Source organism: Phragmites australis, chromosome 8 (assembly GCF_958298935.1).
Source record: "Phragmites australis chromosome 8, lpPhrAust1.1, whole genome shotgun sequence".
Classification (NCBI taxonomy): Eukaryota; Viridiplantae; Streptophyta; class Magnoliopsida; order Poales; family Poaceae; genus Phragmites; species Phragmites australis.
In genome coordinates, this window is record NC_084928.1 from 29,458,682 (window position 1) to 29,522,812 (window position 64,131).

At 45.6% G+C, this 64,131-nt stretch overlaps 2 protein-coding genes across 2 annotated transcripts; both read left to right on the plus strand.

Moving 5' to 3' along the window:
* Positions 1–27,726: 27,726 nt before the first annotated feature.
* Positions 27,727–29,268, plus strand: LOC133926952 (auxin-responsive protein IAA23-like). The gene is made up of 4 exons (XM_062373137.1): positions 27,727–28,116; positions 28,236–28,544; positions 28,657–28,718; positions 28,811–29,268. The coding sequence occupies exons 1-4, from the start codon at positions 27,947–27,949 to the stop codon at positions 28,831–28,833; spliced, it is 564 nt and encodes a 187-aa protein (XP_062229121.1). The 5' UTR covers positions 27,727–27,946; the 3' UTR covers positions 28,834–29,268.
* A 9,786-nt stretch (positions 29,269–39,054) lies between these two features.
* On the plus strand, positions 39,055–42,802 carry LOC133926953 (probable protein phosphatase 2C 57). The gene is made up of 4 exons (XM_062373138.1): positions 39,055–39,432; positions 40,661–40,867; positions 41,050–41,261; positions 41,916–42,802. The coding sequence occupies exons 1-4, from the start codon at positions 39,340–39,342 to the stop codon at positions 42,481–42,483; spliced, it is 1,080 nt and encodes a 359-aa protein (XP_062229122.1). The 5' UTR covers positions 39,055–39,339; the 3' UTR covers positions 42,484–42,802.
* Positions 42,803–64,131: the final 21,329 nt, after the last annotated feature.

Below are 64,131 nucleotides of genomic sequence, written 5' to 3' on the forward strand. Positions count from 1 at the left end.
TTATTCAGTGTGCCCTTCCAATTCTTAAAGGAAAGGTCCATAATCATTAGTGTCTTATGCTTAACTACTTCTATATCTGTCTCTTCAGGTAACTCGAACTTCCCTAATATGATGGACCACAAGATGTCATCCTTGATTGAATCAGGAACCATGTGAGGATCACCTCGTTCATCAGTCCATAATCTGTAGATGATGGGCACATGATCCTTAACAGCTATCCCATAAACTGACTTATACGGTCCTAGAACTATCTCTAGTGCAATTGGCTCCCCACTTGGTGAGACGTACGTGATGACAAATCGTCCCCCAAGCATCTTCGAAGGACCTTGGACACGATGCCTGTCGGTGTATTCAGAACCAGGGGTCCCTAAGTCCCGAGGCCAGGCCGGCCATCCACCACATGTCACCACCCTGCAAGGTAAGAAAAAGCTAAGTCCCGGGAGAAGGTGCTCGGGGCCGCCGCCTCTGGTTCCCGAGCACCCTAGTTCCCCGATGATCTGCAGGGCCTAAATACTAAGAACGAAGTGCTCGGGAGAGAGTGCTCGGGGCTGCACGTGGCAGCCCCCGAGGACTCGGTGCCCCGAAGGTCCCACCGAAGTGCTCGGGAGAGAGTGCTCGGGGCTGCACGTGGCATCCCCCGAGGACTCGGTGCCCCGAAGGTCCCACCGAAGTGCTCGGGAGAGAGTGCTCGGGGCTGCACGTGGCAGCCCCCGAGGACTCGTGCCCCGAAGGTCCCACCGAAGTGCTCGGGAGAGAGTGCTCGGGGCTGCACGTGGCAGCCCCCGAGGACTCGGTTCCCCGAAGGTCTCACTCGAGTGCTCGGGAGAGAGTGCTCGGGGCTGCACGTGGCAGCCCCCGAGGACTCGGTTCCCCGAAGGTCTCACTCGAGTGCTCGGGAGAGAGTGCTCGGGGCTGCACGTGGTAGCCCCCGAGGACTCGGTTCCCCGAAGGTTCGCGCAAGACCATTCAACAACCCGAAGGGTCCCGTCGTCAGGGTGTCATCCAGTCAAAGGCCCAATGCCGCATTTAATAGGCACGCGCGGTCTGACATCCTGACATCCTGACATTCTCAGCTGCCCACGCCCCAGTGTCAGACCCTGCCATGCACTGGCAGGGGGGCGTGGGTCCATTAAATGCACGGGTCCCGTCCCGTTTCATCCAGGTGCCTCGGGATAACGTTGCCAGAATCGAAGCGCTCGGCCTGCCACCCTGCCCTGGCAGAAGAACAAGACAGGGTGGGCGCACCGGGCACCTCTGAGGCTGCCCGGTGGGCCCCTTTCATGGCGCCCCGAGGCTTCCGCAGCGGCTGGTGGTCGAATGCGCGCCGCATTTCTCCACCGCCCCTGTCACTTCGCCAAGATGAAATGATTACGTCTTTCTCCGTGGCACCTTGGCATTCGCGTCCCCTCTTTCCCATTCAGGATATGTTGAGGTCGGCGCGCCTATAAAAGGAAAGGATGGAGAACACTAAAAGAAGGAGGAACAGCCCCCGACCACAAGACAACCAAGAGACCAGATAACCAACAATCTCCGGCGAGCCAGGCCAAATATAGATCAACAGACACTCGAACCAGCTCAAGTTAAGCTGGAACATAAGAGCCTCAAGCTCTTTGTAAACAGTTCTCCCCTTAGAACCAGATACCTCCTTGAAGAATCCCCTTCAAGGATAAATATAGCGCTCATACAGGAGTAGGGTGTTACGCCTCCGTGCGGCCCGAACCTGTCTAAAACCCGGCGTACCCACTAGCCATCGCATTTATTTCCGTTCCCGCTTGTTTCCCACACAAGCTTTTCCAGGATCATCCCCCCGGCCGAATCTCTAAAAAGGGGTCTCTCGGGATCCCTGCGACAGGAGTTCACTCTCCGACAGCTGGCGCGCCAGGTAGGGGGGAATATCCCTGGATTGTTTGTTTCACTTTTTTCTCCACGGGAAAAGATGGCCGGTGGGCACCGTCTCCAGCGTTCCGGCTCCACTTCCAGTAACGGAACGCTGCCCCACGAAGAAAGCCCCGTCGCTGCTGCGTGCCCGCGGCAGCCGCCATCCACGCGTGCGGTTTTTCCCGCCCAAGGGGATCAAGGCGCTGGGCCCATCAGCGCCGCCGCCGCTGCCGACGTACTTTCCGACCCCCGGCAGGTGGTCGGGACCCCGGCCGCCAGGTCCGCCTCTGGACCACGTCGGGTGCCGCCTCGGCGCAGGCTCGCTTTCAGTGAGGCCAGCCCAGGGAGCGCGTTGCTTGCAGCACAAGCTCTCCTCAGACACCCGCCCATTCAGGCCACGCCAAACACTCCGGAAGGCCGGTGGATGCAAGATGTCGTCGCTTTGGTCGGCACTGCTCGTCGCCAGGTGCAGGCCGGGAGTCCTCGCGCCACTTCTCGGCACGGTGCCGCCAGAGCCGGCTCCTCAGCGGGCAACACCCGCACGGGCCGAGGGGTCTCCAGGCGGAGCGCCATCCCCCTGGCCATGTCCGAAGCCCGGGACCTTCGTTTGCATCTTGACGAGCGAAGGGGCCACGAAGATGCCCGAGTCACTCTCGAACGTCAGCGGGAGACCCGGCAGGGGGTTGGGGCAGAGGACCAGGCTTCCTCTCTCCCGGCCCACGACCACCAGGGATCCCCGGCTCGCCGCTTCTCGCCACCGAGAACCCCCGCTCGTGCTGCGGGGTACGGCACCGGTTGCCGTGCCTTCACCACCGAGCTCCGCCGGGTGAGGTGGCCTTCCAAGTTCCGCCCCGAGCTGCCGGAGAAGTACGACGGGTCCATCGACCCCGTCGAGTTCCTCCAGATCTACACGACGGCCGTCCAAGCGGCCGGAGGCAGCGAAAAGGTGATGGTAAACTATTTTCATATTGCCTTGAGGGGTTCCGCCCGCTCTTGGCTTATGAACTTACCCCCAGGATCTATCAGCTCCTGGGATGACCTGTGCCACCAATTCGTGGCCAACTTTCAGGGCACGTTCGCACGTCCCGGTTTGGAGTGCGACCTCCACGCCGTCTAACAGCAGGAAGGGGAGACGCTACGGCGATTTATACAGCGTTTCAGCCAGGTTCGCAACACTATTCTGCGAGTGGCCCCCCATGCTGTTATTGTTGCTTTCCGGCAGGGCGTCCGTGATGAGCGGATGCTCGAGAAGCTAGGTACGCACGAGATCGAGACCCCTGCGGAACTTTTCGCACTGGCCGATAAGTGCGCCAAGGCTGCGGAGGCCGGGGCGTGGCATGCTCCTCGCCCCGCTTCCGATCAGCCAAGTTCTTCCCGCTCTGATAAGCGGGAAAAGAAAAAGAGAAGGAAGCGCGAGGCAGCACCCGTCGAGCCAGCCCAAGTCCCCGCTCACAGGGTACCGCAAGAGCCCGATCACCGGCAAGAGCATCGGCCGGGTGTCGATCGGCGCCCCGTCGGGGCCCCTGCTCGGGCTCCTCCTCGGGCCTCTGTGCCCGCGAGGGCCCCGGCACCGGCTAGGGCGCCAGCTCCAGCAAGAGCCCCGGCCCCTGGCCGAGCTCCTATTCCAGCGAGGGCCCCCGCTCCCGCGGGGCCCGAGCCAGGTAAATGGTGTCCCATACACCTGACCAGATGGCACGACCTCACGGAGTGTCGTACGGTCAAAGGACTCGTGGAGCAGCGCCAGAGGGAGCGCGACGAGTCCCGCGGAGGAGGCGATACCGAGGTCGTCCCCAACAACGCCGAGCTCGGCTTCCAGGAGCCCGAGCATGCGGTCGCCTTCATCGACGGGGGCGCTTACACACCCTGCTCGCGCCGTGGCATCAAGGTCATGCGGCGCGAAGTGTGCTCGGCAACCCCGAGCGAGGAGGCCACAAGACCCCTGAGGTGGTCGGATGCTCCGATCACGTTCAGCATGGCTGATCACCCCGTCAGTACTGCAGCCGTGGGACGGCTACCTCTGGTTGTGTCTCCCACTATCTGCAATGTTAAGGTCGGCAGAGTGCTGATCGACGGTGGTGCCGGCCTCAACCTCCTTTCCAAAGAGGCTTTTGAGAAGCTGCAAGTATCTTCCCGACGCCTAAAGCCGTCACTCCCCTTCTGTGGAGTAACTCCCGGGCACTCCCTGCCCCTCGGGCAGGTTGAGTTGCCTGTCACGTTCGGGAGCCGGGACAACTTTCGCACGGAGTGCGTCCTCTTCGATGTCGCGGAGCTCCCTCTCCCCTACAACGCCATCCTCGGGCGTCCGGCGCTCGCCAAGTTTATGATGGCCGTGCATTATGCATACCTTACGGTTAAGATGCCCGGCCCCGCAGGCTCTATCTCCGTGATCGCTGACTCCGGCGACGCTGTCTCCTGCGCCGAACAATCATACATGGCTCTGGTCTCAGCGCAGGCCGAGGTTGATGGCTCTTCAGGGGGCCCGGGACCCTCTTCATCCAGACCCCGACTCGCCGCCGACACCTCTGTTCCAACGAAGGAGGTCGAGGTGGGCGAAGACGCTACCCAGGTTGTCCGTATCGGCAGCGACCTGGGCAGCAAATAGGAAAGCGCGCTCGTCGCCTTCCTCCGGGCTAACGTGGACGTGTTTGCCTGGCAACCGTCCGACATGCCCGGGATCCCTAGGGAGGTGATCGAGCATCACTTGGCTGTGCGTCTGGACGCCCGCCCAGTGAAGCAGAAGGTCCGGCGGCAGGCGCCAGAGCGCCAGAAGTTTATCCGCGAGCAGGTCCGCAAGCTCCTCGACGCCGGATTCATCCGAGAAATCCTCCACCCCGACTGGCTAGCAAACCCAGTCATCATCCCGAAGGCCAACGGCAAGCTTCGCATGTGCGTGGACTACACCGACCTTAACAAGGCTTGTCCTAAAGATCCCTTCCCCTTACCTCGCATTGATCAAATCGTAGATTCAACTGCGGGATGTGATCTTTTGTGCTTCCTAGATGCAAACTCTGGGTATCACCAGATTCGCATGGCCGTAGGGGACGAGGAAAAAACTGCTTTTACTACCCCGGTGGGGACTTATTGCTACATGTCAATGCCTTTCGGCCTGCGCAACGCTGGATCATCCTTCCAGCGCGCCATTCGTATCACTCTTAACTCGCAGGTTGGCCGCAACGTCGAGGCTTACATCGACGATCTCGTGGTCAAAACCCGAGACCGCGCCACCCTGCTCGAGGACCTTGCCGAGACTTTCAACAGTCTCCGCTCTACCCGCCTCAAGCTCAACCCGGAGAAATGTGTCTTCGGGGTGCCGGCGGGCAAGCTCCTTGGTTTCTTGGTCTCTGGCCGAGGAATCGAGGTCAATCCGGAGAAGATCCGGGCCATCGAGCAGATGCGACCCCCGGTTCGACTCAAGGAGGTCCAGCGCCTCGCCGGCTGCATGGCAGCCCTCGGGCGCTTCATCTCCAAGCTCGGGGAGCGAGGGCTCCCCCTCTTCAAGCTTTTGAAGAAATCCGGTCGTTTTGACTGGACGTCGGAAGCCGAGCAGGCCTTCCGCGACTTAAAGAAGTACCTTACCTCGCCACCCGTTTTGGTGGCTCCCTCCCAAGGTGAGCCCCTACTACTTTATGTTTCGGCCACTCCACAGGTCGTGAGCATAGTGCTGGTGGTGGAGCGAGACGAATGTTCGGGGCCGGGTGCTGGGTCCCAGCTCCCAGAGGCCCCCGACCGTTCACTTATCCTCGCGGCTCCCCCTGGGCAAGGGGTCGAGCCCGAACACACTGCTCTTTCCAGCCAAGGAATCGAGCCCGAGTGCCCGGCCAGCCCCGACCATACCGCCGACCCTGGGGGCTGTGGCAGCCCCCCGGGTGGGGCCACCATCCGGGCCCGCCGGGTACAGCGACCGGTGTACTTCGTCAGCGAGGTCCTCCGGGAGGCCAAGACAAGGTATCCCCAGGCGCAGAAGCTACTCTATGCCGTGCTCGTCGCCTCCCGGAAGCTGCGCCACTACTTCCAGGCGCACAAGATCTCGGTGGTTACCACTTATCCACTGGGACCCATTCTCCGGAACCGGGAGGGCACCGGGCGCGTTGTCAAATGGGCGGTTGAGTTGGCGGAGTTCGACCTACACTTCGTCTGTCGCCAGGCAATCAAAAGCCAGGCACTCTCCGACTTCTTGGCAGAATGGACGCCCGTCCCCTGCGTCATCCCAGAAGAGATCTCTGCCTATCCTGGGCACGACGCGCCCGGGTACTGGGTTATGCACTTCGATGGCTCCCTCTCGCTGAAAGGCGCAGGGGCCGGAGTGGTTCTCACCTCCCCAACGGGTGAAGAGCTCCGGTACGTCGTACAGTTGCAGTTCCACGCGTCCAACAACATGGCGGAGTATGAAGGTCTCATCGCCGGCCTCTGGGCTGCGGTGGGGCTCGGGATTCGTCGCCTCCTGGTCAAAGGGGACTCTCAGCTGGTCGTCAACCAGATTTCCAAGGAGTACCAGTGCACGGATCCACAAATGGCAGCGTACGTGGATGCAGTCAGAAAGCTCGAGAGACGCTTTGACGGCCTCGAATTACGGCATATCCCTCGCCGCGACAATGCTCTGGCCGACGAGCTCTCTCGCCTGGCCTCCTCACGTGCGCGGGCCCCTGCCGGAGTCTTTGAAGAAAGACTCGCACGGCCTTCCGTCCTGCCTGCCGAACAGGATGAAGGGGAAACCTCGAACTCAATTCAGGGGACCCCGGCGGTACCCTCAGTGGGAAGCCCCGTCAGGGCGCCGCCGTCCGGCGAGTGCGCCGTGCTCGCCGAATGTTCTCAAGATGCCTCGTGGATGTCTGACATCCGAGGGTACTTGAAAGAAAAGTTCCTACCCGAGGATGAGGCGTCTGCCGAAAGGGTTGCTCGGCAGTCCAAACGCTATGCCATAGTAGATGGGGATCTCTACCGACGTAGCGCAGGAGGTGTCCTCCTGAAATGCATCTCTCGGGCAGAAGGCGGCGATCTTCTCGCTGAGGTCCACGAGGGCGAGTGCGGTGGCCATTCATCGTTCCGCACGCTGGTCGGGAAAGCCTTCCGGCAAGGTTTCTACTGGCCTACAGCTCTCCAGGATGCTTCCGAGCTGGTTCGGCGCTGCAGGGCGTGCCAGTTCCATGCAAAGCAGATTCACCAGCCAGCTCAGGCTCTCCATACCATTCCCCTGTCATGGCCTTTCGCGGTCTGGGGTTTGGACATTCTGAGTCCATTCCCCCGAGCAGTCGGGGGCTATGCATACCTATATGTCGCTATCGACAAATTCACTAAGTGGCCGGAGGCGGTCCCAGTCATCAAGGTAACCAAAAACACGGGGCTCCAGTTTATCCGCGGCATCACTAGCCGCTTTGGTGTCCCCAATCGGATCATCACCGACAACGGCACCCAGTTCACTAGTGCCTTATTCGGGGACTATTGCGAAGATCTCGGCATCAAGCTTTGCTTCGCTTCCGTCGCTCATCCTCGGAGTAACGGGCAGGTCGAGCGCGCCAACGCGGAAATTCTGAAGGGCCTCAAAACCCGGACCTATAACGTGCTCGCTAAGCACGGGAAGGGATGGGTAGACGAGCTGCCAGCCGTGCTGTGGGCCAATCGGACTACGCCAAGCCGCGCCACCGGGGAGACTCCTTTCTTCCTCGTCTACGGCGCCGAAGCAGTCCTCCCCTCCGAGCTCACTCTGGGCTCCCCTCGAGTGCATGCATACTCTGAGGGTGAGCAGGAGCATCAAAGGCGCGACGACGTGGACTACCTGGAAGAGTGCCGGCGGCGTGCTGCTGTCCGGGCGGCTCGGTACCAGCAGAGTCTGCGGCGTTATCATCTGCGCCATGTCCGGGCCCGGTCTCTCGAGGTGGGGGACCTAGTTCTCCGACGCATCCAGTCGCGCGAAGGAATGAATAAGTTGTCCCCTGTGTGGGAAGGTCCCTTCACCGTGATCGCGGTCCCCCAGGTAGGTTCTTTCAGGTTGGCGACGGAGGAAGGACAGCCACTCCCGAATCCATGGAACATCGAGCATCTTCGACGCTTCTACCCGTAGATTGTCGTGTTCGCGGTTCAGGTTAGCAAGGCCGGGGGCTTCTCCCCGCCCAAGCAGTCCAAAGGCTTCGCCCCATGGGGTAAGTCGCTGTCGCCCAACCTTGTAAATATTGCACATTAAGTTTTTCAATAAGCAATCGCTATGTCAGAATACTTTTTCTGGATTCCGTATGTCTAATCTGTCTGGTGAGGAGCTCGGTTGTGCGAGAAAAAGTTCGCTCTCTCTCTCTCTTTCCCCGCTGGCAAAAGAATCCCGATCGGTATGCATGCGAGCAGTCGCCGCTGACTTACGTCCGCCATGGTAGGCTGTGGTGTTCGGTGTCGTGACAGGCTCCCGGGCACTACCGAGTTTCGGGGTGCTCCGGGTAATCCCATCGCTCGAGCTGCTCGAGTAGTCCGGAGCTCGGGCCCCCAGGGCGGGCTGTTGGTGCTCGGTCTGGTCTGTCATACCCGGGCGCCACCAAACCATAGGACCTCTGGGTTATGCCTCTGCCCGCTCTTATCAGCCGATTTGGGTGTTCGAGAGGTCTCGGGTTGAAAGCAAGAGTAATCTATAACAAGTACCGCACTGGCAGAGCGCACCAGACAAAGAAATCCTATTTTTTCTCTTAAGTCACAGACTGGCGATCGCAAGCAGCTCGGCCGCGAGGGCTTCAATGCCCCGGTCTTTGGTCGGCCCCAAGGGTCCTCGGGTGGTCATGCCACTTAGGCTTGGGTGGTCGAGATCACCCGACCCTAGGAGCCTCGTATGCCTCTGGGCACTCGGGCGCTCCGTTGAAAGAATCGAGTCCCCGGGCACCCGAGCTCGGAAGCACATCCCTCCTGGATCGATGAGCCGGAAGGCCGACAGCTGTCCGGTGAGTGGTTATATTCAGACAAGTCTGCTTTAAGTAAATGTATGTCCTCGAGTCACTCTCGGGGGCTCTCGCGGTTTAATCTGTTCGGCGAGGTGGCCTCCTCGCACGCAAAACCCTGCCGTGTGACTACTTTTTCCCAGAACGACAGACGGTTTGCAGAAAAGAGTCGCGTGCTTGCGATAACGTCTGACCGAAGCCCTTCGTGGTGGTCGTGGTGTTCGGTCCGCTTTTAAGGACCCCGAGCACTACCGAGTCCTCGGGTACCCTGGGTAATCCTATCACTCGAGCTACTCGGGTAGTCCGGAGCTCAGGTCTCGGGGGCGGGCTGTTAGTGCTCGGCCTGGCCCGTTTTAAGCCCGGGCACCACCGGACCGCGAGGACTCTTGGTCACATTCTCGCCCGCACGCGTCTCCTTTCTACTAACTGAGTGGTCGCAGGGCGAAAAGGTGTTCATCAGGCACGGCGTGTTCCGAGCGGGATTGATCCATCTCCCGGGCAAGGAAGTATGTGTCTTTGTTCTTAACTTAGGCGATGCGGATTCGCGAGAGCTTGAAGGCCGACTGTGCCAGCAACAGCGATCAAGACAACTTCCTCCTCGGGAACGGGAAGGTCGGGAACGGCCCGACTGAGTACTCCCCGGGGCTTCAAAGTAAAACATCGGAAGAAGCGTTGAACACATAGAGAAACTGGAGTTGCGAGCCCAGGGAAAAACAGCCATTTAATATTCACAGGATACTTCCAAGGCATTTTCTAAGGGTTCACTCCTACATCTACAAACAAAAGAAATGAGGCTACAAAAGATCTAGTCGGCGGCAGAAGCGTCGGCTGAATCCTCTGAGTCATCCCCGGGGGCTGGCGGCGGCGGCACCTCTCGCCTGAAGCCGGCCACCACCTCAGCGGCGGTGCTCCGGACCGCTGCCCGGGCGACCTCCCCCTCAGCCTCGACCACTCCCTCCCGCGCCGGCTCCAGTGGGAAGTTCGGGTCCCTGCTTCGGTAGCAGGCCAGGACGTGCTCGGCCACGGCACGTGCCAAGCCACGTCCCTCCCGGGCAGCGAGTTCCTGGACTGCCCAAGGCAGGGTCTCGAGGCGCTCGCAGACCTGCTGCAACCCCAACACTTGTCGTGCGGGGCCGTCGCCCTTCTTGTCGTCGACAAGCCGTCCGAGACCACCCTTCTCCACGGCCCGTCGCATCCGCCGGAGTATGTCCTCCAGCATATGCTCGAGGTTGACCCGCGAGACAAAGGCAGTCTCGATTTTCTCCTTGGCGGCCCGCAGCTGTGCCTCGAGTCCCTGGTCCCCGGCCGGACCGGAAGCACCGCCAGCCGCGGTGGGGGCGGAAGCCTGCTTCGTCTTGGCCACCATCTCGGACAAGGCGCGTTCGCGCTCGGCCAGTTCCGCCTCGTGCTTCGCATTCTCCTCCGCCCTGGTAGCCGCGGCGGCCGTCGCAGCAGCAGCTTCGCCCTCTTGGCGACTCAGTTCGCCTTCTCGGCGACTCAACTCATTCTCCCGCCGGGCCAACACATCCTCCTGCTGGGCCACCGAATCCTCCCGGGCACCGAGATCCGACGCCGATAGCTCGTTGTCCACTTCCCGGATGGAGACGTCCTCCTCCCAGCGCTTGATTTCTTCTCTGATCTTCTGGAGATCGTCTTCCCAGCGCTGGAGATCGGCGCGCGTCTTCTCGGCCGCGCCCTCCCGGCGGGCCAGCTCGGCTTGCCGCTCCTCCGCGGCCTGCTCCCGGGCTGCGACAGCCACCTCCCTCTCCTGCGCCTGCCCCATCCTGGCAAGGGCCTCGGCAGCTTGCTGCCTCGACGCCTCGGCCAAGCGGGCGGCGTCTTCTTGTTCCCGCGCGGCCTCTGCCCGCGCGGTCTTCAGAGTTTCTCGTTCCCGCACGGCTTCCGCGCGGATGTCTTCTAGGAGTTTCTGCTCCCGCGCGACTGCCGCACGGGCCTCCTCCTGGGCGCCCGCCAGCTGCGCCTTCTCCAGTGCCAGGCGGGCGCACTCGGCTTTGAGCTCCCCCTCCTTGGCCTTCACCACTGCGCCCAGCTGCCCGACTGCTACTTGGACGCCTTTAATGGCGGCCAGGAAGGGATCGGCAGGCCGGCCGGGCACTGGGGGGGCCCAGGCTTCTCCGCAGGATGCCTCCAGGGGGGTCGAGCTCTCCGCCGGGCCTTGCGCCGCCATCCGCCCTGGGCTCTGCCTGACCGGGGTAGGCTCCGCCGGAGCCAAGGTTTCGGACAGAGGCCGCATTCCCGCATCGGCCGCCCTGTCCGCCGGCCCCGGCAGAACATCCACCTCCACCATTATCCGCCCCGGGCTCTCCGCGCCCGGGGTAGGTTCCGCCGGCGCCCTTCTCTCAGCCGCCGCCTCCGCCTCTCTCCCAGGGGCCGCCACGTCAATTGGCATCTCCGCCGTTCCTATGCCGGCCTTCGCCGTTGCAGCGGGCAGGCTCGGCTCTGGCCCCGGCGCCTGCTCTCTCTCCGTCACAGCAGCGCCTGCAGCCGGCCTACGGGAGACAAGTGAAAGTTGTCAAAACTCAGTTCGGGCCGGAAATGCCCATGGAAAAGCAAGCAAGAAGACTCACCGATACCGCCATTTGGCCGCTGGGAGCCTGATGTCCGGGTCCGGCGCTGTCGGTCCTGACTCCTCCCGCCGCCTCTTCCGTTGGGGGCTCGGCTGAGCCGCTGCGCGGGGTACGGGCGCCGTCGTGCGGGCCACGGGTGCCGCCGCACGGGTCTCGGTCTCCGCCGTGCGGGTCGCGGGCGCCGATGCAGGCCCCATCCGCACCAGGCGCGGCTCCAGCACCGGAAATGCCACCGCTGCCGTCGGCGATGGCGGAGAATCCGGCACTAGGATCAAGGCCCGGGGACGCTTTCCCCGATCTCCCGGCGCCAACTCCTCAACAACTTCAGTGGCGCCCTCCTCTCTGGTACGGCGGCTGCCGCTTGCGGCGACCCCTTCACCAGCCTGCGCCGAACTACCAGCAACCTCATCGCTAAGTAGTTCCTCCAGCCCGGGGAGTTCGGAGGCCTCAGGACTCCGGCTTCTTGGCCGGTCCACGGGCCCCTGGGCATCGAACTCCGGCAGCCCCGCCATAATGGCCACCCGGCTGGGGTTGGCACAGAGCGCCATCTCCGGCCACGAGAGTTCCGCCCGGCTCATATCCTCCGTTCCGGTGATCACCCTTGTCATCCCCCGCAGTTCCGCCGCCCCCAGATCCCAGCTCGCGCCAATCTGGGTCCTGGTGATGTCCTCCGGCCCGGTGTAGAACCAGCTCGGCTGGGCCCGTTCTCGCAGAGGCGCCAACCGACGGCGCAGAAAGTCCACAACCACCATGACTGAGGTCAGCCCGCCCGCGCGCAGCTCCAGGATGCGCTCCAGCACTGGCTTCAGTCTCGCATCTTCTGGTGGTGGCGCCTCCCACGTCGATCGCCGAGGTTCCGCCGCCTTCTCTGGCAATTCGAGGCGCTCGTGGGGGTCGATGTCGACGAAGAACCAGTCCCGTCGCCATTCCTCCCACTTGCTGCGCATCACCTGGGGAATGTAATGATCCCCCAGGCCTTCCTGGAGCCGAAGGTTGCAGCACCCCGCGACGTCCGCCGTGGAGTGCCCCCTCTTCTTCCCCACCGGCCGAAGGACGAAGAAGTGGCGAAGCAGCATCGCCGACGGCATCACCCCCACGAACATTTCGCAGAGATGCGCGAAGACCGCCAACGCCACGACGGAATTGGGGCCTAGGTGCACCAGTTGAATGCCGTACGTCTCCAGCACTTGCAGAAAGAAGGCGGAGAACGGCGGCACTAGCCCCGCCGCCACGAAGGAGGTGAAGAGGACGGTCCGCCCAAGGACGGTCGTCGCCGGCGTCAGGCCTCACCGCCACAGCACCCTCCTGACCCTCCGGCACCAGCAGCTTCCTAATCTTGTCCGCCGCCTCCTCGTTCCTCAGGCGAGACTCCGGCAAGATGCTGTCTGAAGTCTTGTCCCGGCGCCCTCCTCCAACCCTCGTCATTTCGGCAAGAGGGGGGATGTTTTCTGGTGGTGAAAAGAGAGAGGAGGGAGAATGCTCCGGTCGCCTGGGAGTTTCCTGAGGGCTTCGGAGCACAAAGAAGGCAGGAGCGCAAGTGCAAGAAAGCGTAAAAAGGGGAACGGACCGATCCGTTCCCCCTTTTATATCTCAAAATTCGAAAACTGCCGCCCGAACGGTTCGCTCGGCGAAGCGTCACCTCGATCGGCGCGACTGTCAGGCGAATCTCCCGCCGATCGCGCGATGTCAGCGGTTGCCAGGCGTATTTTCTTCGATCTGCGCGGCGACCGCGCGTGCCGCCTGTATGGTTATCATACCCTTCGGAAGTTGTGTGGACACGCGTCCACTCATTTTCCCGTTGGAACGTACTTGAGGTCTAGGTCCGCAAGGGCCACCCCTCGAAAGCTTGCCGCATGGCGTCCGCGCCAGCCTTGGCCTCGGTCGCAACGAAGGGCCCATTCGCAGTCTCCGTCCCATCGGCTACCAACGGGCCCGGGGGCTACTGTCGGTGTATTCAGAACCAGGGGTCCCTAAGTCCCGAGGCCAGGCCGGCCATCCACCACATGTCACCACCCTGCAAGGTAAGAAAAAGCTAAGTCCCGGGAGAAGGTGCTCGGGGCCGCCGCCTCTGGTTCCCGAGCACCCTAGTTCCCCGATGATCTGCAGGGCCCAAATACTAAGAACGAAGTGCTCGGGAGAGAGTGCTCGGGGCTGCACGTGGTAGCCCCCGAGGACTCGGTGCCCCGAAGGTCCCACCGAAGTGCTCGGGAGAGAGTGCTCGGGGCTGCACGTGGCAGCCCCCGAGGACTCGGTGCCCCGAAGGTCCGACCGAAGTGCTCGGGAGAGAGTGCTCGGGGCTGCACGTGGCAGCCCCCGAGGACTCATGCCCCGAAGGTCCCACCGAAGTGCTCGGGAGAGAGTGCTCGAGACTGCACGTGGCAGCCCCCGAGGACTCGGTTCCCCGAAGGTCTCACTCGAGTGCTCGGGAGAGAGTGCTCGGGGCTGCACGTGGCAGCCCCCGAGGACTCGGTTCCCCGAAGGTCTCACTCGAGTGCTCGGGAGAGAGTGCTCGGGGCTGCACGTGGCAGCCCCCGAGGACTCGGTTCCCCGAAGGTCTCACTCGAGTGCTCGGGAGAGAGTGCTCGGGGCTGCACGTGGTAGCCCCCGAGGACTCGGTTCCCCGAAGGTTCGCGCAAGATCATTCAACAACCCGAAGGGTCCCGTCGTCAGGGTGTCATCCAGTCAAAGGCCCAATGCCGCATTTAATAGGCACGCGCGGTCTGACATCCTGACATCCTGACATTCTCAGCTGCCCACGCCCCAGTGTCAGACCCTGCCATGCACTGGCAGGGGGGCGTGGGTCCATTAAATGCACGGGTCCCGTCCCGTTTCATCCAGGTGCCTCGGGATAACGTTGCCAGAATCGAAGCGCTCGGCCTGCCACCCTGCCCTGGCAGAAGAACAAGACAGGGTGGGCGCACCGGGCACCTCTGAGGCTGCCCGGTGGGCCCCTTTCATGGCGCCCCGAGGCTTCCGCAGCGGCTGGTGGTCGAATGCGCGCCGCATTTCTCCACCGCCCCTGTCACTTCGCCAAGATGAAATGATTACGCCTTTCTCCGTGGCACCTTGGCATTCGCGTCCCCTCTTTCCCATTCAGGATATGTTGAGGTCGGCGCGCCTATAAAAGGAAAGGATGGAGAACACTAAAAGAAGGAGGAACAGCCCCCGACCACAAGACAACCAAGAGACCAGATAACCAACAATCTCCGGCGAGCCAGGCCAAATATAGATCAACAGACACTCGAACCAGCTCAAGTTAAGCTGGAACATAAGAGCCTCAAGCTCTTTGTAAACAGTTCTCCCCTTAGAACCAGATACCTCCTTGAAGAATCCCCTTCAAGGATAAATATAGCGCTCATACAGGAGTAGGGTGTTACACCTCCGTGCGGCCCGAACCTGTCTAAAACCCGGCGTACCCACTAGCCATCGCATTTATTTCCGTTCCCGCTTGTTTCCCACACAAGCTTTTCCAGGATCATCCCCCCGGCCGAATCTCTAAAAAGGGGTCTCTCGGGATCCCTACGACAGGAGTTCACTCTCCGACAATGCCGCTCCTGAGATTGATCATTGTCGTGACCCTCTAGAGCATCAGACATCTACACATAAGTGAAAAAATATTAAGAGTCTATACGATAATATGTACAACAGATTTATTTATTTACTTTTGAATTTCCTCATCGCCTCCACGGGCATCTGTTTGGTTTAGGTTAAGGTAGTTGCTCAGGCTACCTTCTTCAATGTTTGATGGCGGCACATCTCCTTCTGGCACCTAGGTCGGATCGAAGGAGCCATCTTCCTGAGTGTTCTGCATACGATGACGATAAGCTGTTAGTGATACCATCCCGTCCTGAGAGTTCTGCATACGATGACGTCAAGCATTTAAGTATTCTATAGATAAAGAGCTGAGGAAGAAGGGAGATAAAGAGAAAGCCGATGACGGAAGGAGAGGTTGTCGATAAAGTGAAATAACTGGAACAAAATAGCAAAATAGGCACAAATAGGATTATGACACAAATAGTCACATCTTACATAGCAAAATAGACACAAAGGTACTGACAAGTGATATATTAATCTTACAAGTCATATCATCTTACATAGTAAAATAATGATGATTACAATTATAATTAAGATTATGACATCTTTACACGTGAAATCACACTTCTTCTCCTTATTTTCAAAGTTAGCCGATTTTAATTCGGCTTGGATGACATGACTATTGTATACAGTAACAGCTTCATGTTTGGACTTGTATCATTTGCAACATGCTTATTTAAATCTATTAACTTGTGCGTGACATGCCTCTCAACTAGAGAATACCTCACTTTACCGATAACGATGGACAACATACCATATCACAGCAATCCTAAATTTTAGAAAATATACATGAGCAGATAAACTAGAAAATAATTCATATTTCATAAATTATATCATAATATGGATATATAGTGCATTTTTTCCTCTATCTATGTCTATATTCATCATATGATTTGCTCTCAGAGGACTAGTTGTAAGCAATTTCTAAAAGTAATATAGGGAGTAAATATAAATCTATATGAGTTATTTATCATTTATTTGAGTATATTTAGCACAAGTCCGTATGATCTACTTCATCATCACTCCTACGGTCACATGCTTTGCTCAGCAAAACAACAGGATACTTGCATATCGAGGGTCTGTTGGTTAAAATTTATTTCTCCTTTCATTTACAAACAAGTCTCGAGTTTGCGATCAACATTGTACAATATAAGTGTGAAACATACTAAAATTAGGTTGTTATGAGAGTTTTTTTTTTTATGAAGACATTCTGATAGTTTTCATATGGCCGATCTAGGCATTGATAAAAAATAAAATACTGTTTTATGGTTCAAAAAATTGTTTTCCAAAGCTTAAATAGTTTTATTGCGACCACTTAGCTTTTACTTGAGAGTATTACGAAAGATAAAAAAATAGTTAAATAATTTTGCACACTACATCTTAGTCAAAATCAATACAATTTGATTGCACACATCAGAGTTTATTATAGGGGTAGAAACTATTGGAGCTTGCCGATTGCCATGATCATATCTTCTGAAGTTTGAAAAAGTCACACAATTTCACCTCATAAATACATATTCGGAAGGAGTAAGTGATGAACAACATAAAAATCACGCATTTCATCTCAATCGGTGTAATGGCACTCTTAGCAGTGACTGTGAGTGACATGTCCACGCTCAAAACGCCATCCCAGTGACTGACCGGCTGACAGCAGCTAACTTCAGTTCCAGGAACCAGGGTAATACAAAGTTGTTCCCAAAATCACAACAGAACATGATGATTATTCTAAGACCATTAGAAACATCGCCACATATTGCAGACATGGGTGAGATTTTCCTTTTTCCTATCAACTAAATGATCGGTAGGCAAGCAACAACAAACATATCTCTATACTCAAATTAGTGACAGATTTGGTGGTGCTAGAACAAAGTTACCCTCGATATGCAAGCTCCAATCAATGGTTCTTGAACCCTGTTAATCTGTCTGTGAACCAACATATCTCGGGACGGAAACTCATATAATCCATGCAGAAACAAACATGAGTAATGGTCACTAATTTGGTTCTACAGATGACATCTTCCACACATCAGATAGTACAAGTACACTTGCAGTAACTAATAAATGCAATTTAGTGAGGAAGGCAGCCTTGGGGACAACGGCGTGGAGGCAGGCAGCGACAGGGACGGGGCGATGCGGAGGCAAGCGGTGACAGGGATGGTGGCGTGGAGGCAGGCGGCAATAGGGACGGGGCGACGAACTCAGGGACGAGGCATCGGGAGACGATTCAGCGGAGGGCATAGGGAAGAGAATCGAAGAAGTGAAAGATTTCCAAGTGTTCGAGGGCAGCAGTCAACGTTTCATTATATAGGGGGTTTCACTGTCAACTGAATAGGTACACCAACAAAGAGATTTCACTGCCGACTGAATAGGTACACCGACAATGAAAATTTGCCTTCAGTGCCGACATATTAATTCGACTGGTAGTAAAATCTTTTTCATTGCCAGTCCAATAAATACACCGGCAGTAAAGCCCTCTTGAAGGGAGCAAAAAATTGTGCACGCTGATAGTCGAATCCATAACCTACCCCAAGTATATGACCAAACAAACAGCTACGCTACTCAAGCATATAGGTTGAAGTTGGTACTAAAATTGTTTATTAACATTAAGTTAAGCTCCAGCAAACTAATATTTATATTTATTTTATTTTTAACTTGTTATATACCTAAATTTTGCAATATACCTCAATTTCATAAAAAATGCAATTCATTAAAAATTGCAAACATTGTTAGAAAGCTACTTAATATTGTATCCAAAAATTCAAAGTGCTTGTTTTGACTGTCATAGTTAGGAACTGAAAATAAATATCCAAATACCTAAATTTCTATATTAGAGCTTGCTAATTAATTAAAAATATATAATTGGAGCTTGGTATATACCTACATTTCATGGATAAATTTTTTAATTCATTAGGTACAAACCAAATTAGTCCTTCATCAATAAATAGTAATTCATGTCCTTCATTAATATGCAAGCAAAACTACTTAATCAAGCTTAACGATTCGCTATTCATTATGATAATGGCATGCATAGGGAGGTTCATTGGTGTCTTCCATGAGACCTAGATCTACATCCTCTTCGAAAGGAGGTAGCGTGTACATTGATTGTAGCCTTCCTCATCGACAAGATTCTCCACTCTAATAATCCTTTTTTCTTTCTTGAAGAAACACGTGGCGCTCCTCCTTGTTAGCTAGGTTTGAGTGCTTTACATAGAAGACTTGCATAATATCTTTCGCAAGTATGAATGATTCTTCTCTGTATCTAACAAGTTTTTGGTTCACTGTAGTCATACCGTACTTATCGATCTTCACGCCCTTAGGAGTCTGACCCATTGGCACCAGAAAAAAGGAAAATTTAACACTCCATAGTTAAGCTCCCACATCTCCTCTATGAATCTATAGTAAGTCTCTCTATTGTCATTGCAGCCGTAAGTATCTATACGAACACCGCTATTTTGATTGGCGATTTTATTATCTTGTGCTCTCGTATAAAATGGATACGGGAGAGGAACCCAGATACCGTTGACCGCTTGTGTCGCTTAAGCACTGATCGTTGTTGCAGTTGGCTCTAGCACTTACCGTACTTACCACATGTCGATCTAATGGTAAGACAAGCTGAATACCTCTATAGCTGTGATCATTTAGGCTTGAACATCGATGGTGTGAGCGGGCGGGCTTGTAGAGACACTTGTGGTTGCTCCGAGAGTTAACCAAAGTGGGCTTCGCACTGAGCGATACACAATTCAAATGGTTGAGGCTTATTGGGAAAGGTTGATATAAGTACCCCTTGTATAGACCTGTGTGGTTGTGTAAGCTGTATGGTCCTTAAGTCTTATGGGTAAAGTTATACCCCATGCAGAGTGTAAAAATATTTCAAAATCCCACGCTCTTGGTCATGAGCATGCTTCTGTCCATTTACAGCAATCGTAGAGTTATGAATGTGGATTGAGGTGGTTGATGGGTTGAGATGGTGCTTTACAGATATTATTCCTATGGCTCCTTTTGCATTCTGTTCAGTTGATGTTTATGGGCTAGTTTGTTACTTTGGTCAAGTATAGATACTCACATATGTTTATGTCAAATTTGCTTTCATATATGAATTTATTTAACCATGTGGTCGTATTCTTGTTAACATCCCAATGCATAATTTTTAGAATCGGGCTATTTATAAGTATCCATTATGGATTAAGTTTTGCGAGTAACTTTGTACTCACGCTGCTATTTCGGGTGCTACCAGTGAGGAGGAGTTAGTATTTGACTACTTTACACCTGTTGTCGTTGTAAAGAATATAGGGGTCCCCCACCAGGATGGCCAACAATGACCAATTTTTGCAGGACTAATTCCTTTTCTCTAAACTGGGTCCACCGCGCGACCGCTCAGCACCGCACGACCACACTCCCGACCTACGCTGGACTTACCGGCGACCAGTCCCTACTGGTCGCGGGGCAGGTACTCATCTAAACCAGACAACTCTCATTTAATATCGATGCCCATGCCGTTTTCCTTCCCCAAGCGCACCACTCCAACCGAGGTGACAATGGACGGCACAGAGCTTCCATCTCCATCCCGCAACATTAATTCTTACGGATGGGCTCGCAGATGAACAAAGGGCGTGGCAGGCGCACGTGAGCAACCAGCAATGGAACAGGGCAGACCAGGCAATCCGAACTTGATCAGCGGGGAAGCGGCTGACGGATGGGACTAGCATCGCAGCGCTCCAGGGCAGGCACAACACATGCGTGCTCGATAATAATAGCCTATGTTGACCATCTAGATAAGTATGGGTCTATTTCATGGGCCCACATGTAAGACTCCTTTCCTCCTGGGCTATAAGGGGAAGGGAGTCCGCCTTGGGAGAGGGGGCCAAAAAGTACAGAGAAGAAATCATACTCAATGAGAAGAATATACAGGATGTAGGGCTATTACCTTAAGGATGTCTAAACCTAAATAAACTCTATGAACCTGGATAAACTCTGGTGTTGTTAGATTAGCATAGGCGCATCCCCAGAACACAGATCACGCACCGTTCGTCCGATATACCTTAGAATCACTGTTAAGGATCCACCCCCGACACCCGCCGAGGGTGGTGACGGGCATGAGTAGACAACTACTCGGAGGTCGTGCTTTTGTGATAGAGTCTAAGACATATGGCTCCATCTTTCTTTTGTTGTATAGTCTTTAGTCTTCCGCTGCGTAGTTTCTTTTATTGGTTAGGAGTTGAGTTAGTTTTTTATCTCCTCCTATCTCTCTTTTGTTATAAATATAACTTTAATTAATTGCTCTTTCTTAAACTGCGTTGTGATGCTATATGTTGGAGAGGTATGTGTTCTGATCTTGGGCACAAAACATGTGCCGAGACTACCGAGGTAGTATTCTAGTTAATTATTATAGTTGTGATTATGCAAATGATCGATTTGGTGATTAATTAGAATATTATCTGGACGGTTCTTTACAGAAGCAAAGGGAGGAAAAACGAAAGGGGAGATCCGACCAATAGTAGGAAGGAAGAAAGAGTAAGAAGGGATGAAGAAGGAATGAGAGAAAGGCTAACATGTGGGGTCTGCTTGACGTGTTATCTAAGTATATGGAGTCCACTGGCACATGTGAACCATGTAAGATAAATCAATTTTTTGAGGGAACAAAATAGGCTTTTTTAAAAAAAATATGATAGGTTTGCTTAAATCGTTTTCTCCGATATGGCCCATTTGGATAAGGAGGATTGAGATCCAAACCCTTAGAATTTAATTTTTGAATTAAATCCTGAATAATTGTATAGCAATTCTGCCTATCCACATAGGCCCTCATCCTTTCCTACATCGTTACACTTGCATGCTGAATAGTTCTGTTGGTAATTGTTTTTCTTGTTTGGGGGGAAAATGTGGAATCATTTTTAAAAATAAGGGTGGTGACAATAAGCATATAAAATGGTAATAGTACACATGAACGAAGAGGCAATCACATGAATATACGCCTTTCCTGTTATGAATGTAGGTATAAAACATCAACAAATTTCTTAGGAGGAGTTGGGCAGGAATTCCATCTTATTTTATCGGCCAATAATTCTGCGAATACATATAGAGGAATCTAATATATAGAATCAAAAACATTTTGAATGATGGTCAAATGATGCTTTTGTCCTCCTAACAAGTACTTGTATATAGGAGATAAACAATCATGGATACTCAGGTTGCTACTTTCTAGATCTCCCTTACCATGATTATTTTTCTCGCGGCATCCTTCCTCCACAGATTTGGACTCCGGCATGTGTAGAGAAGAATCTGTATAGGTACACATAGCTCTAGAAATTTATAAAGTTAAAATTATATGTACAGTGAAGATGTTTGAGTGAGTTATTTAATTTATATTCAAAATTAAAAATGTATGTTTAAACCATTTTACATTTACCTATAAATATTAAATCTAAGATGAATATAGAAGTTAAAGCACTACCAAATAAGATCTATAGCGTGACATACGAATTAATATACTCCTAGATGATATACTCTAGATCCGAAGGCAGATGCGTAATAATATAAATCTAATCCCATGTTCGATGTCTGGTGTGCATGTGAGAGAGAAGAGATCCATGATTAGTAGTAGTTCATAACAGAAGCAAACTTTTCTCTGTAATCTGATGCAGAATCCGGGCCAACAACTTTTTCTTGGACGCTATACAAACCTCTGAATACATGGATTGGCAACTCTAGCTTCCAAGTTGTTGACTGAAAACAGAAATGTTCCCTCGCATTAGTTTCTTGTACTATATAAAGAAAACAAGTCTCGTATCATACTATCATTGCTCTAGAGAAACAGATAAAAAAAATATTTAAAAGATGGAAGCAGCTCATAATGTTCCAAGAGTTAGACACAGATTAACAAAAGGAATATCTCTCTGCTAATTGGTTGGTAAGGTCGTTAGCATATATAATTGCAACACAACCATCTCTATGCAGATTTAAGTACTCGGGCATACATACATACATACAGATTGAGTAGTGATTGTGCACATCTCATGAGCACCGATGATACGCCGAAATATGATTCTTCTTTCCCCGATCGAGCGGCTGCCACAAGATCATCAGACCTCACATGATACAGTTATAACGGCAGCCGGTTAAATCAGTTGGCATCGTTGTTGGTTGAATGGTTGTTGAGGGAAGAGCACTGTTCATGCACATCAGCAGGTCGACAGCAGTAGTGTAGAAGAGAAGAACACAGGTCGAACGAGACCAACATTTATACAGCCTGCTAGGTAGCTAGCTACCCATGCTTAGTCAGTGATCACGCATTAGAACCTACTACTTTAAAAAAAAGCCATATATGTCCTCTTTTCACTATTGATTAAAAATAATTAACAATAATAAAATATCACTGTCAATTCTTAAAAAACTGATAGTAATAGATTATCTAACAAAAACGATAGTGATAATCAAGTATTGTCGATGTAAAGAATATATGGGTCCCCCACCGAGATGGTCCGCAACGACCAGTTTTACTATTATCCGCTTTCGTTCTCCAGCCTAGGCCCACCGCGCGACCAGTCGGCACCAGCATGACCACGACACTGGCCTTCGCAGGATTTTCCGTAACCAACCCTTGCTGGTCGCGGGACAGGTACTCCTCTAAGCCAGTCAAACCTCATTTAATATCACTAGTCATGTCATTTTCCTTCCCCAGGCAGTTCACCTAGGCTAAGGTGGCATGGCCGATGTAGGGCTACCGTGTCCCGTCCCGCAACATTAATTGTTGCGAAGATGTGTCCGATGAACGGGATGGGTATTGCAGTGCTCCAGGACCAACACAGCGTATATGTATCCTGTAATGATAACCTACATTGGCCGTCTAGGTAGGCATTGGTCTATTTGATGGGCCCACGTGTAAGACTCATTTCCTCCTAGGCTATAAGGGGAAGGGAGTGCCTTGTGAGAGGAGGACGAAGACAAAAAGAAGAAACCATACTTAATTAGAAAAATACACATGATATAGGGATATTACCTCAAAAGGGACTGAACCTAGATAAACTCTGGTATTCTTATATTAGCACAGGCACATTCCGTAGAACACAGATCACGCACCTGTCGTCCGATACATCTTGGAATCACTGTTAGGAATTAACCCTTGATAAGTATCACTACCAATTTTTCTATTATCGCTGCTGGTTCATGATTAGAACTGGTAGCTAGTTCATAGCTAGAACTGGCAGTGACAATCAAGTATCACTGTCGGTTTGTTATATTAACGGACACTGATAATAAAATGTAGCTCATTTTGAAAATTCATAACGTTTTTATACGTGATTGAATGAAGATAAACTTTACATAAAAGTTATAGCTCTCGATAAGTCTATAAATCTGTAGTTGATAACATTTTTATTTGAAGTCATAGATGCCCAAATAAGTATCTAAAGACCGTCGAAGAAAAACCACACCACTGGACCACAAAGTAAATTATCAGATATAGTGTAAGGCTAGTAGGAATGATCGAAAAAGCCACACACATAACCACAAAGTTAAAAATTGCATCTTCAAAGATTTTTATCACGAGTTTGTTAATTCAAATTAATGAAACATCTGTTCAGCACTTACTTCTGGATGTAGCACTATGTTTTAATAAAATTTAAGCAAATCGTAGAAGGTCAATTTTTGACTAAAAACTTTAGAGGTTCTATTGATGGTCTTCTGAGCCTTTTTAGGGGTCAAGAAAGGGACAAGTGTGCCTCCTCGTTAGCTTCGAAAGTAGAGTTTGAACGTCTAAATTAGACTCTGTATGCAAAAGTTATGACTATTTTACCGAACGGAGATAAACTTTTTCTTATGAAACCGGATGGAGACAAACTTTATTTGAAAATTATAGACATCGCCGAGATGTACAACTTGGTAGTTGACAACATTTTTATTTAAAATAATCTGGATATTAGAATAATCGTCTAAATATTTGAGCAGGAAAGAATCAAAAGAATAAATATTTTTCATAGCCATCAACTAAAAATGTGAGGTGAGATAGTAAAGAACCTTGAAGTCACGGTTTTCGACTCTCGCAAACTACATGGGCACGTAAATTGCTATATTTGTATGTTCGACTCTCACAAAAGTTGCAGGGTCGTTGTTGAGTGAAAAAATTGTCAGTATCAAAACCATCGGATTTGAAATCGAATATCATTATCGATTCGTTAACTGTAGTGATTACTTTATTACTACATAATTATCACTGTCGTTTATTCACTGTTGGTTAAAAATTCGGCAGTGGTGGAACTTTTTTTTTAAGTAGTGAGCGGAACGTCACCATCGACATCGTCGTGCTTAATCTCATCCGACAAGCATATCCGTAAGTATCCGTCTAATCAGTTAATCTATTACAAGATGGCGTTTAGGGGAGCAGGGTCCCTCCCTTCGAAATGATGCCGAGCTACGCTTTCGGCCAAAACCTCTGTGCTTGCACCTAGTTTAGTGCCGGTCAAATCGTGCATGATCCCCTAAACCCCTCCCTCGATCTCCGTCATCTTGTTTAGTCATCTATTCCCTTGGCTTTTCTTAGGGTTGCGAGCGGTTCATGCATGGGAGATGGAACATTTCCTCGTGCCCACTACCTAGGGTTTCTACTTGCCTGCCTTTACCAAATTGCCCTTCAACCTCGGGCTTCACCAATCAGATTAAGAGTTGAGAAATGGTTAGGCCTATGTTTGTATTGTATTGGTGTAGGGTTTGATTTCACGGGAAGATTCCAACAGAAAGGTGCATTATGGATATCGATCGATCTCTTCAGATGTGGCTTTTGAAGACCTATATCTGCATGTAGCGTTGCAACAGCGAACGCACAAAACTAATCAAGCAGCGCTAGCTGCATGTCTGGCGTGCTCATCTGATTTTCAAATGATAAATTCACGGTAGTTTTGTTCCAAAGAGTTGTATGTTTCAGAAATCAGAAATATATATATATATATATATATATATATATATATATATATATATAAAGCGCTCGAGAGTATGTATTTTCACATACGTATAACATTACATAAGAGTATCTTATGTGATAAATAGTATGTATATGGAGCATATGAATATATAACATCATTCAAGTAGTATGTATACTTTTTTAATGGTCTATATATATTTTTTAAGTATATTACATTTTATGTATAAATATGAAAGTATTATCAAAATTTAATAAAATTGATAGACTTCTTTGTCATTATGAGTATAGTTATATACTCATTATATATATATATATATATATATATATATATATATTATAAAACTAGTCTGTACTCTGGGAGTACATATTTCCTACTATGATATACCATATAAATGAACTGGATATACTCCTATGTCACTATAAGTATAGTTATATACTCATTCTAAAATACTACCATGTAAACTACATGCAAAATTGAAAAAAAGGCTATCAATTTTATTAGATTTTGATAATGCCTTTGTATTTGTACATAAAATATAATACACTCAAAAAAATATGTGCAAACCATAAAAAACTATACATACCATTTGGATAATCTTATATACTCACATGCTCCATATACATACTATTAATCATACGAGATACTCTATATAATAAGATAGGTGAAATTACATACTTTCGAGAGGACAAATATACTTCATATATATTGTACTGTACAACAGTGACAGTTAAACAACTATTTGTAGCAGCAAAAGTCAAAGTTCCAACACGGTCTACTTTCCGAAAGCGCGGATGAATTAAAACGTAGTTTAATATCGTGATAGCAAGTGGAGACTTGGAGAGTGAAGGATCGTAACGGGAAGGCCAGCACGCGATCGATGGTGCCGAGCAGAGACGGAGGAAATTGCTCGAGCAGGCGCGGTCCGGTCAAGCCTCGCTCCAACGGACGGACGGGGAGGAAAGGTCGCGGCACGATCCGCGCACGCGCACAGGACCGAAGCCAAGCCCTCCTCGCCGACTTGGGCGGGGTGGGGGGGGGGGGGTGCTCCTGCTGCGCGCGCGCGCGCAAGCACCAACCCATGACCCGGGCGCGAGACGAGGGCGGGTGGAGCGCATCGCATCGGGTTCGGCTGCCGTCAAAAGGCGAGCAGGGGACAGCGCGCCGACATGCCAACTGCCCCCCTCCCGCCCGTGGTACTACGACTTCGCATCGCGCCTGTGGTCCCAGCGTGCGCCTGACATGTCGGTCTCACGTGCCTCCGTGCCACTTGTCGTCGGATGCCTGGGAGCAGCAGGGATTGTGCCATCTGGTCCTTTGTCTTCTCGTGTACTGCAAGATTGTTTCTTTCTTGTTCCTCTTTTTTCCTTCTTATACGAGATGGCTTGTTTCTTTTTGTGTGCAGAGCTTCTCTTGTTATCGGGAATGCTAATTCATGGTGGCACGATGGAAAGCTTCTGAGGGACGATCCGTCCGCTCCGGCAACTTGAGAAGTTCTCGTCCGTCAAAAAAAAATCTTGTTCGCAAATATAAATAACTCGAGAAGTTCAAATTTCTGCACAAACATGACACCTTTTAAACGAACGAAATCAACATTAGATGAAAAAACTTTGAACTTTCACTCGGGAAGGTGCGAAATGTCAACTTACCAAAACTTAATATGAGCTTTCACCTAGTCAGATCAAGACCTTTCACCCTATAGTAGCAGTTGGTCGGCAACGGTGAGGCGGCTAGGGCACTGTAAATTGCCATATCTATGTCAGGGTGAGGATGTGCCTGTGGCATAGCGATGGGAGCCTCGGTGCCAGAATATCTGCGCTAGTGCGGTGATACGCCACTCCGCCGGACGTTGGTTTGGACTGCTGCAATTTGATAGGAACAAGCACTCGTTAGTGAGCGAACGGGGAATGGAAGAGGAAGGGGAATGAAAATAGCAGGCGCTGGTCATCCCCCGTGCAGCTTGGTTAGTTTGGATAGTTCAACAGCCATGATAACGCGTGTCTCCGATCGAACGGTACGCGGCATGCTGTAGGCACGTCTGCTATCGAGCAAAGTCGTGAGTAACCCTGAACTAAGAGTGATGCTATACGAAAATAACATGTTTCGATAAAACATGTTCTCATCCATTGATCTTCATTGGATGACTGCCGTTGTTTCTTGAACCTCCGGTTTTATCTTCTGTCCAGACGTCTGCTCTCCATCCTCGCTCCCGACACCGACATGCTCTGTTGTTCATGCCCTCCTCCACCCATCTTTGGTGGTGCTCCTGCCGCCACGCTAAGCCAGCTTTGCCCAACAATCTCCGCTCCCCTCTGCCCCAGCACCACCCACCTATGGTCCCTCGCCACTCTATCCCACGCCTATCTCCTCCGTCCGACCGGTCTCTCTCCGTAGGAGCTCCCTCTAAACCTGCAACAGACAAAACAACTTGTCAGAAAAGTCATCGTCAACCCCAGAGCCAGCGACCATCGCAAATTCACATATATTCACACTGTAGTGTGAGAGATCGAGCTTGTTTTCATACATCTGAAAATTTACGAGGCATGGTGAATTAATTAGGAACTCAGTTCTGTACGTATTTCCAGTGTCGTGTCACGTTCCAATGAACGTATAATCGGCTTGGAAGATTTGCAGTGAGATTTTGGAGTTGCAGGAGGTCCTCCTATGGTTTCAAGCACCTGACAAGTGGTACAGATTTGCAGTAAGATTTCCTTCCGAGTTCCAGGAAGTGCTACCGCCGAACTCCCCTCCCCACGCGCACGCCGCGCGGGGCACCGAACTGCGCCACTGGGCGCGCGCGGCGGGCCCCGCGCCGACCGCGCGCATCTTTATAGGCAGCAGCACCCGCTCGGCCACCCCGCACTCGTCCTCCCCACGACTCACCAGTACACCACACGCCCTCGCCTCCGACAGCGACCGGGCAACCGCGTCTCCGAGCCGCCCGGTTCCAGTTCCTCTCCTCCGCAGCCCCACGTCGCCGCAGCCGCGTCCGTCCTCCGTGCACCACGAGCGCATCGCCCTGCCGAACGACGCATCAGAAGTCCAGAGCAAGCACGGAGACACAGTGATGTCGACAAGCTCGACCAACTCTGCGGCGTCCCCGGCCGTGTCCGGCCTCGACTACGACGACACCGCACTCACCCTAGCACTCCCTGGATCCTTCTCCTCCGCTGCCGCCGACCCCGCCGCCGACCGCAAGCGCGCCCACGCCGACCACAACAAACCGCCCTCCCCAAAGTACGCATCTTTCTCCTTCCCTCTAGCTCCAGCCCTCGTGCGCCGTGTGCCGGTGACTGCGATTGCCTGTGATTATGAACGGTTCAGACTGACCTGGATGTATGTGTGACGACGTGCAGGGCGCGGGCGGTGGGGTGGCCGCCGGTGCGTGCGTACCGGCGCAACGCGCTGCGCGATGAGGCCGCGGGCGCGAGCGCCGGGTGCAAGCTCGTGAAGGTTGCCGTGGACGGCGCGCCGTACCTGCGTAAGGTGGACCTCGCGGCGCACGACGGGTACGCGGCCCTGCTTCGCGCGCTCCACGGCATGTTCGCCTCCTGCCTCGCCGACGGGGTGGGCAGGCTCGTGGACTCCGCCACCGGCGCCGAGTACGTGCCCACCTACGAGGACAAGGACGGCGACTGGATGCTCGTCGGAGACGTCCCCTTCAAGTAATTAACCTACCTCCCTTCTTCTTGCTAGTTACTATTTGGTTCTTGGAGATCTCCATTGCTATAGAACATTAGAAAACATGCTAACCCGATCGGATTCACATCAACGCAGGATGTTCGTGGACTCGTGCAAGCGGATCCGTCTCATGAAGAGCTCTGAGGCCGTCAACCTACGTAAGAACCCAAATCCAGATCCAAGCTACAAGTTGCCATAAACTGATCTGATTATTACATAAGTACTAACATTTCTGCTTTGCTTTATGCAGCTCCAAGGACGTCATCCCAATGATCTTGTCGACCGATCGACGCCTATGCGAAAAGCATTTAATTTGTCTGAATCAATTCACAAAGTGTGCAATGGAAGAGGCTTGGCTGCTCGGGTCCTCCTTGCACCTCTTACACCGTAGGATCAGAGATCAGTCATTTGTTGTTGTGTACTGTACAGGCCACACACCACATGGAAACTTTCTCCCAGTTTCAGGTGCACCTTCTCTCGGCCGGAGCACGGTCGGCCGGACGGTTTGATTTTTGGACGACGGCGAGAAGGGCGGCGCCGGCACTTGTCAGTTAGATTAGTAGTCTCTTTCAGTTTCTTTCATGTCACTCTTTAGTCTCGATCATGTTGTCCCGAGGGATCGATGTATACACCGATATGGTACATGTTATGCTCTGTTCGCATTGTAAGGTCAAAGAATACAAGTACAGTCTGTCACCGTTGTTGCAACTTTAGCTGCCTAATCTGTATGACCATTCTTTCCTGATCTGTGGTTCTGTGTTGGTCCCTTGTTTGGAAAATTTTGAGCTGACCAGTTAGGTGGGTGATGATTGCTGTGGAAAATTTGGAAACCGGTGCTAGTGGGAAGCTGTGTGATTGAGGCAGCTTGGACAATTCTATCCGCTGAAGAAAATGGTGCAGAGACTGAACGCAAAGTGGAATTTTGAAAGGTCCAGCTGCCTCTAAAATCTGCTGCTCACTTGCACCTGGCTCATCCAGCCATCCAGAAACTGAGCTTGCAGTTCATCTTGCTCCCATTTCGTCCTCAATGTAATTAGAACTCCCAAAATTTTGTTAAGAAATGGTATTGTCAGAGGGCTATCTTAACAGAGGCGCTGAATAGATTCTATCAGCTCAGAAGCACAAATACCACATGTTTTCTCTGAACCTAGGCATTTGTGATTTCCTGATGCGGAAGATCCTCTCTCATTTCGGCCGGTCGTTTTGTTGTGCAACCAAATCCGATTCTGCACATGGCTTCAGCGCTGTTGCTCCTGGACCGGTCCGCGTCGCAGTCCCATTCAGATGGTCACTTCCACAGGATCGCATTTGGATGATATTGCAGGCGGTTGCGCAAGGATGTCACTGAAAGCAACATCCATCATGGCGATGCATTAGGCCATTGTTTTTCCATGAGAAGTTATCGTTTTCACACAAAATGGAACTGAACTTGCAATGTTGCTGGTAAACAATTTGCTTCAAGAAAAAAATGTTTCAAAGAAATGCCAAATCAAAATCTGCACCATGTGATGCCGCAGAGTGTTCGTATCATGTGTGGGAGATGGACGCCACTGTAATGCGCCACGTACCTCCTCGAAGTGATTCCCGGATATCTGTTCGTTAGGATTGTGCTGGATTTGTTTGTCCCGTCCCGTGAGATCCTGTTGTGTGTTGCGCAAAAAAAAAAGGATCTCGTTGTGTGCCACTTTAGTTCAGAGATGTCAGGAGCTTCGTAAAAATGATCAACTCTGACTGTGCTGCATTTCGTGTCGGGAAAAGGAGTACTGGTGGATTGGTAAAGCGGCAGCCTGGGAATTTTATATATAAGAATTAGTTGAAGTGTACTCTTAACAGTAATCTTATCAGAAATGTTGAAGATTTCTATAATTAATCACATGCCATGACACAGCAGAAGGGATCAACTTCTAAACTGGTCCAAAACCTAGAGGTTTATGACATTTTCAGCTAGCATTTGGAATTTGTAGCTCACTGCCCCGTCTGTACGATGCTGGGGCATTTTTCGGACATTTTTAAGCCCTCCAGCACTCGACTTTTCCCTGTCAGATTTGGATCCAATGGTTCACGTGTTTCTTCTCCATCACACATTCTTCTTACTCCAGACCTCTCCTCTCCTCTCCCGATATGCCACTGCCGATGAGACGATCTACTGCACCTCGCCCCTGCCTACCCTCCTGCTACATCTACAGTGGCTTCCTACTGTCAGGTGCGCTTTCGTCACTTACTCCCTCGCTAACCTCTCCTTCTTGAAGCACTTATTGTTGATCTTACCATTCGTCCTCTTACTGCTTGTGGCTGCACTTATTGTTGATCTTACCATTCGTCCTCCTACTGCTTGTGGCTCTGGTGACGTCATAATCTCTTCATTACGTGAAAAAGCTCAAAAATGATGAGTCATAATCGTCATAGGTGACAGGTGCATCACCTCGAATATATTACTGATGATTAGTTATAAGTGACAGATCAATTTTTGATCCGTCACTTATTAAAGTCATAAATAACCTATCATAACTATGACCCATCACTTATTACAAGTCATTGTGACCCATCATTTATTAATGACGAACGTTTTTCGTGTTTTTGACACGAAATAAGTTAAAAATATATATTTTTCACCGAGTCATCCCAACCTAGGATCATCACCACTCGTCATGTGTCACATATATTTTTCACACTATTTTTATACTCTGTATTTTGACGGAATAGAACCCACGACCTAGCCTCACGCACGTACCCACTTTACTACCTCACCCTTACGTGCCTTCTGAAGAGACATGAATATTTTATCATGTTAATATTTTTACCAAAGATTATAAATGACGGGTCATAACTGTAACCATCACTTATGACAATCATAAGTGACGGGTCACAGTTTTGATCCATCACCAATGACTGATCTAGGATGATCCGTCACTGATGAGTCGTTATTGGTGATGGATCATAACTACGACATATCATTATTATCATAAGTGATGGGTCATGTTACGACCTGTCACTAATTTTGTGTCTCATTTATCTATTTTTCACGTAGTGCTTCGCTGCACCACCGGTCAAGCTACCGGCCTTAGCTTCCCTCGAAACTAGGGGCATGGTGAACCCCGAGGCCTTTAACCCTAACCCTTCTCCCTCGCTGGAGTTCATTGGGGATAGAGCAGATCGGTTCGAGGAAGAAATGGTCGGATCTCGCTGAAGTTGGAGAGAAAGGTGAAGAGGAAGAGGAAAAAAAATAGGGTGTGGAGGGTGTGAGAAACACCCGATTAGAGTATAGCAATCCCGTTCCTTTAATTATCACATTTTGGGTTTTCATTGCACAAATGTCACAAACATGACAAGCAATATCAATACTACATTACAATTTAGACATGTGCTAACCTCATGTTTGTAGAGAGTATCGTTGGTGTGAAAACAAGACCTGAGGGGGGGGGGGGGTGCGCTCACGCAATTAAAACTGGAATTATACACGACTGTCTATTACTCAAAATATGAAAATAGTATATGTGTGTATATATATATATATATATATATATATATATATATATATATATATATATATAGACACACACAGAGTACAAAGAGGTTTGCGTATGGATCTAATCCTAAAAACTAGGCAGATTGCTCCGTGTTCCTACTACTAAGATATAGCCGAATGATGGGTGATTCTGTTGTTGATCTTCAATGGGTATTGATATTCTACCCGACTAGACCTGTTTTGGGGTTCGCAACTTCAGAGATACGAAGATATGAGTTGCTATCAGGCTTCAAGTGGTGTGAATTGGCTTTGCTAGGATTGGCTTCCCTCTGAGTTGGATTGACTTAAGCATGCCCCTTTCCCCTCCTTTTATAGTCAGGGAACTCGAGCGTGACCTATCTGGACTCCTTCAGATATAATCTTGTCGGATGGATAGACTTCCAAATATCTAGAATTACAAGCCAATAGGATATAGCTTCCCTATTCAATACAATTGTCTTCCTTATATTTTATCTCTATACACTACATGAAAAAAGATCTTAAGTGGCGGGCGATAATTGTTATGGGTGACGGGTCCTACACCTGTCACCACGAACATATCATTGATGACTAGTCATGAGTGACGAGTTAGGACCCATCACTAATAAGATCATTAATAATGGGTCATAATTGTCATCCACATATGACAAGTCATAAGTGATGTGTCACAATTATGACTCATCACTATTGACTGATGAAAGCTTTTCACATTTTTTGGACATGAAAAAAGTCAAAAAAGATATTTTTCACCTGAGCCCAACACAGGGACCATCGCCACTTGCCATGTGTCACTTTGTATTTTTCACACGGTTCTTATACTCTGCGTTCCGTGGGAATCGAACCAACAACCTCCCCTCGCGTGCGTAGCACACTTATCACCTCACCCTCACGTGTGTTCTGAAGAGAGCTGGATATTTTATCCTTTTAACCTATTTTTGTCGAAAGTCATAAGTGACAGGTCATAACCGTGACCCGACCTGTCACTAATGACTATTTTTGCTAAATTATTGATTACTTAATTGTTTGATACTAAATTCAGTGAATTATTGCTTACTGAATTGTTGATTTATAAATAAAAAATTTCTTCATCTAAAGTTGTACATATATTTTATGAATTTTTGAATATCTTATGCCAACGATCGCAATTTGATAGGTGACCTAGAGTGCATTCGGTAAAATAGACATAATTTTTGCATATGGATATCTACAGAAAAAGTTACATCCGTGTCTCCCCGACTTTGTCGGGTTCTACAATTTTTTCGAGGCCAAATTTGGCTTGGAAGATTGAGTTTTCGCCCTAAAAGTCCATCTAGCTCTTATGTGTGATTTTAGTAATTAATGACAATACCTATGAACTAACTATGTTGTTGAGAATTGTTAGTAGGGTATTCCATATGTGATGCATGGAGGAGAGATATGCATCAAGATTAATGAGCTTTAGATGATGCTCGGGTAAGTGATGACAATATCTATGGACTAACAATGATGTTGAGAATTGTTATTAGGTTATTCCATATGAAATGCATAAGAAATGAAGTATGGATTCATTGAGAAATACCATGAGTTTGATATCTTAATGATGTTCATAAGAGGAAGAAGAAGTTTGAAGAATGAAGGCTAAGTTACTTGTGGAGATCAAGTAATTAAAGGTATGCTATTGTCAATAGAGTTTTATAGATTAACCATGTACTTTGTGCTTAAGAGTGAGTTGAGGTTAGGATCTATAAGAAGGAATAAGTTGAATTGAAATCATATATGCTAAGAGTGAAGAACAAGATTGGACTCTATATATGATAAAGTGAATTTATTGAAGATATTAGATAGAAAATAGTTTTCTATGGCAAGACGGAGAAGGGTAAGTAAGACTCGGCTGTGATGGACCATCCAGTGGTGAAGGACAAACAAATAGCTTGGCACCGAAGGACCAAGGTGATGGTGAAGAGCGAGTAAAGGCTTTGCGCCAATGGACCATGTGAGGCCATATGAAGTAATGGATGACTCCTATCAATTATATGAAGAATCAAAAAGAGATGGAGTGAAGATTACATGAAAGCTGGGAACCCTTAAGGTTTGAAAGAAAGAAACGGTACTTGAAAGTATTTAAAGGCTCAAATTGGTTTAAATAAATTTTACATTTGAATTTGAGTATAGGTATGCCGTACTATTAAGAGAGATGTAACATGAGCTATTTATCGTGTCTCAGTGCTTAAGAGTTTCTAATCAACCCAAAGTGAGAATTCGCTTTAGGAATCTAGTGCGGAAAGTGTGCAAGTATCTAAATTAGGTTTTTGGAGTGTTTCTAGTTTGATGAAATGTGTTTGGAATCATGAATTTAGTTGGGATGTGTAGCCTTCTGAATAAGCTTTTCGTAGAGTCCAAAATCGTCAAAATTGGACTTTAGGATCAAAAGTTATCACCGTTTTCAGAGGGTCAGTTGTGCTGAACTTGGACTCTCCGGATTAGCCGAAGTATCCGAGTTTAGCTTCGAGCCAGGTGGTCTGTTAGGGTCTGAGTGTTTCACTCGGATACTCTGGGTTGATCTGGACATTGTGGGTTGACCCGGATACTTTGGGTGGCTGGAGTCTCCGGACTTTACTCCGACCAGAGCTCTCAGTTATGCGTTCTAGTACAAAAAGTTGTGTAACAGCTAGTTTTTGGGGAATGGTATAAATAACCCCTCATCCCCACCCTTGTTTGCTGCTGCTTGGCACGAAAGAAAAACTTTCTAGAGCCAAAAGAACTTCCTCCCACTCTAATCTAGTGAGTTATTTGAGAAGAAAAGTGAGTTGAGTTGTGAGATTGAAAGATTGAGTGCAAGTGAGCTAAATCCCCATCTTGAGCACTCGAGTTTATCGGCAAGAAGTTCATCGTCATGTTTGTTACTCTTAGATCTTTGAGCTCCTAGGCGGTTAGGCGTCGTCAACGAGCACCTAAAGTTATAGTGTGCTGTGGAAAGTTTGTGAAGGCTTTGATTTCGTCTCTAAAAAAGAAAAAAATCAAGAGTGAAAATTAAGCTCAAGTGTGACCGAGCTTGGAGAGGAAAGGGGTTAAGAGATACCCAACTTAAGTGTGATTGAGCCCCTCAACGGAGACGTAGGAACTTCTAGAGGAGGTGTCTGAACTTCAAAAAATAAATCTTGTGTCTTCTCCATTGTTTCCTTATTCTTATGTTCTTACTCAATATTTATGCATATTGCTCGATCTACTTGTTCTTGTGAAATTGATTATAGTACTCCGTGGATCTACTTGGAACACACGACTTTATTTGGTTTGAGCTAGAACTCTTTAGACGCATTTTAATTTCAGTTTCAAGTTCCTTCTGTGTTGAACTCGGAGTATCTGAGTCAACTCGGAAACTCCAGATTCGGTACAATCTGAACCCGGAGTGTCTGGGTCAACTCGGAGTATCCAGATGAACATCGTTTTTAAGATTTTCTTTTTAAGTTTTATTACATATCTTTTGCTAGATTTGAGTAATATTTATCACCTTAGGATTGTAACCTCCACACTGATTTAGAGTGATTGTGCACTAGTTGAGCCTAGCATATTTAGGGTTTTTACTTGTGAAAAATCCGTTAGTTTATTTTTCACTGCAAGTTTAGGCCAACGGAAAAAGAGGACGAATTTTGTAAAAACGTCTATTCACCCCACTCTAGACGATATCATTGTCTTTTCACGTCCTCTGAAGTTTCTGTACTGTTTTCAGAACGCACTTATATCCATAGCCATCACCTCTTATATCAAACTTGAGCAGAAATGTACAATGGTTTATATTCTAGTGTTACTTAGGTGAGAAAAAATAAATAAAAAATAAAAAATATAGCATCATGCTATACACGTATGCACATATAAAAAAATATAGCAGCAAGTGCTTTGTTAGACTTAGTCATATGCTTTTTTCCTTGTATTAGATTTGACCTAATAAGCTATATTTCTTTTTGTTATTCTTTTTTGTTGCTTGGATAATGCTGCAACTATAACCACACTTATTGCTGAAAAGTATAAATGAATATTGTCATTAATGATGAGTCATAATTTGACCTATCACTAATGACTGACCTACGATGACCCATCACCGATGAGTTAGTCATTAGTGATGGGTTAAAATATCGTAGGCCAGTTATTAGTGACGGGTCACAATTTGACTCGTCACTGATGACTGGCCTATGATGACCCGTCACAAATAAGTCGTTATTAGTGACGGGTCACAACTACAAACCGTCACTAATTTAATGTCTCGCTTATCTGGTTTTCACGTAGTGATATTATTACTACGTGGCGACTATGGCTAGCCCTGAATCGTGCAAGATATATATGATCCTCAGGTACCCCTTATAGATATATGGTGTTTATAGAATATATAATAATAATTATATATCCTCGTCACCGACTATAAAAATTACACACTTGCATCACATATATAAATGCCATACTATACACAACATTCCCTATAAAAATAATTTAAGCATAAAATCAAATTCTAGCGGCGAGATGTGAACACATTATACTTAAATGTTCTACGCTACGCTTGGACAACACGGCTATGAAAATGCTATGAAAATTTCATCGATTGATCATATCAAGCTAATTCTGAGCCATTCATAATGCCTTTATTTTCACTAGATCAATCACATTGATTCCACATCGAGCGAGATATTTCCGTGCGAGAAATTTGCCACCCTTTTATAATAGCCAAGCATTTTTGGCCCTCCCAACGGGCGAGAAATAGCCTTGTCCCTTTTCCTGCCCTCTGAGAGAAAGATTTTTCTAAATCTCGCCCTCTCAGTGGACGATCCATTTGTTGGGCCCACCAGGAGCGTGAATCCCATAGATTTCCCATTAAGAGGGAGATTTTTATAAATATCATTCTCTCGGAGAATGATCCATTTCTTGGCATCGGTGGCGACCGTGTAAGTCATGGTGGCGAACCAGGCGGCCTCTCCTCACCTTTTGGTTGGGCGATGATACTAGAAGGCAATCAATACATTGCCCAACCAGAGGGCAACATTTATTTCTCACACTCTCGCACGCTGAATGGGTGATGAGGACCTATTTTGGTAAATTTTGAAACATACACATATTTCTACTAAATTAAAAATATAAAATATAAAAATAAAACCTAGGAGTCGGGCTTGGCGAAGTCCAAGTCGAGTAAGGCAGCACTCGTAGCCCACCATCCCACCTCACACCTCCATAGTCTGCTGCTCTAGAGTCTAGACCGTCATTTGCCTCCAGCCCCCTCGTGATTCTTGAGCCTTAGTCATCCGCTGTCTACCGCTCGTCCACTTGTTATGCCACCACATTCTGCTTGACCCCCTTCGGCCTTAGGTCCCCTTTGGTGTTCTAGCTTGGCTGCTCCCACTCTGCGGCCATCGTCTACAAGGCCAAGTTGAGGCATAAGGCAATGACCCCGGCCGCCGGCGCGTGTTCCCCAGCACATGGTAGCTGGCGGCAGCATGGCCTGTGACCTGAGGTCCAAATGTTGGAGTCCCTTGATGACACCATGATGGAGTGGCCCCTGGCCGCCCATGTGGCCTGAAAGTGTGTAGGGATGATGCTACAATGATTCAAGGGTATTCAACTGAATACCCATTATTTAGCAAAAGTTGATACATATAGTATATGTTCCATATAGATGATAGCTGGCAAATGTTTTCATATGTTTGCTGTCAGTTGCGAGCGCTAACGGACAAGAAAAATCCACTGGCACTGGAAGCACCCACCATATGCCCAACCGCCCCACTCAGGCCACTTCACCCTAGTCCTATTTTCCATCTTCTCATTTTGCTAGCCCATTAGCCCAACCGACCGCTCCAACTTAAGACTTAAGAGATCAAAGTTGAGAAAGAGCAAGTAGGCCACTACCACGCCAAGCCTCGTCGAATCAACAGGCAGCCCAGATATAAGCTTCCTGGCGAGGAGGCAACAGTGGCTGCCCCAGGCATCATGCACAAGTGCTCCCGCTACCCACGCCGGTCTTAGAGTCATCACACAAGTGCTGGAGCGGCGTCTCGCCACCGAACACTGAAATCCGGCACCACCCCATCCCCCATGCCCATTCCGCCATTCCCTAATTCTACACTAACATGATAAGTTCTTAATTTTATAATCCTCTATTTTCTGTTTTGAAAGCAAATAATTCATAGTCTCACTCCTTTTGATGTTGTTCTTATGGTCTAGAAAAATAGTACAAGTGTCATGATTGACTTTTGAAAATTGTTTCTGTGAATTTGATGTTCTAACTCTTATCTTGTCCTGGTAAATTATGTCAAATTGTAAATATTCCATATGTATTAATATAGTGTGTTTCACCTGTCTTTCGTTTAGCATTAGACAAAAAAATGGGTAAAAAAATTTCCTTCACGCTACCTCCTAACCATCACATGGTGTATTATACTAGATTTAATTAAAATAACTTCTCACACTAAAAGCTACGTATTACGAGAATTTTTCTTTCGCGCGTTGCATCGATTAGTGTTTACATTGGAGTTGAACATTTTTAATAATTTCAAATACTTATTTTTAAATCCTGGCTTGGGCACTGACAGTGTGCTGCATTGCCCGTACAGTCCCAAGCCATAAGAGACAGACAAAGACAGATCCAATTAGGTAAATTTCTACTTTAATTTAAGCAATTCGATTTAACTTATGTCTGAGATAGTAGAGTTAGCTAATGCGGAGTTGAAATCCGAAACCGTTTGAATTGCATCTTGTAAATTATAAGTAATATAATAAATGTACAGTAAAGAGAACATGTTATCACGGTCTGTGATCCGGGCTGGGTTGTTAGCCGCTGAATTTTGGCCCTAGTATTGGCGGAACGCTAGGTCCGCCACTGGAGGGAGCATGTGCCGACAGCCGCCCTTGTGGGCTATGGCCATGGAAAGCTCAGTCGCTGACTCGCCGTCGTCTCTTGCCGTCACATGTGACTAGCCTTATCCGGCCGCCCTCGCGCTCCCCGGCCCCCGCACACCGGATTGCTTCCCACAAAATTAACCAGCGGCTAATCGCCGCTGTTACTCACCGCCACCATGATTAGCTTAACTACCCTCGAATTTACCAATATGCCCCTCTGCTACTCTCCTTTTCTTCTGTTTCCTCGAGCCCCCCCTGTCATTCTATCGCAGCTGCTGTTCACACTCAACAGTACGGATACTGCCAGCGAGTAGCTCCGCAGCAAATCCAAACCCTAGCCGACTCGATTCGAGGCCATACGGCCGGCGCGGACTCCGAGGTGCCTGCGACGGCGGCGGCGTTGAGGTGGAACGGCCGCGATGGAGGAACACATCCCTCTGGGAGGCGGCGCGGGGAGGCCGCCGATCCCGGCGTCGGCGAGGAAGCCGGTGCTCGCGCACCACGCCTCCTTTGTAAGTCTGCTCCCTCGAATCTCGCTTCTTCCTGCGCGGCTAGTTCGGTAGCTTGTGTGATCTGTGTGAAAGGTGGGAGCTTTATATGGTTCTTGGGTCGATTCGTGCTTAATCTGTGTGCTGTTTCGTGAGGCTACTGTTTCCTGCACCGCAAGGTGGGAGCTGCTTGTGCCAAGGAGCTAGGGTTGGCACCGGTGTGATGGGATGGGAATTGTTGTCCCGGATTTGGGAGTTGAGGAGATAGGGGAAGGAATCTCGAGCTCTGAGTACTCTGGTACATCCATGTTGTACTAGAGTACTAGTGGTAAGTAGGAAGCTGGGGCAGGATGCTTGGATCCGTGCGGTTTATGTGGGTGCAGGTTATTGGGAGTCTACAAAGCCGTTTTAGATGCTTGTGATCCGGTGGGTATTTTGCGAGGACTGCCCTGGGTTATATGAACCGATTGATTGTATCAAATGGGTGAAGTACTGGGTACACGGAGCATTTCAGAATGTTTGCGTAAAGCCGTAAAGTAGATGACCACATTGGTACCTGGTGCTACCGTAGCATTTTCATGGCGCGTAATTGCAGGTAGGTACTAGGTAATGGACATGAGTACATGATGCTTTAACCTTGCGCTTGAATTGGGGATTTTGTTCCTGGAGACGTTACTGTTTATCATGCCCTATGGAGAAAAAAGGCACAATGGTGGTTTGAGTACATTGCAAAAGGGCAGAATTGAACTGTTAATCTAGTACTTGTATGTCATGAAAAGTCGGATACTTCCCACACCCTGTTCTGACCTCATGGCCCTAGAATATCATTGAAAGTACTGTCTTGTGTCTGCTTTATATATTGATTGATCCCGAAGTTCTCCACTCCTCCACAGTTGGAAAACCACTGAAGTATATTTATATTCCACCTTAAAAGGAATTTACAAATCAGAAATTTGGGATGATTTAATCATCCTGCACCAGATTTTGGTTCTGATCTCATAGATCTACTAGATACTTGGTTTATGTTTGGAAATTTGGGATCTGTAGTATTGATTTTTACAGGATTCACTTGATAGGAAGATTAATAAGGTGATACATATGACATGTTTGTCTTTTACCTTTTAACTTGAGGTGTAAAAGGAATTAAAACAAAATCTTTCACCTCAGTATGAAAGCGCATACAATATAAATCTTGTAATTTCCTTTTCCTTGTATGTTTGAGTAGTTGTAAAAAATGGCATTGGTTTTGAAGGTGAGGAGTCCTGCAAACAAGACAAAGCCTGAAACTGAGAAAACTTTTGAAAACATGGACACTGAATTTATCCCTGTTGTACGGTCTGGAGGCTGGGCTGATATCGGATCAAGGCACACAATGGAGGATGTCTACATTTGCTGTGATAATTTCATGCAAGATTTTGGGTTTGAAAGTTCTGAAGAAGGCCCCAGTGCCTTTTATGGGGTATGTTTTTATTCATCTGTGGCACTGTCCATTTTCCTTTATCTACATTGTACTACATCTTAGCTGATTGTAGCCATTTCATGGCTGGAGAAACAGTATCAGCTTCCTCCTTGGAAAGTATTTTGGTCCATCCAACAGGGATTTCCTGCATATTTACCTTTATTTCCATTCTATTGTTTTAGGTTTTTGATGGGCATGGTGGAAAGCACGCAGCTGATTTTGTGTGCAGCAATTTGCCAAGGTTTATTGTCGACGATGAGGGTTTCCCTAGGGAGATAAAGAAAGCTTTATCCTCTGCATTCTTGCAGACTGATGCTGCTTTTGCAGATGCATGTTCTCTGAACTGCTCTCTTGCTTCCGGCACAACTGCGCTTGCAGCATTAGTCGTTGGGAGGTAATGGCCTTATAAACTTCTGCAATTGTAAGCCTTATACAAAGTTATAAACTTCTGCAACTGTAAGCCTTATACAAAGTTATTGTGTAGCACATATGATGACTACTATTTTGAAGTTTATCACCACATATATATGACAGTAGCCCTTATTTGTTTTCATCCCACCTGTTGAAATCAATTCTGACATGTGCATGCATGCACACAGTATAGCACAAATGATAGCTACTGTTTGAAGTTTGTTACTACTTACTCACGATGGGAGCCCTTCATATTTGCTTCTATGGGCCTTAGGTGCTCTTTTATTCCACCTGTCCAATTTGATACTGACATTTGCACGCATGCATACAGTAGCAAACAAGGGCTACACATGCTTTCAATTTCTTTTCCTACAAATATCTGTACCTCCCGTCCTTTGGTGACTGCAAGTATTCATGTGCCGCACATGTGTTGTTTTTCAACATGCTCATTCGTGGTTTGCTACCTTAAAAGAGTTTTCTAAAGAGCGTCCCCACCCAAACTCCCCAAGGGGAGAAAAAACTGTGATTTACTAAAAATTGTCAGTGCTGGTCTCAAAGTTATGTACATACTGAAGATAACTAGCTTTTCTTTTTATCCTCAACTGTTGGCATATTTATGTTCCTGTGTGCTTGACAGGTCACTTCTGGTCGCAAATGCTGGTGATTGTCGAGCCGTACTTTGTCGTCGTGGAAAGGCAATCGAGATGTCCAGGGACCACAAGCCATCTTGTAACAGGGAGAAGACGCGCATTGAGGCATTGGGTGGATATGTTGACGATGGATACCTTAATGGGCAGCTCAACGTCGCGCGAGCAATCGGGGACTGGCACATGGAAGGAATGAAGGCATGTGATGGTCTCGGCCCTCTTAGTGCCGAGCCTGAGGTAATGACGATGGATCTTACTGAGGAGGACGAATTCCTGATCATGGGTTGTGATGGGATCTGGGATGTATTCCGCAGCCAAAATGCGGTGGACTTTGCACGCCGGAAGCTCCAAGAGCACAATGACCCTGCTGCTTGCTGTAAAGAACTAGTTGACGAGGCCATCAAGAGGAAGAGTGGCGATAACCTTTCTGTAGTTGTCGTCTGCTTCAACACAAGGCCGCCTCCTGTCCTAACAGCTCCAAGGCCTCGAGTACAGAGGAGTATATCTGCGGAAGGCCTGAGGGAGCTGCAAAGCTTCCTCGATAGCTTGGCCGATTGACACGGGACTCCAGCAGCCCTGCCATACTGTAGTTTTGCCCTTTTCCAGCTTAAATTGGAAAATAGGTTTAGCATGCACTATCTCATAATTTCGCCGAGATAGCTGTTGTTGAGTAATCCAGAGTTGTAACATATGCTGCGGCAAATTGTATCTGCAGTTGAGAGTATTATTTATTGGTTTCTGGGACATGTTAACTTTGTAGGTCTCGAATGATCAGAATCGACATTTCTTAGATCTAGGCGAATCGGTGGCTGGTCTTGGTAAAGACTATTCATGGCTTGGAATCTCTGTAATGCTTAAGTTGGATAAGTTTTTCTGACGAGTTCGGATAAGTTTTTCTGACGAGTTCTTCTGAGGCGTTCTTGGCTGATCCTGTAGTTTCTTTCTTGTTTCAGTTTCAATTTCTCTTCACTTGTATCTAATGGAGCAGGTCAAAGTCAGAAAAGTTATCACTGATGTTTGGGAGCTGAAGATGTCAACGCAAAAGGCAAGAATATTTTTATATTTTATATTTCTTTAATATTATCAAGAATATATGGTTGTTTTAAAAAATTGTAGGTCTAACCTATCATCTTATCTTCAACGGGTGAGAACAAGATTTTACTCGTTGATCTCGTCGGTTAAACAGGTGAGATTTTGTGGGTTTCAGCTGTTAGCGAATTAAATAACCGAAAAGAGAAAGATCTCACTTGTTCAGCGGGCAAGACTTTCATGATGCTCATCCGTTGAACGGCAATATGTGCATATAATTTATGTAAATTTATCGGTATTTGTTTAGCTCTTTAATGTAAGATTGTATGAGTAACTTTTTTAATGAAGTTATGTTGGGAGGATATAAAATCTATTTTTTTTTAACAATTATAGTTGTGAAACACTCTTAGTATAGAATCCGGTACGAAGATTACATACGTTGACAAATATTACATGGAACATCGAGTTTATTGTCGCTGCACTAAAGGATCCTAACCATAAAGAGATGACGATAACAAATATTAGTATGCATGGTACGCCTAAAGACTAACCTAATAACGTGCCGTTGCTAATCCTAAGATGCCTTAGCGAATGAAAAAAATATGAGATTATAATAGATGCTCTCTACTGAGTGTATCTAGGATATTTACCATTTCGCGAGGCTTCAGGGCCCTACGCCTTAGCGCGACGGGCCCTCTTCTGCTGTCTTTCCCTCTCTGATTCGTGTGCTTCAGCCATGGTGCGCTCCTTCGCTGTCTTCCTCATGAATCGCTCCTCCTGACGCTTTAGTCGTAGTTCCTCTTGCTGTTGCTCATACTTCTGAAGTTCGTACGTTTTTCTCATCCACCGCATGCTCATGTCGACCCACCGCTTCTGGTGTTAATTTTGCTCTATATCGAGCCATTCCATGAAGTCATAGATAGGTAGAGCAGACTGGACAAATAAAAAAGATGAGAGATTAGTAAGATAGTATATGAAATCATATGGAAAGTGCAATATGGGTCGACGTTCGCAACCTCTCTGGCGTAGAGGATCATGCTTCTCAAGACCATATTATTGTGGGTCTCGGTGAACATGACCCAACCGAACAACCACAGGAGGTACGCCTCCAGGTGGCGGGAGACGTCCTCATCGCCTGCCTGAGAAAGGATGTTGTCAGCTTATAAAAAAAGGAGCAAGTACCAATATCTTATTGCATTAGTAGCGTAATGAAGATGAGAAAATAATATGAGACATACGTACAACAATTAGAATGAGAAAGGCCTTTGTTAGGCCATGCTTCTCGATCCCTGGAAAAGGCTGAACGGGGCTACGCCGTCCCTTTGTTCAACGACGGAGAAGTGGGCCAACATCTCGTTGGGCCATCCCACGCCCATGTACCTAGCCCGAACAACGGCACCCGTGCAAGGCAGGCCTATCAGGAGCGAGACGTCCTTGAGCATGGGCGCATCTCGCCGCACGAGAGGTGGAGCGTGTGCGTTTCGGGATGCCACATGTCGATAAGGGCCGTGAGGAGGGTCCTGTCATAGCTGAACCACTTGGCCACCTCCGAGGCCCCAGCCAATGCATCCAGCTTCACCAGTCGGCATAACAGAAATAGGCCAGCAGCACGCAACCTGCAAATATAATACAATTAGCGACGAATAACTATAAAAATCACTATAAAATGTTAAATGTAAAATGGACAAACCTCGGAATCCAGCGCTCGTCAATCCTCATGAGCTTATACAACACATGAGATCGTAGTATCGGGAGCTCCTCAGCCTGCACCGCAGTGCGGTATGAACGGTGCCTAACGTTGACCTCAGGGTCAAGCAGCTTCAGATACGTCATACCTGCATGTTTACAGGTTTTTACATTTGTATATGCAACACAAGCACAGAGTAAGAAGTGTCGATCACTCTAAACCTGGTCTAAAGTGGTTTTTATTTATGGGAACTGGACAAGTAAACGTCCAACATATAATATAACATAATAGATTATTCAAATCGTACATAAATATATGAACAAATCATAACCTAACATATTACAACTTCACACATAGTGACAGTCTCAGTACTAAAACAATAAAATGCATTGTTGTGCACATGAATATCTATCACACCATGAATTACAATATTAATCGATCTAAATGAGCCGACGAAGCTGACAGCCAACGACCCCGAGGATGTCTGCCATCTGCACCAGACCCGGAAGAACCTACTTCCATGAGGTTCACACTTGGGACACCAACCGTGCATTTCTTATAAGTGCGTCCTGTTCTGTTACACTTACTGCACAATTTCATGCGACGCCCAGCTTCTGCTTCATCCATGTCATTACGGAGCCTTGTAGTCATGCGCCGTCCCTCGTTCTGCTTCATCTTATCGGGACCAGGGATGAACACACAATCGGGCCCAGATTTCTTCGTGAAAGAACCATAAATCTCGAAATCATAGACCTCATAGTTCCAAGTATCGAACAAAACTTCATTCTTGAAGTAGTCAGAGACATACCTCTGAGTCCTCATACCCATCACAGCACACGCGACAATCACATGGGAGCATGACTTCTCAGAAGCATCAGCTTTTAGCATGTGCAAATGCACCTGTCATTAAAGATGGCGCACTCGTGGATAACTCTCTCATACTTTCCTCTTCTCCTTCCTTTATCCCTGCATAGAATTTCGTATCTGTGCTGTTCAATTTCCATGATTTTTACGCGGTGCATCTTTGCTTTCTTCGCCTTGTTTTCCATGTACTTAGTCATCTTCGTCTCATAAATTATACTAGCATTATTCAGTGTCATGTGCGCTACTGCATAGTGATCCCTAAAATACTTGCATATCCCTTGAAGTATGAACTCTACAATCCCCACCAACGATAACCCCCTCACACCTTTCATCACCCAGCTGCAAACTTATGTTAAATTTGTAGTCATAATGCCATACCTAACCCCATTTGAGAAGAGCGCACTTCTCCTTCAGCTCATTCTCAATCCACTCGCTAAATGACCTGGTAGATGACCCGGTCCTCCGCGTGATACCAGCTTCATTGTCCTTTGGTAGGGACTCAAGAGGTACAAGTTCATCCTCTGGCCCCCTCATGGGTCTCCCTGCACGCTCCTGTGTTTGCTTTTTTGTTAGCTCATCGAGTGTCTTCTAATGAGCATTAAACTTCCACTACTGGTTATGACCGCACAATCGCTTGAAGATGTTCATGAGATTCCTTTTCTCGAATTGGCGGAAGAAGTTTGCACTCAAATACCTTATGCACCACCTACTTTGCATATTTGGCCACACAGGTCCAATCAAGCCACCGTCCATTCCATTTTGCAAATCCAGAATTTCCTTGAGCATCCCAGCATGCCAATCATGTATAATGCATACATTCGGCCGACCACAAATAATTATCATCCTTACACAGTACAAGAATCAATACCAAATACTACTATTCTCACCCACCATAAATACAAAGGCCAACACTAGAACTTGATTGGTTCCATCGACCTTAATAGTAGTTTGGATCTGTTCCATAAACTTGCCAGTAACGAAAGTGTCGTTGATGCACAAGATATGCTGATAATGCTTGACAGCTTTGATACATACTCCTATTGCAAAGAAACATCGGTTTAGGACTTACTTGCCAGGTTTGGACAACAATTGGTACTTATCAATATCATAATACATCCCTTGATTCCTTCAAGCAATGGTCTACATTAAATGTGGCAGATTCTTATACAACGCTTTGTAGGTCCTGAACCTCATCTCGATTGCCTTCCTCTTCACCCTCCATGCCTTGTTGTAGTTGATAGTGTACTTGTACTCCTACTCAATTTGTTTGATTATGGACCATGGTTCGCAGTTAAGGTTGTTCACAATCAAAGCGTACATCACATTAGCGACAAAGGATTAGGTTATGCACCTATGGTTGGGCTCATGTTTGTCCATCATGTAAGTGTGATCAACCACAATCGACACTTCCCAATAGTCAATCCACTTCCTTGAAGTCGTGGATCCACCACAGGAAACCCTCATCCACACATTTGATATCATATTCTTTCTTGTTTGACTTGACAACATAAAACTATCGTCGAAGCGATGTCTCCTATTGAGTCACAACATCCTTCATGGCCTAATTGGTAGGATGCCTAGCACCTTAAGTCACCTCATTTTGCGTATACTCCTAGGCCACTTGATTCCCCTCATTCACCATAAGATTGTTGAAGTTGGGATTGTCCCAGTCCACGGGAACCGAAGCATCATCCCCATCATCTGAAATGTCATACTCAGGGGATTCGTTAGCCTCACGATCATCACGCTCCATCTATTCAATTAGAGAAGGGATTCGTTCTCCCTCGTCTGTCTCATCGATAGGTTCATTCAAATAATCCGGTGAATATGCATCATCCGGATCGATATCCTCCTCATACTCTTCCTCAACACCCTCCTCCTCTTCGTACCCCCACCATACATCTCCTCAACTATCTCTTTATTCTTTCATTGTACAAGCAACATAGGAGACCAACCTCTGTGCACAACATCTTCCACACTTCATCTTCCGTCCTAGTACATACCTTCTCTGTAACAGTTGCTCACAATGTTAATGGTCATCTCTCGAATCCCGAGGTCTATTTTGAAACCCTGCATCAACTAGGCATAGAAATGTTTGACACTTTTGTGCATAGGTCTAGAGATACCCTTATTCATTGACTGAAATACGGATAATACTACACTTTTCAGACCATATAATATTTCTGTATCCACATAAAAAATCATAAACTGTCACATATCCGACATATCTGACAACCATCAATAAAAACCCTAACATTATTGCAACATAACATAAATAATTATGTAAAACTAATCTAGAATGGAAATTTCATTACAAACATAGCCCAACATATAATCTATACTCTAACAAAATATTTTCAAGCTGTACACCAAACACCTCTAAATCTTACATCTACCATATCAGTTATGACTACACTATATCTAAAACCTACATTTAATATCTAACATATATCTAAATACTATTTCTAATTACTAAAATATGCGTATGAATATGCCCTCCCCTCTTCTCCTCTCCTCTCGGCTCAATAGGAAATAAATGAGGCGTGACGTTGATAGGACCAGTCGCACTGGTTTAAATACCCAAAAGGTCACGCCCCCACAATAGGCGAGACCTTTTGGGTGGACCCACTTGTCGGAGATGCCATAGAGGTCTCGCCCGTTCAGCGGGCGAGAACTTAATCTCGCCCGACGAACGGGCAAGATATTCCTTTCTCCGGTTATTTAATTCGCTGATCACTGGGACTCACAAGATCTCGTCCGTTTAACAGGCGAGTCCTTGTTCTCACCTATTGAACGGGTGACGATACGTTAGATCTGCGATTTTTTAAATGATCATGTATTCTTAAAAGTATTGGAGAAATAAAATATATAAAAAATCCAAAAGGAAACGACAAGGGCCCAACATGCCATGAACTGAAACTAAACAATCCCTGACGATGAAACCTCTTATCTCTTCACCATTTCGCAGTCAATCAACAGTGCTGGCTTTCACCGTCACTCTGAGCGATTTGGTCATTTCAGTGATGGTTGCCTCCTGCAACGATCTGACCCTGGCGTTACTGCTTCTGATTGTAAAAAAAAAAGAGGGGGGGGGGGGGGAGGAAGCCTGAAGCAATCAAATCATTCATATGTCCTGTGATGGAAAACCCGAGCGCTCGTGTTTATGTTCTATGTAAAATATTTAGCATCCATTTGGAATCCAGGAATTTCGTAAGAACATTATAGTAATCAGTACAAATTCTCGCGTTGCAATCCCAAACGGGCCTTTTACTTTGGTACGTATTTGAGCTGCTTCATAGGATCATGGAGCCCGGTTTGCGTTTGCAGTCTGGCAGCTTTTGCTGAAAGACGGCACACAGAAAACAAGCAGCAGTTCGATGATCAAAACGTATCGCCCTTCATTCCTCTCAGATTTTATTTTTTGTGGAAGTCCAACTTTCATCCTCCATGTGTAACGGTTACCTCGTATAGAAAAGTAAGTGTTAGTAAAACTACAATCGTCTAAGCAAAATTGAAGTCTGAATTACTAAAGGTTGCACCGTCATCTGAAAAATGATATCGACAAAATAACGGCCTTTTTTTTTTAATTCTTATTCCTTCAAATGATATGCAAAGTGCAGCTCATATTGTAAGCTCAACATCACAACAGCATAAATATGCTGGTCAAAGGTGTCACGCCCGTATCTTGTAATAAGCATCTAGACCTCTAATTCAAATTTTGGTGATTAGTAATGGAATTATAGTGACTAACTTGTTTTACGAAGTATCATTGAGAGTTAGGTCACGATGATGGTTCTTAGAAATTCTTAGGCCCAATATTGGTTTTTTTTATTGTGATTGTCAAAGTATATGAGTGAAGATTAAGGATTATATAGCTCTAACTATCACAAGGAGTTGAGGTTGACACTTAGAAATAAATAGGTTCTTTGTTTTTCTTTTGGCCTAATATAAAGGGGTAGATGATAGTAGTTTGATATAGTTAGAGTCAGAGAGGTGTTCATGATGCACACCTGATTAGTCTAGCACTAAGTAGCTCAGCTGAAGCCTAAGAAAGTAAAGAAGTCGAGGCTGAGATAAATATTGGATTGAATTGGATGTCTTGGATTTTTTATAGTCATTGTATAATGCAGTGAGGCATGAAAAATGGACAGCTTCTTTGAAGATTCAAACTCTGAAGTCACTGCATGATGCGGTGACGCATGGTGCAGTGCACCGTCCCTCTGTTGCTGAGAGGTTGCGACTCGGGGAGGTCCAAAACTAAGTCACCACATGATGCGGTGATGCAAGTTACTGCATGATGCAGTGCATTGTACTTCATTTCCAAAGATTTTAAAGTTTTGAGGTTTCTATGGAAGTCAAGTCACTGCATGATGCAGTGGTTGTGGTAACTGCATATTGTGGTGTAATATCTGTCACCTGCAGAGAGTTTGAGAAAACATGGAGATCGAAGATGGACTATCATTGCATGATGTGATGAGTTGTATGGAATAGTAATGGTTAGTTTTCCTGACAGTTGGAGTTCCTATTCACTGCATGATGTGGTGGTCCATCACATCATATGGTGACCTAGGACTCTGCAGCTCATGAATAGTAATAGATAGTTTTTCCTTGGGGTTATAAGTACCCTCTCACCCATTGCATTAAGGTTCTCTTGGCTGTTTTGTGAGTTCATACACTTCATTGGAGAATCAAGAGGAAGAAGAAGCACTTAAGTAAATTGCAAGTTTCTTAATTGAAGATTAAGAATATCATTAGTATTACAAGAGTATCTAGTGTGCATCCATCCATCTATTTGGATTAGATTAGGTCAAGTGAGGTCTTTGGTTTATTACTTTTAGTGATTGGTGTCATCTAGATGGTTTGGTTGCATTTGATCTTGGTGAGCTTCAAGGAGATGATTTGTTGAAGCCCCAAGATGATGATATGCAAGTTTAGAATCTACCAATTCAGATTGGAGAAGGACTATCACTAGAGAGAGTTTGGTCCATACACAAATCAAGAGGGAGCTAGACCCTTGTGCAGTTGCTCCAACAAGGACTAGCAGGCAGCGCTAACTCCTCGATACCTTGGGAGAAAATGAGGTTTCTTTATTCTTCTCTTTACATTTAAGCATTACCTTATAGCATTTAATTTATGCAATTGCACATAACAAAAGCACTAAAACAACTAGGATTCTTGGGTATCTTGATCCTTTCGCATCTCCAACGTGGGTGGAGCACATTGCAAATAAAAAAAACACTAAAACAACTAAGATTTTTCTTGTTCTCGGTCTCTTTGTCACTTTCTTGCCCTTCCCTCTGTAACCAAGAACAAAGATTTCCACATTCTTTGCCTTTTATCTCAACCAAATTAGTTGATTGCAATTGTTGTTCTAATTTTGTGTTTTGTCAAAATTGGAAAATTTGCGTAATAAATATCATTATCAGTTTTCCTCAATGCGCTTCATCTGCCTCTACTATCACCTAGCTCGTCTAGATAAAGTGAGGGCGGGTGCATGCACAACCCCAAAGTGGACAACAACTCAAACCCTTATTCTAGCAACTTTTTCATCACTCCCTCTCTGGTGACTCATTTAGGTCTAGGAGTTGATTTTTAGCCTCATAAGAGTTTGGCTTCTTCTTGAGTTGTTAAGGTGCTGATCGGACAGGTCGAACAACAACTTCTTCCCCAAGTTGTTGAGCTACGACTAGTCAGATAGGTTGCAAGGTGGCATCTCCTGCATCAGTGGAACACACTGTACATGAAAAAAGCACTAAAAACAACTATGAGTCTTCTTGTTCTTCGTCTCTCTGTCACTTGCTTGCTCTGCCCTCTATCATCAAGAATAAATTTTTCCATGGTCTTTGCCTTTTATCTTCCAACCAAACTAGGTGATTGTAATTTTTGTTGTGTTTTTCCAAAATTGGAAGAGATTGGGGGCCCATGCCCTTGTTAGTTTACCTCAATGCACTTACTATGCCTATGCTTTTACCTAGCCCATCAAGATGAAGAGAGTGGGGGCCCATGCCCAAGGCCAAAAGTGCACAGAGGCTCAGCCTATTATTCTAGAAATTTGTTCATCACTCCGTGTCTAGTGACTCATTGAGGTCTAAGAGTTTTTTTTTCTAGCCTCATCTGAATTCAGCTTCTTTCTTGAGTCGTCAAGCTGCTGGTCAAATGGGTCGCATGGTGGCATCTCTTGCATCAGTGGAACATGTTGCACATGACAAAAGCACTAAAACAACTAAGAGTCTTCATATTGTATGTCTCTCTATCACTTGCTAGCTCCTCCATCTGCTGCCAACAACAAAGTTTTCCATGTACTTTGCCTTTTATTCAACCAAATCATGTGATTGGCACATGGCTCGGCCCCTTATTCCATCAACTTGTTCATCACTCCCTATTTAGTGACTCATTTAGGTCTAGGAGCTTTTTTTTTTTCCAGCCTCACCTGAATTTGGCTTCTTTCCCAAGTTGTTGAGTTGATGCTATTATGGGCTGGACGGCTACCAGTTGTCGAGATGCAGTTGCTCAAATAGGTCATATATTGGCATCTCCTATGTCGGTGGAACACACTGCACATAATAAAAGCACTAAAACAACTAGCATTATATTTGTTCTTCATCTCTCTGTCACTTGCTTTCTCCTCCCTCTGTCGCCAAGAACAAAGTTTTCTATCTCCTTTAAATTCATCTTTCAACAAAATCAGGTGATTGTAATCATCATTCTTATTTTGTGTTTCTTAAGAATTAGATGTTTCGCATAATAAAATGTCCATGTCGGTTTGCCTTAATGCGCTTACTCTACTTCTACTTTCATCCAGCTCATCCAGGGAAAGAGAGGGGGGCATGCCCCCATTCCAAAGTGGACAACAGCTTGACCCCGTATTCTAGCAACTTGTTCATCACTCCCTCTCTGATGACTCATTTAGGTTCAGGAGTTCTTTTTTAGCCTTACCTAAATTTGGCTTCTATCCTGAGTCATCGAGCTTCTGGTCAGACAGGTTGCATGACTGCATCTCCTATGTTAGCGGAACACACTACATATGGAAAATGCACTAAAGTAACTAAGAGTCCTCCTGCTCTTGGTGGCTTGGCCTCGGGGCTAGGTGGGCCATGTGTAGTTGCACATGGTGGGGACAAAGAGATTCAAGAGACGAAACTAATAGAACATAGGTAAAATGAAGGAATTTCATAAGACTTGAATGCATTAGGAAAATTTCCTTTGGATCCTTTTTTAATATACTAGTGGATTAACCCGTGCATTTCTGGCTAGACTTGTACATGGTCTTTTATTACTCAATTCTAATTTCTATGGTCAAAAGTGCAATTGTTTTTACTATACACTTTTAATTAAAGATATAATTGTACATTATGCAATGTAGTACCTCTAACTATATACACAATTATGACATAGTTGTACCAAAAAAGTATAAACCCTTTTATTTTCCAAAAAATACTATTTATTTTCTTGATTTAAGGACCATTGGCGTCCCTCCATTTTACTTTTCATTTAAGGATTTCTCTAGGTGTTCAATGGCCCATGCAATTTTGTATCCTTTTACATGATTTTTCTCATTATAAAGAATACTAGAATTTTAATTCATCTCCTATTTTTTTCTTCTTTAATGATCATTGAGGTGTCTTGACTTTTATATTTAAGAACTTTTGGGTGCTTAGCCCGTACAGATAGATGCATACACTATAATAAAATAGCACATTAGTGATGGGTCACAGTTCATATACCCGTCACTCCGAACGCATCACTAATGATGACCCATTAGTGACGGGTTCTACGGTCACCAGTGACGGCTCACAGTTCAGACCCATCACTAATGTACATATCCTATGGCCTGAGAAGACTTGTTGTCCGTCACTAATGATGGTCATTTAGTGATGGGTGCATTTACCACCCATCACTAAAGACCGAATCTAAGTGACAGGTTGTAATCTCGCGCATCACTGATGATTGTGACGGGTAGTAACCGTACCCTATCAGTGGGACTCAGTCATTAGTGATGGGTGATAGATGCACCTGTCACTGTGACTATATCATTAGTGATAGGTGGTAAATGCACCCATCACTAATGAATGAGTCATCAGTGATGCATGAGGTTACAACCTGTTACTGATGACATCTTTAGTGACATGTGACATTTTCACTCATTACTAATGTGCCCATGCCTCGAAGGGCTTTACCTGTTTCCTGGCTACATCCTCAAGCAATATTAGGATTTGACAGTCATCTTATCCTACAAATATTTCACATCAAGAAACATATATGCACATATCGACGACATTTTCGACATCAGGCAACATATATAAGAACTCAGGTAACATATATATGCATATATCGACCACATCTTCAACATCAGGTAACATATACAAGAGCGTAGTCTATATAAACGGGTGTCATAACAAAACACAACAGTACATCGATCATATAAAGTACATCACATCAGTGCAATGGAACATATCACATCAGTACAATGGAACATATCAAACATATCATGTTAGTGTGTCGCCTCCCTACAATGGAACTCGCCTTTTGAAGGGATGACTTCTATCATTATGAACGAGGTGATCTATCCTCGAATGTTGAAGAGTGTAGACTCCTCGATGATGCCGTCCAGTATGCTGAATTCTTGCTAAATGAAAATATTAATGGAAAAAGTATGCAATTTACTTGAGCAAAATTATTTGTTATCAAATATTAAATGAATGAAAGCAGGTATTAAAAATATACGCAAGTATCTTACATCTGGAAATTTTATATCCTTTGCTGCCATGGCTAGCAGCATGTGACGCGCAACGTAGAATCTACAGGTATTGCCTGATGGTTGTTGGTGGCACTGGAGAGAAAAGAAATCGTCAGTTCAAAAGAAAAAGATGTAGTAGTAAAGTATTTGTAAATATGTCTGCCAACACTTACCATGAAGGCGGTCTTATTTATCAATGTGCAGGCTTATTCCGATTGTACTTTGGATCCATTAGTCAACATTTGACAAAAGTTTGAAAAGTTCAATATGTAACCTAAGTCATGAAGAACTTACTCGTTGAGGATTTTTTTTGACCAAAGTATAGTCATGTACTCTTCGTTCGCCATTATGTCCTACTACTAGACTTGCTAAATCGTGGTAACAGACTAAGTTCCATTTGGGGGCAATGACCAGTAAGATCCGATGGCCACCTATGTTGTGGGTGGCCATCAGGTAGTTATTTTTTGAAAAGTGGCTCATTGCGCTAGCTACATATCCCACAACAGATTCCCTATCTTGTTCCATCATAGAAATCATCATAATTTGGGGGTTAAGGAATCTGAAGGGATCCTTTTTCCTCGTTTCTTGCACCAAGTGTCTACAGATAAGAAGTTAGTTAGATTAAGAAATTAGTGGTAATAATTAATTAACATTTAGTTTGAAAGGACTTACAATGTAAATCATCGCAATAACCCCATGTCTAGGCCATCGAGGTTGAAGAGGTCGTATAAGTCGTTGAAGCCCATGAGGAAGTAGTTGTCTCTATTCAAGAAGTGACGATTTTGATACTGGACGACAACAAAATTCTTCTTTGCTCGGACAGCTTGCAAATAGTAATTGTGAGGAACAACATAATTATATACAATATAATGAGATGTTTGGCTAATTAATTATGATATTTGAGTTAATCCACGTATTAATTTAGTATTTATGAATATTTGCAGTTTACATTATGAAAGTGAAAAGTAAAACTTTACCATGGCCCACATGTCATTGTGCCAACTATTAGAGATGATTGCAGAAATTCACTTCTAGGCCCACTAGTAAGTCAAATGCATTAGTACTATGGGCCATTGGATTGCAGTGGCAGCACACAGTACGTCTGACTCGAGTCTGTCATGTAAAAAAATACTATAGATGCCCAATGTTTTGTTTGGATAAAGTTCCAAGTCACTGATAAAGCATAACTTTTTACCTTGCTTATCCTCCACGTCATGTGACTCTAGCAAAACCATTGTTTTCCATTTTTTTTTCAGAACACCAAATCCATAGGCACTCGTAGGCTTGTATGAGTTTAATTGTTTTGACTTAAGTCCACTGATACTTCAGGACACTGACTATCGGGCCATCAAAGTAAATCTTGATACCTATACTAGTAGCGCACGCAGCTCAGTTTGGATTATCTTGGAGCAGGGAACACGTTACCTTGCATGTTTATCATTGCAGAATGCAAAACTTCCGTAGTGGCCAAGTTATCGACGCTTATAAATAGAGTAGTAAACCACCTGCTACTGACCATCCACAACGAGTCTTCTTCCAACACTCACACACCTTCACTCAAGTCTTCCTCATACAATATACACGTACACACACTCTTGCACTTCCATATTATTATTAGTCAAGATCATTAGTGTACCATTAGGGTGCTATAGCCTATAGTTAAACTATAGTTTGGGTATTCTGTCAAGTTATAGTTCGGGTTTCCCGCCGAGATATATAAACATCGGTTTTCAAACGTCGGTTCTGCCAAAATTTCATATCAGGACAAAGACGCTATATCTTGGTTTTCTTAGTAAGAGGCAAGCTGCGTTGACACCCGTCTTATTTATATCGTGCTTTTATTAGCAAGCTGCGTTGGCACCCTACTTTATTATTATTGTGCTTTTATCTGCAAGCTGCGTTGACACCTATCTTATTTATATTGTTCTTTTATCTGCAAGTTGCATTCACACCCTTTTAGAGTAACATATTTATATCAAAATTATTGTCTATTTATATTTCAATATTGTATTTCCCGTTATTACGCATTATTATCCATTAATATTGCAGTTCGATATTACATTTTAATTAATATTTGTATTTCTAGAATAGAAATACATATGTTCAACCAATTATTCATATTGTTGTCAATCACTAATGGTAGAGTGGATACTGACGTGGACAGTCGATACATTTTGAGTTACCGGGAGTGCCTAGTGAAAGATCTAGTCATGTAGCCGGGACTATATTATTCACCTGTATGGTGTAGCACGTGCATTGAAAGTATCATTTGGGACTGTCCATAGGAAAAGCTCAGGCCTCGTCGTGGTACAAAACATGACGTAATATTAGTGATTGGACAATCTCTGCAGAGTTAAATAAACAATAAAAATTTGATATTATAATAATTCAGATTTATTTATACATGCAATGTCTTTATCTTGCTGAGTATTTTATACTCATAATTGTTTTGGGTGTTAAACGCAGAATCTCAAGGTTATGATCAAGACAACGACGACTAGATGCTATACATGGGAAATTTTGGGATATATCAATAGTGTAGTGTTTAATAATTTGTTTACATCAAAATAAGTTGTATAAGTAGACACATAATCATGTAAATTATGACATCTCATATAAATAAAGCTTCCGCTAGTTGCTCTGTAAACCACTAATTTTATTTGAGTATTTTTGCCCTAACATGGTTATGGGTTTTTAATCCATAATTATGTGGCGGCTGTCATGTGAGCCTGTGTTCGGGGCGTGACAGTTAAAATGGTATCAGAGCCTTAGGTTGCGTGGTTGGGGAACGCTTAGTTAGTCTCATGATTTCCTTTTGCAAATTGGTTGTGCTTTATTTTCCAATTAATATGCATTAACATTTTTTTACCTTTATATAAGATATTCTCACTCATGTTCAATTGTTATTCCTTGCCGCAGATGGCAGGCGGAAAGGTATATACAGTTGATTTTAAAGAGTTTCTTAATAATATCACAACTGACTTTGGCTTCCCAGCTCCATATTTTGGCTATACTCGAGATGGAGATGTGTTTAAGGCTTTTGTTTATGTCCAATATAAGCTAAGAAATGGACCACTAGATCATCCTTTCCATACTTTCTTTGGAGAGCATATATTTGAAGGCGAAGCTTACAGGAGGGCTGCTTTAGCAGCTATCCATGAGATGCGCCATCACTTACCTATCCACTTAGATGATTTGCATCAAAGAGAGGTTCTTGAACTACGTGATACCGTGGCCCAGTATCGCTCTTACAATCACGATCTTCAGGATGATCTATCTTTTCTAGAAAATAAGATTAATAATGTTCGAGGTTGGCGTACTCGTGTTTGTGAACAAGGTGCTCGAGTTGCACAAGAATTATGTGAACTTTACCAGATTCTTAATCAACAAAACATCTTGCCTTCTGAACCTGGTGATTCACTCCCAATGCTACCATCAGATGATTCTCATACAGGGGAGTCGTATATCCAACTCTCGGATATTATCAATATAAATAATGATGAGGATCCTGAAGAGATTATGTCCAACATAAATAGCAACTAGTAGGATTTCCTTGTAGCATTAATCTACTAGCCTTTTAGATAGAGAGAGAGTTTCTCACAAAGAGGGATTTTGGGGTTGAAAGTACCTCTTTGTGCTAGGCATGCTCACCACATAACATAGATAGAGAGAATTTTTGTTGTACATTATCTCTCTAATGGGTTGTTTCTGTTGTTATATACTATTTATGTACATTGTTTAAAATAATATTATACAGTTTTTGTAGCTTTTGTTCCATTGATTAATATTTACAGTTTTGAAATAATGAATCAGATGGCACAAAACCATTCTGATGAGAACAACAAGGATAAAGGAACTGATGCATCAGGTCAAACAACAGAACATGACATCCCGAGTTTTCCTAATAACTGGCCTGAGATGGCACAACTACCCCAAATATTGATAGCAATGTTAGGAAAGCAGCATGAGACACAACAACAACAATGTGCATTGATTCAACAACTTAGTCAGCAAGTCCCTAGAATAGATGGAACATCTGAGGGAGACCATCGCAATCACAACGCAGATTTTCACCGTCTTAAACCCCCTATTTTTGGTGGGACAACTGATCCACTTATGGCAGAAAATTGGATAATTGACATGGAAAAATGTTTTGATATAGTGAAGTGTTCAAATACAGAAAAGGTTGCATATGCTACGTTTATGCTTAGAGAAGGAGCTTTTGATTGGTGGAATGCACATAGAAAGTCATATCCTGAAGGTACCATTCTCACTTGGGAAATATTCAAGCAAGCTTTCTATCAGAAGTATTTTCCACCTAGTATACAAAGACAAAAAGAGCGAGAATTTCTTGATCTCAAACAAGGTGGCAAATCAGTGGCTGAATATGAAATTGAGTTTTCAAAGTTGTTGAGATACGCTTCTGAATATGCCCAAAATGAAATTAAAAAGGCACAGAGATTTGAAGATGGACTCAATCCTATAATCCGTGGTAGAGTAAAAGTTTTTGAGCTTAATGTCCTTCGTGAAGTAGTGAATAAAGCATACATCGCAGAACAATCATATCAAGAAGAACGAGCTATGATTGAGACCAAACGAAAGCATTATCGAGATTTTCAAGGTTCATTATCTGGAAACAGATTCAAAAAGTCAAAGACCTTTGGACAATTTGGCAATAACAAATCAAACCAGAAGTTCTTGAACCCAAAGTGTAATATTTGTCAAGGAAATCATTTCACACGACAGTGTAATCACAGACAAGGTGGTTGCTTTGAATGTGGCCAAGAAGGGCATATGTTTTATCAATGTCCTCATTCGAAGCAAAGTACAAATAATAATCAGTATTCTCTGTCAAAACCTACACCAATAGGTTTACCAGCTCCTCAAAAGCCCATGTACTTACTAGCACCTCCAGCAAGTAATGCACCAGCAAAACAACAAGATGGAAAAGGAAAAGCTAAGGGAGGAAACCGAGCTCGAGTTTACAATTTAACTATGAAAGATACAAAGGAAGCAAACAACGTGGTGACAGGTATTCTTTCCATTGCCTCTCACTACGGAATAGTACTATTTGATTCTGGTGCATCGCATTCTTTTATATCAAAAAAATTTATTGATAAGCATGCCATACGCCGTAAATTACTTCCCGTTGAAATCAAAGTTGAAACCCCAGTAAGAAAGGTGACTTCAAGATACATATGTGATTTATGCCCGATAGAAATATCAGGAAAGAAATTTTTGGCCAATCTAGTGGTACTAGAAATGGTGGAGTTTGACGTTATCTTGGGTATGGATTGGTTATCTATAAATTGGGCATTCATCGATTGCCATAGAAAAAGAGTAATATTCAAGTTACCAAACCATCTTGAAGTAGTGTATCAAGGAAATATGAAGGTAGCAAGCCTCAAAGCTCTTAATCTTGAAGTTACAAGGGAAAGTATAAAGAATATTCCTGTAGTAAATGAATATATAGATGTTTTTCCAGAAGAATTACCAGGAATGCCACCAGATCGAGAAATAGAATTTGGCATTGATCTAATTCCTGGTACTAGTCCAATTGTTAAACCACCTTATCGGATGGCTCCAGTTGAAATGCAAGAGCTAAAGAAACAGCTCGAAGAACTGGAAAACAAAGGTTTCATACAATCTAGTGTGTCTCCATGGGGTGCTCCTGTACTTTTTGTAAAGAAGAAAGATGGTAACCTAAGACTTTGTGTGGACTATCGGGAATTAAACAAAGTGACCATTAAGAATAAATACCCATTGCCAAGAATCGATGACTTATTTGATCAACTTCAAGGAGCAAAGATATTTTCCAAGATAGATTTGCAGTCTGGTTATCATCAGCTGAAGATTAAAATGGAAGATGTTCCCAAAACTGCATTTCGAACAAGATATGGACATTATGAGTATTTGGTTATGCCTTTTGGGTTAACAAATGCTCCACCAGCTTTCATGGATCTAATGAATCGAGTTTTCAAACCTTACTTGGATCAGTTTGTTATTGTATTTATTGATGACATCTTAATATACTCAAAGAATGAAGCAGAACATGCAAATCACCTACGGATAGTTCTTGAAATATTGAAAGAAAATAAGTTATATGGAAAATTAAAGAAATGTGAGTTTTGGCTTAACAAAGTATCATTTTTGGGACATGTAATATCCGGGGATGGAATTTCAGTGGATCCTACAAAAGTACAAGCTGTAGTAGACTGGAAGAAACCAACGACAGTAACAGAGATAAGAAGTTTTCTTGGATTAGCAGGATATTATAGAAGATTTATTGAAGGTTTTGCTCATTTATCATCACCATTAACAAAGCTTACACGAAAAGGAGCAAAGTTTGAATGGAATGAGCAATGTGACAAATGTTTCAAAGAACTAAAGAAGAAACTTGTATCTGCTCCAATACTCACTTTACCAAGAAGTGGAATTGGATATGTGATCTATTGTGATGCATCAAAAGTGGGATTAGGTTGTGTGCTAATGCAAGAAGATAAAGTGATTGCATATGCATCCCGTCAATGGAAACCCAATGAAATGAACTACCCTACCCATGACTTGGAATTAGCAGCTGTAATATTTGCACTAAAGATTTGGCGTCATTATCTCTTTGGAGAACATTGTGAAATCTACACTGACCATAAGAACCTCAAGTACATATTTACTCAGAAGGAGCTAAATATGAGACAAAGACGTTGGTTGGAATTAATTAAAGATTATGATATTGAAATAATTTATCATCCTGGAAAAGCCAACGTTGTTGCTGATGCTCTAAGTAGAAAAGCATCATGTAACATGGCTACTATGATCTCCAATCAAGTAGAAATACTTAAAGATTTGGAAAATTTGGAAATCATGGTTGTAAGAAACAATCCAGAGATTCAACTCTATACTCTAGAGCTTCAACCAATTTTACAAGAAAAGATAAAGGTGAAGCAAAAATATGATGAGTTCCTAAATAAAATTAAGGAAGGATTAGAAGTTGGGAAACCACTTGAGTTTAAAATCTATGAAGATGGATCATTTTGGTTTCGTAATCGCTTATGTGTTCCAGATGACCAAGAAATAAGAAAGGAAATACTAGAGGAAGCACACTCTACCCCTTATACTATTCACCCTGGAAGTACAAAAATGTACAAAGATTTAAAAGGGATATTTTGGTGGAATAACATGAAAAGAGATATAGCCAAATTCATTTCTGAATGTGATGTATGTCAACGAGTAAAAGCTGAGCACCAGAAACCAGGTGGTTATTTACAACCTTTAGAAATACCAGTTTGGAAATGGGAACAAATTGGTATGGATTTTATCGTTGGACTTCCTCGTACATCAACTGGACATGACTCCATTTGGGTAATTATCGATAGATTAACAAAAACAGCACACTTTATACCTGTGAAGAAAACTTACTCTCTTAAGAGACTAGCTGAAATATATATCAAGGAAATAGTGTCACTGCATGGTGTGCCATTAGCTATTGTTTCTGACAGAGATCCTCGTTTTGTATCTAAGTTTTGGAAAAGTCTACATAAAGCTATGGGAACAAAACTAAACTTCAGTACAGCATATCACCCGCAGACAGATGGACAAACAGAAAGAGTCAATCAAATTTTAGAAGATATGCTAAGAGCATGTGTAATAGATTTTGGAGGATCATGGGATAAACATCTACCTTTAGTAGAATTTGCCTACAATAATAGCTACCAGTCAACTATCCAGATGGCACCATATGAGGCATTGTATGGAAGGAAATGCCGAACACCAATTTGTTGGAATGAAGTTGGAGAGAAGAAATTTGTTGGGCCAGATTTAGTACAAGAAACAGATGAGAAAATTAAGGTTATAAGAAATCGAATGCATACGGCTCAAAATAGACAGAAAAGTTATGCCGATAACCGTAGAAGAGATCTAGAGTTTCAACAAGGTGATTGGGTATATTTAAAAATCTCGCCAATGAAAGGAATCAAAAGATTCGGCATCCATGGAAAATTAAGCCCAAGATATATTGGACCATATCAAGTAACACATAAAGTTGGGAAAGTCGCATATCAGTTAGAGTTACCACAACACCTACAAGGAGTACATAATACCTTCCATGTCTCAATGCTGCGAAAGTGTTTGCGACGGCCAACAGATAAAGTTGAGATGCCATTATTACAACTACAAGATGACCTAACATATCAAGAATATCCTATTCGTATCTTAGGATCAATTGATCGTAAGTTACGTCAACGAACAATTCCATTTGTTAAAATACAATGGAGTAACCACAGTGAGGAAGAAGCTACCTGGGAAAAAGAAGAGGATATCCGCAGAGATTTTCCCTATCTTTTTTTGGATAGTAGTGAGTGAAATTTCGGGACGAAATTTCTTTTAAGGGGGGGAAGGATGTGAGGAACAACATAATTATATACAATATAATGAGATGTTTGGCTAATTAATTATGATATTTGAGTTAATCCACGTATTAATTTAGTATTTATGAATATTTGCAGTTTACATTATGAAAGTGAAAAGTAAAACTTTACCATGGCCCACATGTCATTGTGCCAACTATTAGAGATGATTGCAGAAATTCACTTCTAGGCCCACTAGTAAGTCAAATGCATTAGTACTATGGGCCATTGGATTGCAGTGGCAGCACACAGTACGTCTGACTCGAGTCTGTCATGTAAAAAAAATACTATAGATGCCCAATGTTTTGTTTGGATAAAGTTCCAAGTCACTGATAAAGCATAACTTTTTACCTTGCTTATCCTCCACGTCATGTGACTCTAGCAAAACATTGTTTTCCTCTTTTTTTTCAGAACACCAAATCCATAGGCACTCATAGGCTTGTATGAGTTTAGTTGTTTTGACTTAAGTCCACTGATACTTCAGGACACTGACTATCGGGCCATCAAAGTAAATCTTGATACCTATACTAGTAGCGCACGCAGCTCAGTTTGGATTATCTTGGAGCAGGGAACACGTTACCTTGCATGTTTATCATTGCAGAATGCAAAACTTCCGTAGTGGCCAAGTTATCGACGCTTATAAATAGAGTAGTAAACCACCTGCTACTGACCATCCACAACGAGTCTTCTTCCAACACTCACACACCTTCACTCAAGTCTTCCTCATACAATATACACGTACACACACTCTTGCACTTCCATATTATTATTAGTCAAGATCATTAGTGTACCATTAGGGTGCTATAGCCTATAGTTAAACTATAGTTTGGGTATTCTGTCAAGTTATAGTTCGGGTTTCCCGCCGAGATATATAAACATCGGTTCTGCCAAAATTTCATATCAGGACAAAGACGCTATATCTTGGTTTTCTTAGTAAGAGGCAAGCTGCGTTGACACCCGTCTTATTTATATCGTGCTTTTATTAGCAAGCTGCGTTGGCACCCTACTTTATTATTATTGTGCTTTTATCTGCAAGCTGCGTTGACACCCGTCTTATTTATATTGTTCTTTTATCTGCAAGTTGCATTCACACCCTCTTAGAGTAACATATTTATATCAAAATTATTGTCTATTTATATTTCAATATTGTATTTCCCGTTATTACGCATTATTATCCATTAATATTGCAGTTCGATATTACATTTTAATTAATATTTGTATTTCTAGAATAGAAATACATATGTTCAACCAATTATTCATATTGTTGTCAATCACTAATGGTAGAGTGGATACTGACGTGGACAGTCGATACATTTTGAGTTACCGGGAGTGCCTAGTGAAAGATCTAGTCATGTAGCTGGGACTATATTATTCACCTGTATGGTGTAGCACGTGCATTGAAAGTATCATTTGGGACTGTCCATAGGAAAAGCTCAGGCCTCGTCGTGGTACAAAACATGACGTAATATTAGTGATTGGACAATCTC

What these genes read in the sequence shown, in the direction of transcription:
- LOC133926952 (XM_062373137.1), top strand. Translation starts at nt 27,947, where the DNA reads ATGTCGACAAGCTCGACCAACTCTGCGGCGTCCCCGGCCGTGTCCGGC. An exon ending in AACAAACCGCCCTCCCCAAA is followed by an intron (nt 28,117 to 28,235) that starts GTACGCATCTTT and finishes GACGACGTGCAG; the next exon opens with GGCGCGGGCGGTGGGGTGGC. An exon ending in GTCGGAGACGTCCCCTTCAA is followed by an intron (nt 28,545 to 28,656) that starts GTAATTAACCTA and finishes ACATCAACGCAG; the next exon opens with GATGTTCGTGGACTCGTGCA.
- LOC133926953 (XM_062373138.1), top strand. Translation starts at nt 39,340, where the DNA reads ATGGAGGAACACATCCCTCTGGGAGGCGGCGCGGGGAGGCCGCCGATC. An exon ending in TCGCGCACCACGCCTCCTTT is followed by an intron (nt 39,433 to 40,660) that starts GTAAGTCTGCTC and finishes TTGGTTTTGAAG; the next exon opens with GTGAGGAGTCCTGCAAACAA. An exon ending in GCAGCATTAGTCGTTGGGAG is followed by an intron (nt 41,262 to 41,915) that starts GTAATGGCCTTA and finishes TGTGCTTGACAG; the next exon opens with GTCACTTCTGGTCGCAAATG.